Genomic DNA, 72,089 nt, shown 5'->3' with positions numbered 1-72,089 from the left:
CTGGAGGAAGACTGGGGAGAGGGAAATGCCAAAATGCCTGAAGTCCAGTGTCAAGTACCCACAGTCAGTGATGGTCTGGGGTGCCATGTCAGCTGCTGGTGTTGGTCCACTGTGTTTTATCAAGGGCAGGGTCAATGCAGCTAGCTATCAGGAGATTTTGGAGCACTTCATGCTTCCATCTGCTGAAAGCTTTATGGAGATGAAGATTTCATTTTTCAGCACGACCTGGCACCTGCTCACAGTGCCAAAACCACTGGTAAATGGTTTACTGACCATGGTATTACTGTGCTCAATTGGCCTGCCAACTCTCCTGACCTGAACCCCATAGAGAATCTGTGGGATATTGGGAAGAGAAAGTTGAGAGACGCAAGACCCAACACTCTGGATGAGCTTAAGGCCGCTATCGAAGCATCCTGGGCCTCCATAACACCTCAGCAGTGCCACAGGCTGATTGCCTCCATGCCACGCCGCATTGAAGCAGTGATTTCTGCAAAAGGATTCCCGACCAAGTATTAAGTGCAAAACTGAACATAATTATTTGAAGGTTGACTTTTTTTGTATTAAAAACACTTTTCTTTTATTGGTCGGATGAAATATGCTAATTTTTTTAGATAGGAAATTTGGGTTTTCATGAGCTGTATGCCAAAATCATCAATATTAAAACAATAAAAGGCTTGAACTACTTCAGTTGTGTGTAATGAATCTAAAATATATGAAAGTCTAATGTTTATCAGTACATTACAGAAAATAATGAACTTTATCACAATATGCTAATTTTTTGAGAAGGACCTGTATTGCTGCATCTAATATCTGAAGTACTAATATATGAACCTGTAAGTTTTGAGCAGTACTCCTCTGTTCTACCTGTAGGCTTTTATGGGGTTATTTATCAAACTGCTGTAAAGTAGAACTGGCATAGTTGACCATAGCAACCAATCAGATTCCACCTTTCATTTTTCACAGCTCCTTTGGAAAATAAAAGGTGGGATCTGATTGGTTGCTATGGGCAACTAAGCCAGTTCTACTTTACACCAGTTTGATAAATGACCCCATTAGAGTCTATGAAGAATCCCACCCAGCTTAGCCAATTACCCATAAACTCCATGTGGGGATTTATTATACCCTGCACTCCAGAATTCTGGCTTCAAAAAGTCGCAGAATTGGTCTTAGTGATGTGTTAGGCTTTTTGCAGTTTTATACCTTTTTGAGATGTGGACGGGGAAGTGCTCATGGTTCGCTCGTCAAGCTGATTTAAGCCAAATTCATTTCCTGGGAGATTTTAAAAGTTATAAAAATTGCCACAATCTTACTCCAGTACTGGGGTGACATAAAGTGGAGTAACATCTCAAAGCAGAAGAGTTAGATTGGATTTGGAAGATGCACCAAAATGATCAAACATCATGCAACTCTTGATAAATTTGGCGCAAATTACAGCAACGTAGATTCCTTTAAATCTGACTTTGAAGATTTCCCCAATAGTTTGCATGTTGTATCCACATCAGAGAGGCTACCTATATACTTTTATATTAATCTTTGCTCTGTTTCTCATATCTCAGACAGTGGGCAGAGCAGTGGCACCAACTCTAAAGGAGAACGTCTTAGTGCTAAACTAAAATCACTCCCAACAGCTAATGATCCTTATGAGACCAGCACGAACCAAGAAATTGGTAAGAAATTTCCACCTACAAAGGCCATTTCATCAGCTGAAAGCTTATTGCCTATTTGAAATGTATAACTTTGCAACAGAGAGCACCTGCAAGCCTATAAATGACCCCCAGAATATTAGTGTGAACGGGGTCCATTGGGTTATTTGGGTGACAGCCACTAGCAGCCATAGGAATAGCAGCCATAGGAAAGCCATTACAGCTGTCCAAAGACCGTAACTCGCATGCAAGTCTCCTGAGCCTCATGCCTTCCTTGACCTACTGCTCGGTCTATGGAAGTATCCTATTAGATCTGTAATTCTGCCATTACGTTCATGAACCAGGATGCTCCCCATAAACCGTACTATAGGTCCCCTCCCACATAGGGTAGTGCTGCATTGCATTTAGCTTTGAATGCACATAGAAAAAATAATACTATTCTTAAATGGGTTGTCCCAGCTAATTACTTATTTTTTATTTATTTATTTTTTACTTTTAAAGAGCATCTGTCAGCATGATCAACCCAACCCTATTAAACCAGGCATACTTCCTGGTAGGGTTGATCATGCTGATTAAAACAATGCCTTTCTTTTGTCTGTATGTTGAACAGCTGCAGAGATATCTCGGTTTTTATTTATATGTAAATGAGCACATTCAAGCACCAGGAGGCGGGGCTGAATCCTTTGAGCACTGCTTTTGTAGCACCCCTGTGCTCTGCACACTTTTCCCTCCCTTTGATTGACAGTGCTTAGACATCAAGCATGGAGAGCGCAGAAGCTGCAGATGCAATCATTCTTCTCATATCTGTGACACTCAGCTCTGGCTCATACTTTGCATTTACACTGAGAAACAGATCTTCAACTAGATTTGGGGAGTATTGGGGATATCATAAACACTACTTATAGCCTAGCAAGTACAACATTACTCGCATCAGATCATTTTGCTATACACATAAGATTTTAATTATTATCAACTTTTATTATGGGTTAAATGAGGGAGAAAAAATTAAGAAATCTTTTTTGAGGTTTGAACTGGGGACCCTTTGTATGGAAGGCAGAACACTTACCTTCAGACTATAGACCTACCATGTTGAGAATGCTTAGAACGCTAATACATATTACTGTTTTTTTCACAGGCACAATATATACATGTGAAGAAACCAGTAGTATCTCTAATATCATGCTATGACATAGCTTTAGGATGAATTTTACTTCTTTCCTGATACTCGTACAGAATACTCCTCACATAATACTCAAGATCTGTTTCTCAATGTAAAGGCAAAGTTTGAGCCAGAGCTAACGGTCACAAATATGAGAAGCATGACTGCATCTGCTGCCCCTACCCTCACCATGCTTGATGTCTTGCCCTGTCCATCAAGGGGAGGTGGTACAAAAGCAGTGCTTTGAGGGATATCTAAAGCCCCCCCCCCCCACCCACCCTTCGGTGAATTTGCATATGAATAAAAACAGATTTCTTTGCAGCTGTTCAACATACAGACAAAAAAAGGTATTGTTTTAATCAGCATGATCAACCCTGCAAGGGTTGATCAGGCTGACCAATGCTCTTTAAAGGCTCAAACCAGTGTAAAATAATAAAATAAGTCATACTCACTGATCCCCTTTTTCTCCCATTCCAATTCCCTCTAGTTTCTACTTCCTGGTCCTTCTCAACAAGGTCAGCCAATCGCTGGTCACAGTGGTAACCCGCCTCCATCAATGATTGGCTGAGCAGTCATTTCCTGCATGTTAGGAGAGACCAGGAAGTAGATGGGATCAGCGGGGGATCGATTGGTGAGGTCTGACTTACTATTTCTCACCTTTCTGAGCTTTTTTTTTTTTTTTGGGTGTGTTTTAGACATTTAACAAAAATGTTCCAAGTTGAAGTATTCTTTGGGGGAGGAGGGGAATCATAGGAGTCGTAGTGAATTTATTAGGTCCATATTGAATCCTGAGAAATGAATAATTGTCTGCTAGAAATACTTGCAGGTCCGATTTCCAGGGTGATTCAGGCTACAATCATGTGTGCTCTGTCTGAGAGAACAGTCATGGTGTCCGGGAGGGGAGAGGAGAGGAAGGTGCATGGAATTTAGGGGCTTATTTCTGAAAGGTGCTGGTGAAGCTAACATTCCAGATACTAGGTGGTATATTGGTAGCAGGTATATCATTTAGTTTATAAGGTTTCCACAGTGTAAAGAAACCTTTTAACTTTATGTTCCTTGTGTAAAGAAGGTTCCACCCAGTTTATGTACATTCCTAGCATTCATTTCTATGGAGCTCTGGAGATAGCTGAGCCCTGTACTTGTCCATCCCCGAAACTCCCATAGAAAAGAATGGAGAGGCCGTTCTGTTAGTTTTTTGGGGGAGATGGGGGGCTTCACAAGGTACAGGGACCCCATTATCGTGATCGGTGGAAAATAACATAACCAAAATACCCCTTTAAGTGCTGCACTTGGGGCTGTGACCATGAAATTTCTATTTAAAGAGGAAGTTTGAGGCTTGAAAAATATGGCAGCTTTCTTCAAGAAACTGCACCACACTTGTGCATAGACTGTGTGTGATATTAAAACTTAATCCCATTCACTTCTATTGAGCTGAGCTATAATAGCACACACAGCACATGGACAGGAGCCATTTCTGATAGAAGGAGCCATGTTATAACCGCATACATGCAGCATTGAACTGACAGTGATCAGAGGTGTAACCAGGCTCACCCCACCAACAATGGTATTTATATAACTGGTATCAGCCACCAGGGCCCGGGTGCAGCTGTACTCTCCGCACCTCCTATAGCTAAGGGCTCTTTCACACCTGCGTTATGGTCTTCCGGCATAGAGTTCCGTCGTCGGGGCTCTATGCCGGAAGAATCCTGATCAGGATTATCCTAATGCATTCTGAATGGAGTGAAATCCGTTCAGGATGCATCAGGATGTCTTCAGTTCCGGAACGGAACGTTTTTTGGCCGGAGAAAATACCGCAGCATGCTGCGCTTTTTGCTCCGGCCAAAAAAACTGAAGACTTGCCGCAAGGCCGGATCCGGAATTAATGCCCATTGAAAGGCATTGATCCGGATCCGGCCTTAAGCTAAACGTTGTTTCGGCGCATTGCCGGATACGACGTTTAGCTTTTTTAGAGTGGTTACCATGGCTGCCGGGACGCTAAAGTCCTGGCAGCCATGGTAAAGTGTAGCGGGGAGCGGGGGAGCAGCATACTTACCGTCCGTGCGGCTCCCGGGGCGCTCCAGAGTGACGTCAGGGCGCCCCAAGCGCATGGATCACGTGATCGCATGGCACGTCATCCATGCGCATGGGGCGCTCTGACGTCATTCTGGAGCGCCCCGGGAGCCGCACGGATGGTAAGTATACCGCTCCCCGCTCCTACTATGGCAACCAGGACTTTAATAGCGTCCTGGGTGCCATAGTAACACTGAAAGCATTTTGCGTCTTCAAATGCTTTCAGTACACTTGCGTTTTTCCGGATCAGGCGTGTAATTCAGGCAAGTGGAGTACACGCCGGATCCGGACAACGCAAGTGTGAAAGAGGCCTAAGTCCCTGGTCATGATCTTTCATATTTTGTTTAGCAGATGTTTCCTATGCAGACCCTCTCGGCCCACAAATGGAAAGACCAAAAACTGCAGCCAAGAGGAGAGTGGAAGAGGAAGAGTTTGCAGATGAAGAGTTAGGAGATGACCTTCTCCCTGAATAATACCGTCACAGCTTTCAGTGTGTTTTGTGTGTAATTTTTTTGGTCTCCGTCCATTATATGTTTTTATTGTTTATTTTTTTGTTTATTATTATTTTGGTTTTATCTGTTAATATTAAACTATTTGAGATTTTTGTTACTTATAGCCCTGTGACGTGTGTGTGTGTGTGTGTGTGTGTGTGTGTGTGTGTGTATATCGTGGGGTTTCGCTCTAGTAGATAAGGTTAAGCGGGCGCAGTACAGAGGCAAAATACAAGTTCTTAACTCAAAACGTCAGTGTTTATTCACACTTGAGGCAATTGCACAAAACAGCACGTAACTTTGCAGTCTTGGTGTTAATTCACACACAATGGAAAATTCATATAACACAAGTCCCCTTGCTGGCATTTCTGCTTCCAGTAGTCCACAGCAGGATTTAGGAGACCTGTTTCCCTAGCGTGCGGGTCTCAGTCCTCCAGCACAGCACAAAGCCTCAGATCCCCAAAACAAAGACCTCTCTGCTGAGCCCAGCTACCTATTTAAGGACAGCCAGGTGCTGCCAAAACCCGGACCAGCACTTAAACTCCGGTCCGGTAAACCAGCCCAGCCGCACATGCTGGGAGGAAAATACCTGCCTTGTCAGTCAGACACAGCCCCTCACTGTGTCACAAAAAAAAAAAAAATATATATATATATATAATAGAGATGGTTTTTATACAGTTTATATTAAACGTATTTATGGAGTGAAAGACAGTTGCTGATTTAATGGTACAATTAATCATATCATAGAGGTAGAAACACCTGTTTATGGTAGAGGCATTCAATGTTTGGGGTGGGGAGGGGTTCATAAATGTAAGAAGTTAAAAAGCATTAACAGAATGGAAGTCTGCATATGTGAAATACTCACACTTTCCATAGTCCATCCATGGAGGAGACAGTAGACCACTTGTAATCAGTCAGTTTTCTAGGCAGTTGTAATGGGAATGCTCATATTTCCATAAGCTCATGTATGATGTAATGATTTATGGAAGTGTCTGCCGGTGCACATCCATGGACTGAAGATTGCACTTCAATGAAAACTAAGGACAATTTCATGATGCTTGTCAGTGTGAGATGTAATGGATTCTTTCAGCAGGTAGACAATTCATCTCTTGCATGTTGTCCACTCAGTCAGCATTACAAAATATACCGTTGATGGTAACCTTCCCAGTCTGCTAGAGTAAGATGAGGTCTCTTACAGCCATTGAGAAGGTTGCTATGCAATGTCTAAAAAGCTTACTTTTCGCAAAGACTACTCATTAGGACAGTGGGCTGCAGCTTGGAGCACCAATGAAAGTCCATAGAAGACATGATGTGATGATTTGATGGGGAGGAACTCAAGTGGCTTGTCCTGCTCTCATCTTGAGTAAACATGTGTGGAACACTAGTTGCAATCCAGACCTTCAAAGACCAGTTAAAATAAGTGCCTGCGCTCACTGCAGGGACATGACATGGTGCCCTTGACAGATAAGAAAAAGTATGCCCCCCTCAAGCCATAAAAATCAGTTAAAAATGGCGTTGTGATTGGGTCATTGGTGGATAAGAGGCTTAAGGTAACAACATGGGTGGTATATGCAAGTGAATTTCTGAGTCAAGTACTTGATGCCCAGTGGTTTACTCACTTCTTCAGGCTCCACTGCTGCCAGTCAGTGATCCACAGCTAGGCTGGCAGGATCTGAATGTGCAGGTCTGTTATACGGTCAGACAGATTTGAGTGGCGCCATCAGGTTCTGAGATTCCGAAAAGAGGCCCAATAAGCATCATCCAAGTATTTGCAACATGTGATTGAAATTTATACATGTCCCCAAAAATTACTAACCCACCTGGTTCCAAAGACTTGCAGTGCATATATCTTTCAGAACACACCAAAATTAATAAATATCCCAGAATGAACCCTAAAATACAGTCTCAGACCCTGAAATAAATACAGACCACAGTGTAAGTACAGACCACGTAATAAAGTCCACCCCCACCCCTCCCCAACAAGCTCATATAGGTGTGATGGATGGTTGGGTGTCTACATAATTTTGGCCGTATATTGTTAATATATAGGAAACTAATGATAAATACTTCATCAACTGTGTCTATTTGCAAGCCACAGCTGCTGCTTGCCTGTACATGTACGTTCCGGGCAGCAATTTCCACCTGGGACCCTGGATAAAGAATTAGGTACACAGAGATCAGTGAGTCGTTCTTTATACAGATTCCCAGATGTGTTATGACTAGGGCTGGAGAGGACTGCTAGAAAACTTCCATGAGTCCTGTGATCAGGAGACATGTAACTGTCTTGATGCTGGCAAATGAATGGGTATCTCAGATCAGAAGCTTTCTGCTGCCCAGGTGTGGTCCATTTCTCCTGTCCAGGTTAGAATTTGAAATCTGAAGACTGATCACTTGGAGAAATCTACTTTGCGAGATGAAACCTATGAGCCGATGTAAGCTTCACAAGTCTTATGTGCCCTCGTATGAATTCTACATACCATCCCACGTGAACGATAAATGTTAAACCTTACTTGTAAAATGTTATGTACAGGAAATGATTAGTTACTAGACAGAATTTATTGGGTTAGTTTACCTTTTCCATGGCAGAGGGTCCATTTAAAGTGCCCTGTTTTCAATTTACGGCTTAGTAATGTTTTGCATATGCTTCTCAATGCAATGGAAACTCTGGTAGAGTTGGCAGAATGTCCTATAGTAAGTGCCCCTCCTCTAATATAAAATGTGGTCAGATCGTGTAAACAGCCAAATCCTGACATTACACACCTGCTGCGTTCCATTCAGATCACACGGTTATAAATCACGACCACCAAGGTTCACATCTTAACATTTATTATGAACGACTAGAAAAACTGAAAACGATTGGTTAAAACAGCTCTCCCAAACACCAGGGTACAGGACCTCCATCACTTAACAGGGATGACGAGTGGCTACAAAAGACATCTCTTGCTTTGGAAGACCTGACGCGTTTGCATTTCAACGGATGCCATGTATTACTTCATTTCACCGGTGGTGGCACTGTAGAGAAAATTAGCACTTACCTCTGGATCTACCCACAGATTACAGCTGATCACTAGATGTTCTTAACGGTAAGTCTACATTCACACGACCATATGTGTTTTGCGGTCTGCAAAACACTGATCCGCAAAAAATATGGATGACGTCCTTTTGGCATCCGTATTGCATCCTTTTTTTTGCAAATCCATTGTAACAATGTCTATCCTTGTCAGCAAAATGGACAAGAATAGGGGATGCTCTATATTTTTTGAGGGGCTACAGAACAGACATACTGATGCGGACAGGACATGGTGTGCTGTCTGCATTTTTTGCTGACCCATTGAAATGAATGGGTCCTCATCCAATCCACAAAAAAATGGAACGGACGCGGAAACAAAATACGTTCATGTGAATGTAGCCTAATGGTGCACACGATTATTTGCCTGGGTTCCTACCAGGGAAAAACGTTAAAGGGGTTTTCCAGGGAGGATATTTTGAATTTTCCTTTTTCTAAATAACAGAATGGGTTGACAATAAAAAAAAAAGAGGCATTACTCACCTCACTGATCCATCCCCACTTCCTGATTCCTACTCAATACAGAAAATGGTCGGATAAGCCCACTCAGTCACTGGCTCAGGTGGGTCACTATTGGTACCCGTGATTGAGCGGGCATCTGCAATTCCTTCTGTGTTAAGACAAGAGCAGGAAGTGGAGAGGAGCAGAGATCAGTGCAGAGTTGGAATGGCAGTGGCGGGGGATCAGTGAGGTGTGTAATGCTTTTTTTTTATTTTTGAACTATTCTGTCCAGCTTTAAAAAAAAAAAAATATTCTCCTCTGGGAAAACCACTAACTAACGACACGTGTTTGTATTACTGTAATTGGGTGAACAATACAGAATCATGCAAAGCATATATTACAGATGTGTACATAGTAGGCCTCATTTATGAAGTAGGCCTCTTTTCCAGCACATAATACCTGGAGAGTGGTTTAATAAATATGGGGCTCATGCTGGACTCCGTGAGCTGGGCACAGCCTGCAGCCCACAACATGACTCAGTATTTTGCTCGGCCCGCCTTGTTTTGAAGATGCATGATGAATGTGATGACATGCAGCTACCTTCACAGTCCTTCAGCTTGTTAGTTTTCTCCAGCCCACCATACCATAACCTGACTAGTTATTTTGTTAAAAGACAGAAACATGCAATGCGACAATAAACTGCAATATAGAGTACAAAATTGCATAATAATAACAAGTGCTACACTAAAAGTGCGAGATACTTGGCAAATCGTTTTGTACAAAATTATTTGAGCCCGTCTGCCGAGCGTCAAGGCGATCTCTGTTAGACGGGTTCCTACGCTAAATTCTACCTGTTAGGTGCCATGACGGCTACCATACACTTCAGGGAGTGTAGGTTCCACGTTCCTGCATTGAATACTACCTGTTAGGTGCCATGACTGCTACCATACACTTCAGGGAGTGCAGGTTACACAGCAGGCCCACTCCACAACACCACCGGCACCAAACGGCTACCAAGGATTGCAGTGAGAGTCCACAAACTATCTCACTCCTGGTGCCATGGCTTCAGTGAGTGAGGGGGAGCAGGCCTGACTATGTACTAACACTAATTAAAATCATCCTATAGGGCAGACAGGATGGTCAGGAGTGCATGACTGAGGAGGCAGTTTGTGGACTCTCACTGCAATCCTTGGTAGCCGTTTGGTGCCGGTGGTGTTGTGGAGTGGGCCTGCTGTGTAACCTGCACTCCCTGAAGTGTATGGTAGCCGTCATGGCACCTAACAGGTAGTATTCAATGCAGGAACGTGGAACCTACACTCCCTGAAGTGTATGGTAGCCGTCATGGCACCTAACAGGTAGAATTTAGCGTAGGAACCCGTCTAACAGAGATCGCCTTGACGCTCGGCAGACGGGCTCAAATAATTTTGTACAAAACGATTTGCCAAGTATCTCTCACTTATAGTGTAGCACTTGTTATTATTATGCAATTTTGTACTCTATATTGCAGTTTATTGTCGCATTGCATGTTTCTGTCTTTTAATGTTGTTCCCTGCCATAGCAATGTGCTACTGCGGTTTGGTATGTGCTGACTGACCCCCTTTTTTAGTTATTTTGTTAGACAGATTTCAAAATGTGTTCTTAGTCACTGGTTGATGTCACTTCTAGTAGCAGTAAAGGGTTTGTGTACAGTAAGTAGGACAGTAGGAACGTCCATGACTAGCTGATCAAAGGGTGTCTGGCCATGGAGATCCTCGGTGATCAAACCTACTGTAGCAGCAAGTGTTCCGTTTCCCTACAGCACCACCACAGGAGAAAAGCAGAATTACACAGGGACCATTAAATGAAAAGGATGTCCATGTAATGCTAGCGCGTGCTGGGTCCTCTTTATTTAGAGAATCTCTTTGTAGCCACTCTTCACTCTTGTTAATAGGTAAAGGGTTCTAAATTTGAAAATGAAAATGTTGAATGATATAAACTTCTCCCAAACATCCAAGATCCAGTCGGACAGTTCTGGATTTTGGGCGATGACCTGAGAATGCTGTTGCACGTCATGATTTGAGCTGCATCCTCAATTATCTATCCAGTGAATAGGGGATAACGTGTTCTAACTGGAATACCGCTTTGACTACTGTGTAGAGGACACTAAAGGGACATACTTGCAAAATACAGATGAAGTCCGTGTGCATTCTGTATTTTGCGGAACTAAACAGTCGGCCCCTAATAGAACAGTACTATCCTTGTCCGCGGACAATAATAGGACATGTTCTATTTTTTGCGGAATGAAAAAACGGAAACGGAATGCACACAGAGTAACTTTCTTTTTTTCTTTTGTTTGCGGACTCATTAAAATGAATGGTTCCGCATACGGTCCGCAAAAAAAAAAAAAACGGACACAGAAAGAAAATACATTCGTGTGCATGAGCCCTTATGGATGGGAGTACAATTTAGCTTTTTTTTTTTTCCTTTAAGCATATCATAAGATGTTTCCACAATAAAAAAATAATAATAAGGGGATCGCTAGCAGGATCGGGGAACCTCTGTGTCTGTACACGGCTTTATACACCATGTGCACTGACTGCTGTCCAAAACTGCTAATTCAGTCAGCACAGCCTCCCAGCCTGTTTGTGTAAAGTAGCCTGTAGTCTAGGGCATCTTTCCAGCCCTATTCCAGTGAGAGTGTGAGGCCAGGAGCGGGTGGAAGATATGGCCTGTGTCCATCTGCTGCCAGCTGCTCTCTTTTGTACATAGCACCCCCGTCGCCAGGCTACCCCCATCATCTGCAACCTGTGCTCCCTGTACATCTCCCCCCATCTCCCTTCCCTAGGATCATACTGTACATTATATTGCATAACTCGTGTTCTCCCTCCCATTCTGCTGTCTGTCTCATTCTGTAGACCCTCATATCCCTCAGCTGCAGTAGGTCTCCCTCCCTCCCTCCTCTCAGTCCAGCTGAGGAACATATTATACCCCCCCTACCTTGCCTCCTCCCCCTCTTTGGTCATCTATCTTGTGTCATCCTCAGACTTGAGCTTCAGATATTCAAGATGCAGCCAAGGAACCAGGTAAGAAGAGGGGAGGAGATGGAGGTGTGTGAGAAGAGGAAGGAGGGTCTGTACCCCTGTTCATTGTACGGCCAGTAGTGAAGAGGTTAACAAAACAGGAGGGTCTGTCTGGAGACAGTGGGCTTCTTTGTACGAGATGATGACTTGGTCACGGGGAGCAGAACATTCATGCCTGTATTTAGCTGGTGGATTTTAGGGGGTTATTCGTGGTGGGAGGTGGAATCATTTTGGATGTTAGCAGTTCTTGATATTCTGGAAAGATTACTTAGCTCTAGTCTTCGCCTAGTTCTGCAGAAGCTACGTTATATTCTCAGGGGTAGGTTTGAGGTTTTCTAAGAACAGGCTTTTCTACCGGTCTTAGCAAAAAGTCCATTGGGGTAAGAGGCACCAAATTTGTAAGGCTTTACGGCGACCGCAAGACGCAGAAAAGTAGTTTGACACAAAAATATGTGCATGTAACTTGCTTATTGACTACTTTACAATTGTGATTTGGCCGTGAAAACACAACCAAGTTGCAGGCAAAGTCGCGTGTCGCTCGCAACTTATATTAAAGCCAAAGGTAGAAAAGTTGCGACATGCAAAACAAAATCTTAATGTCTGGATTTTTTGCAACTTTTGTGTCACATTGCAACACTATTGGCAATCATTAGAACAAATGTCGCGTGATTTTCTTGTCACCCGACACATGGCGATGTGTAGCTGTACCCTAAACGTATCTCATCTTTGAGCTGTCCATGCACCGAAACGGAAATCTACACCAGCTATTGGCTGACGCAGATTTCACGTATGATTTACTCCTGTGTACTGATGTGTTGGTCTGAGGTGGCCCTTTTTTGTTTTAATTTTGTTTAATAATTAATCAAAATTTTGTACAACAGAAAACTGGCATACAGGGTTGATAAATTCCCACCGTGGTGTCCATCAGGCTCTGCCTGGTTGATTGCCTCACATGCGGTACATAGTACAACACTATAGAGGTATATTCACATTTGTTGCAGAATTTATTTGCTACTGAAATTCACTTCCAGGCATGTTGTGAACGCGCTTGTTTCTGCTGCAGGGGTGGATTTCTACAAGTGCCATTGAGATGACAAGGAGAGTCGCAGACATTTCTGGAACAAATCTGCTGCATGTGAATATACTCTTATACATAGCAGCTGACACATTTCCGTCAGACCTAATACCTAGTCTAGTTTCACATGTGCGGCACGAGATCCGGCAGAGAACAGCCTGCCAGAGCTCTATGGATCCACATGGCCTGATGGTACCTGAATGCCCACCAGCCCCATTAACTATAATGGGGTCCAGCAGAGATCCAGCCGCTACCCGGCAAATATAACTGGATTTGGCCAGAGAAAAACTATTACATGCATACTGGGCATTCCGGTAAAATCCAGCAATGCCGGATCCAGAGAGCTCCGGCAGGAACATCGTGCCGGAACTACTAAAGGCAGTGTAAAACTAACCTTAGAGATGAGTGAATCAATTAGTCTCATCAGCAGGACTTCTTCCCCTGTGGGGGCCGTCCCTGCGGACGAAGAAGCGTCCACCTGCCGCTCGACTTTAGCCTGACCCTGACAATTTCCAACTTGTGCCGCTACTCCGATTAGTGGGGCATGAGCACAGGCTCAGCATCAGCTTCAGAGTAGATTATCAAATATTCTGGATTATCACACACTTTTATAAATCTCACTAGTAAATGCCAAGATACTTCAGAAAGTTTGGGATAACATGTAAAGTAAAACGACTACGACTCTGCTTTGTCTTCTGGTCCTGTGAAGCTGCGCATTATATTACAGTGCTGTTTTGGAAAAAAAGTGACAGATTATCAAATTTTCTGGATTATTGCTGGATTAAAGGAAGTTTGTTATGTTATAGGGGTTGTCATTTTTTACTCATTTACTATGTATGAGTGGAGGATCAGAGCATTTCTTTGCTTCGATGCTCCCCCTTACTCAGGGCAAGGTCTGTTTGTTTACTGCCAGTGCCGTACCGGGCTTCACATCAGTATGCTAGGCGGAGACTTCCACCTAGCAGTGAGCCCGTTGATGTCATCGGCACAAATGGGCAGTCTGTAGCGCTACCCTAAGTTGTTTTAGAGGCGGCACCCCTTTAACTGAATATGGCTCCAAAGTGAAGGATCATTTTAATTACTTTGTGCAGGTTAACCCATAGAGGACCCGCGCTGTACATGTATGGCACAGCTGGACGGGAGGCGCAAGGTATGCTGGGTTCTGGGGCAGGATCGCGGGGGAACCAGAGCGCGATGGCTGCTCTTACCTGCAGGCATCCATGTTGGGTAAGAGCAGCATCGCGTATTTCCGCCACCCTGCAGCTCTAATCGCTGCGATTGTCCGGTCAATAAAGACAGGCACATCGCAGCACCGGAAACAGCATGGGGCTGCAGGGGGAGCCGGGGGGGGGGTTCATGAGGAGGTGACCGGTGCTGAACTAGTCAGCACCTGTCTCCTCCGAGGTCAGGCAGGGGACTCCAGTGTTTGGCATCCCCTGCCAGCGCTGGGATTGGCTGGAACAACGCTCCAGGCAATGGCAGTGCTACAGCAGCAGAGGGAACAGGAAGAATCCCTCTGCATGCAGTTCTAGACTGCATGCAGAGTGGACCTGTGCCCCTCTGTGCTGTATCTCCTGGGACCAAAAAAAGAACATTTGGATCTGCTGCAGTGATTTTTTATTTTTTGCAGTAGCAGAAGTTCCAGATCCATAATCCACCCCTCCTTCTTAAGCCCTAATCCCTGTCCCTATACCCTCCTCCCACCCCGTCGGATTTTGCCTTTGGCAAACAAATTGTGACTTTTTTTGTCACTTTTATCTGGCTTTTTTTTCTGCTGTGCACCACTTTTTCTGTGTGCGAGCTGTGAACGCCAAGCGCTGATGAGTCTGTAATCCACTGTTCAGCACCTGGGCTCTTTTTTTTGCTGCAGATATTTTTGTTTTTCATTTGTGTCTTTTTTTTTTAAGAAGGAATAGTTAGAAGCCTATATACTTTTTTTTTTTGTGTATTTAGTTGTATATATATATATTGTATGAGGGATTAGTGGATGATAGATATGTGTCACCGAGGTTCCTTGCCTCGGTAAAGTAAGAGCCGGTTTCATGTGATAGCAGCAGTTGCTGTTTAGTATGGCTGTAATAGCTGATCCGGGAATGCTCTTACTGGGAGTAGTCAAAGTGCTGGGTGGGTGACTACTCCCCACGTTCCAGGCCGGGTCTTGGTTTTGGGCTGTAAAAACACAGGCAGCACTGTCAGGTGGTGTGGATTACTCCTCTCTGACAGTAGAGCTCTGTCAGTCTCTGTGTTGGGACCTGGAAGTTTGGGCCTGGATTAAGGCCTGCTACCTTGTTGGTGTGAAAGCAGTTGGATTCTGCTTTGTCCAAGGACTTCTTCTTTGCTGCATGGTGTGAACGAACACCAGAATCACGAGGTGACTGTTTTCCTTGAAACAAACTTTTTGTTTTGTCACTTACTTAAGGTGTGAATAAAACAGATTCCTGGATAGAACCCCCAGAATGCCCCCCGTCTTTAGCTAGTGGGAAGATAATGTGGGACTTACTGCACCCACTGCTAGATAAGGGTTACCACCTCTCTGTGGATAACTATTATACCAGCATACAGGGCCGATGCAAGGATTTTTGCCAACACAAGCAATGCTACATATTGGTGCCCCCACCACCACCACCACCACCAGAACTCGGTGGGGGTGATGTGACATAGAGGGGGATAAATGTGACATGGAGGGGGAAAAATGTGACATAGGGGGGTGATGGGACATGGAGGGGGAGAAATGGGACTTAGGAGGGTGATGTGACATGGAGAGGGGAGAAATGTGACATGGAGGGGGAGAAATGTGACATAGGGGAGTGATGTGACATGGAGGGGGAGAAATGTGACATGGAGGGGGAGAAATGTGACATGAAGGGGGAGAAATGTGACATTGAGGGGGAGAAATGTGACATGGGGAAAGAAATGTGACACAAAGGGGGTGATGTGACATGGAGGGGGAGAAATGTGACATGGAGGGGGAGAAATGTGACATGGGGGAAAGAAATGTGACACAAAGGTGGTGATGTAAAAAGGAGTGGGAGAAATGGGACATGGAGAGGGAGAAAACATGTCACATTTCACCCCCTCAATGTCACATTTCTCCCCCTCAATGTCACATTTTACCCCCCATGTCACATCACCCCCCCATGTCACATTTCTCCCCCTCCATGTCACATTTCTCCCCCTCCATGGCACATTTCACAGCTATTCGAGTAATGATGTTTGAAATACCATCAGTTCCTCTGAATAGATCCTTCTTTTAAGAACATACAACTTAGCTCTCTATATTCCCTCAGTGAGATACAATACAAAAAGATACATTATTAATTGGTTATAATACATTAATATTGCATAGTATATATGAATCATTAACAAGTTCAAACGCTAAATAAATGCACACAGGAATATATATATATATATGAATATATGAATAGATATCTATTCCACACCAGATGTGTTTTATGGACGTCTCTTATCAGATCATGGTTTAGTCATGCAACACCCATTGTTCCTCAGACTGATATGTTTAGAGAAACCAGTGTTTTTAAGCAATAACCTCTCATGACCCCGGTAGTTAAGACAGTTCATGTGAGACCCATTACAATCTCTAAGATACCACATCTGTTGGCAATAACTTTTAAAACAATATACATTGTATGCCAGTGACCATTCCTTCTCTGGCTTATTCCAACAGAGAGTTTGGCCTCTTAAAGGTAATGTGAATCTCCATTTTGGTTCTAATATTGTCAGACCTTAATGTGCAGATATAAATATGCCCGACATCCCCCTCCATGGCACATTTCCCCCCTCCCATGTCACCCCCCCCCCCCCTCATTAATGTTGTGTAAAAAACATTATGCTCACCTGGCCCTGGTCCCGTCTGCAGCAGCTCCCCTTCTCCTCTGTGTGGTCCTGGTATCTTCTCTCTGGGCTCTCGACAAGTTTGGGGACCTTTCCCACTCAGCCAATCAGTGGCCGCAGCTGTGTCACGTGTCAGGCCAGTGATTGGCTCCGCGGGAAATCACTGGCCTGACACGTGACACAGCTGCGGCCACTGATTGGCTGAGTGGGAAAGGTCCTCAAACTTGTCGGGAGTCCAGAGAGAAGATACCAGGACCACACAGAGGAGAACAGCCGCGGGCGGGCAGCCAGCGGCGCGCAAGTGATTTATTTTTAAAAAGAAGTTTCATTTTTCTGCCCCCCCCTTGGCTTGGCGTCTCTGCGCCCTAAGGCAGCTGCTTGGTCTGCCTTATTATAGCGCCAGGCCTGCCAGCATACCCTTATTCAAGTCTCTAACTGCCAGAGGTACTGTGGCTTGCAGCACAGTGCGCAAAATCAGAGAGGCCTACCTAGATCCCTGGTAGGTCAACCACTGAGAATGGGCGAAAGTAGGGCTCTCCTCCATGAGAAGATGCTGACGGTTAAGTACAAGGACAAGAGGGATGTCCTTGTACTGACCACCATTCACACTAACACCAGTTCCCCTGCCACTCTGTACGTGGTACCACTACCACTGTCCCCAAACCAGTTTGCATCTTGGACTAAATAGGCACATGGGAGGGGTTGATCTTTTAGATCAAGTTCTGAAGCCTTACAGTGCCACACGATAAACAAAAGTGTAGTACAAAAAGCTGGCCGTACACATTGTACAGACGACAATGTACAATGCGTACGTGCTATTTCAATCTGCAGGCCACACAGGAACTTTCCTTTAGTTCCGAGAGGTGGTTATTAATGTCCTAATTTTTCAAAGCCAGGCCGGGGAGGGTCCTGATACTTCAGGAAGTCATGGTGCCCGTGTTGTACCAGGGCAACATTTTCCAGGTCAAGGAAGGGAAGGACCCAAAAAAGATGCAGGGTGTGTTCCAAAAGGCGGATAAGGAAAGACACCATTTACCACTGCGAAACCTGCCCTGAAAAACCTGGCCTATGCCTGCAGGAGTGTTTTAAAATCTACCACACATTCATGGAGTATTAATTTAATTTTGTACCCTGGGGTCACTTCTTGTGGTTTTTAATTTTTGGGGAATTTTTTAAAGAAGGAATAGTTAGAAGCCTATATACTTTATTTTTTTCGTGTATTTAGTTGTGTATATATATATATTGTAGGAGGGATTCGTGGATCATAGATATGTGTCACCGAGGTTCCTTGCCTCGGTAAAGTAAGAGCCGGTTTCATGTGATAGCAGCAGTTGCTGTTTAGTATGGCTGTAATAGCTGATCCGGGAAGGCTCTTACTGGGAGTAGTCAAAGTGCTGGGTGGGTGACTACTCCCCACGTTCCAGGCCGGGTCTTGGTTTTGGGCTGTAAAAACACAGGCGGCACTGTCAGGTGGTGTGGATTACTCCTCTCTGACAGTAGAGCTCTGTCAGTCTCTGTGTTGGGACCTGGAAGTTGGGGCCTGGATTAAGGCCTGCTACCTTGTTGGTGTGAAAGCAGTTGGATTCTGCTTTGTCCAAGGACTTCTTCTTTGCTGCATGGTGTGAACGAACACCAGAATCACGAGGTGACTGTTTTCCTTGAAACAAACTTTTTGTTTTGTCACTTACTTAAGGTGTGAATAAAACAGATTCCCGGATAGAACCCCCAGAATGCCCCCCGTCTTTAGTTAGTGGGAAGATAATGTGGGACTTACTGCACCCACTGCTAGATAAGGGTTACCACCTCTCTGTGGATAACTATTATACCAGCATACAGGGCCGATGCAAGGATTTTTGCCAACACAAGCAATGCTACATATTGGTGCCCCCCACCACCACCAGAACTCGGTGGGGGTGATGTAAAAAGGAGGGGGTGATGTGACATAGAGGGGGATAAATGTGACATGGGGGGAAAATGTGACATAGGGGGGTGATGGGACATGGAGGGGGAGAAATGTGACTTAGGAGGGTGATGGGACATGGAGAGGGGAGAAATGTGACATGGAGGGGGAGAAATGGGACATAGGGGAGTGATGTGACATGGAGGGGGAGAAATGTGACTTAGGGGGGTGATGTGACATGGAGGGGGAGAAATGTGACATGGAGGGGGAAAAATGTGACATAGAGGGGGAGAAATGTGACATCGAGGGGGAGAAATGTGACATGGGGAAAGAAATGTGACACAAAGGGGGTGATGTGACATGGAGGGGGAGAAATGTGACATGGGGGGAAAGAAATGTGACACAAAGGTGGTGATGTAAAAAGGAGGGGGAGAAATGGGACATGGAGAGGGAGAAAACATGTCACATTTCACCCCCTCAATGTCACATTTCACCCCCTCAATGTCACATTTCACCCCCTCAATGTCACATTTCTCCCCCTCAATGTCACATTTTACCCCCCATGTCACATCACCCCCCCATGTCACATTTCTCCCCCTCCATGGCACATTTCTCCCCCTCCATGGCACATTTTCCCCCTCCCATGTCACCCTGGCCCTGGTCCCGTCTGCAGCAGCTCCCCTTCTCCTCTGTGTGGTCCTGGTATCTTCTCTCTGGGCTCCCGACAAGTTTGGGGACCTTTCCCACTCAGCCAATCAGTGGCCACAGCTGTGTCACGTGTCAGGCCAGTGATTGGCTCAGCGGGAAATCATTGGCCTGACACGTGACACAGCTGCGGCCACTGATTGGCTGAGTGGGAAAGGTCCTCAAACTTGTCGGGAGTCCAGAGAGAAGATACCAGGACCACACAGAGGAGAACAGCCGCGGGCGGGCAGCCAGCAGCGCGCAAGTGATTTATTTTTAAAAAGACATTTCATTTTTCTGCCCCCCCCCCTTGGCTCAGCGTCTCTGCGCCCTAAGGCAGCTGCTTGGTCTGCCTTATTATAGCGCCAGGCCTGCCAGCATACCCTTATTCATGTCCCTAACTGCCAGAGGTACTGTGGCTTGCGGCACAGTGCGCAAAATCAGAGAGGCCTCCCTAGATCCCTGGAAGAGCAACCACTGAGAATGGGCGAAAGTAGGGCTCTCCTCCATGAGAAGATGCTGACGGTTAAATACAAGGACAAGAGGGATGTCCTTGTACTGACCACCATTCACACTAACACCAGTTCCCCTGCCACTCTGTACGTGGTACCACTACCACTGTCCCCAAACCAGTTTGCATCTTGGACTAAATAGGCACATGGGAGGGGTTGATCTTCAAGTTCTGAAGCCTTACAGTGCCACACGAAAAACGAAAGTGTAGTACAAAAAGATGGCCGTACACATTGTACAGACGACAATGCACAATGCGTACGTGCTATTTCAACCTGCAGGCCACACAGGAACTTTCCTTCAGTTCCGAGAGGTGGTTATCAATGTCCTAATTTTTCAAAGCCAGGCCGGGGAGGGTCCCGGTACTTCAGGAAGTCATGGTGCCCGTGTTGTACCAGGGCAACATTTTCCAGGTCAAGGAAGGGAAGGACCCAAAAAAGATGCAGGGTGTGTTCCAAAAGGCGGATAAGGAAAGACACCATTTACCACTGCGAAACCTGCCCTGAAAAACCTGGCCTATGCCTGCAGGAGTGTTTTAAAATCTACCACACATTCATGGAGTATTAATTTAATTTTATCCTTTATGTACCCTGTATTTTTACCACCTTATATCTCTGATTTAGTCCGCATAGCTTACATATCCACTTTTCACCAGTCACTACATATTCATTTCTACAAAACACCTGTTAGGTCAAAAGTGCCCTTTCCACCCCTTAAAACGAGGGTGCACTGTCCAAAACGGGGTCACTCACTTCTTGTGGTTTTTAATTTTTGGGGAATTTTTTAAATGCGACATGGCACCTAAAATCCATGTCTGCCAGTTCAGGCCTGCCAGCAAAATCCATATTTTGCTGTTTGCCTGCTGTGCGCCCATACAGCAGGCTACAAGCGCATATGGGGTGTTTCCTGAATGGGGGGGGGAATGGGGTACACATACTGGGGTGCATTTTTTCCTTTAACCCCTTGTGAAAGTGAAAAATTGGGGTCTGCTAGTAATTTTTTATTTTCACAAATGTGTGGTTTGAAATCCTATAACAAGTGTTACTGCCTTCTGTGAGACACCTGTTTGCTGAAAAGTACCCTTTTCACCAATTAAAATGTTTGTACGGGGGTGCTATTTCCAAAATGGGGTCACTTCTTGGGGGTTTTTAATTTCTGGGAACCTCAGGAATTGTTTTAATAAGACATGGCACCTAAAATCCATGTCTGCCAATTCAGGTCAGCAAGATCCATATTTTTCTGTTTGACTCTAGAGCCCTGTTGTGCACCCATACATAATTTTCTGAGCACATATGGGGTGTTGCCGTATTTGGGGGTTAATGGGGAACAAAATGTGGGGTGCACTTTCCTTTGGGAAAGTGAAAAATGTGGGAGTAAAGTACCGTAACTTTTTCTAGAAAAAAATGCAATTTTTCATTTTCACTGCCAAGTGTTTCCTAATTCTAGGAAACACCTTTGAGATCAAAGTGCTCACTACACACCTTGAAAGATTCCTTGAGGGGTGTAGTTTCCAAAATGGGGTTAATTTTTTGGGTTTCCACTGTTGGGCTACCTCAGGTTCTCTTTATATGCGACATAGCTCCCAATTACCATTCCAGCAAAATCCGCTCTCCAAAAGCCATATGGTGCTCCTACCACTCTGAAGCCTGCTGTGCGCACATACATCATTTTTTTAGCACATACGGGGTGTTGCCCTATTCGGGGGGAGATGGGGAACAAAATGTGGGGGGCATTTTGTCCTGTTATCCTTTAGGAAAGTAAAAAATGTGGGTGTAAAGCATTTTTTTCTAGAAAAAAATAAAAATTTTCATTTTCACTGCCAAGTTTTTCCTATTTCTAGGAAACACCTTCAAGGTCAAAGTGCTCACAACACACCTTGAAAGATTCCTTGAGGGGTGTAGTTTCCAAAATGAGGTCACTTTTTTGGGGTTTCCATTGTAGTGCTACCTCAGGGTGTCTTTATATGCGACAATTACCATTCCAGCAAAATCTGCTCTCCAAAAGTCATATGGTGCTCCTTCCACTCTGAAGCCTGCTGTGCGCCCATACATCATATTTTCTCTCAGCACATCTGGGGTGTTGCCGTATTCGGGGGAAAATGGGGTACAAAATGTGGGGTGCATTTTGTCCTGTTATCCTTTGGGAAAGTGAAAAAATGTGGGTGTAAAGCAATTTTTTCTATAAAAAAAATAAAAAAAAATATTTTCACTGCCAAGTGTTTCCTAATTCTAGGAAACACCTTTGAGGTCAAAGTGCTCACTACACACCTTAAAAGATTCCTTGAGGGGTGTAGTTTCCAAAATGGGGTCACTTTTTGGGGGTTTCCACTGCAGGGCCACCTCAGGGTGTCTTTATATTTGACATAGCTCCCAATTACTATTCCAGCTAAATCCGCTATCCTAAAGCCATATGGTGCTCCTTCCACTCTGAAGCCTGCTGTGAACCCATACATCATTTTTTGTGCACATATGGGGTGTTTATGTAAACTCTAGGATCAGGGTAATAGATTTTGAGTTTTGTTTGGCTGTTAACCCTTGATGTGTTGCAGGGAAATTTAATTCCCATTATTCGTTATTTCTCGTGGGACACCTAAAGGGTTAACAAAGTTTGTAAAATCAGTTTTAAATAGCTTGAGGGGTGTAGTTTTTAAAATGGGGTGATTTATGGGTGGTTTCTAATATCTAAGCCCCACAAAGTGAATTCATAACTGAACTGGTCCTTAAAAAATTGGGTTTTTGAAATTTTCTTAAACATTTTAAGATTTGCTTAAACGTCCAAAAAAAGTAAAATGTCATTTTCTAAATGGTCCAAACTTGAAGTAGACATATGAGGAATGTAAAGTAATAACTATTTTTGGAGGTATTACTATCTGTTTTAAAAGTAGAGAAATTGAAATTTGAAAATGTAATCATTTTTCATTATATTTTGTAAATTTGGTATTTTGTTTTATAAATAAAAATGAAATATTTTGACTCAAATTTACCACTGTCATGGAGTACAAAATATGAAGTGAAAGCATTTAAAAGTTATAAATTGACACATGTCGGATTTGCCAAATATGGCCTGGTCCTTAAGGTGAAAAATGGCAGGGTCCTGAAGGGGTTAAAGGGTTTCGGGGTTCATAATATTGATGGGCTGTCAGATCGGTAGGAGGTTTGTCGCTGTTTTAAAGGGCCAAAGCACTAGTGCAAATGCTGCGGCCTCTGCATTGATTACTTGCACATTGTCTTCTTAGTAGGGTACTGCAGCCGTGACCTGTTCCACCCCTTCAAACAGCTGATCGGCGGGAGTGGTGAATGTCAGGCCCCCACTGATCTGATATTGATAGCCCATACTGAGGATAGGTCATCAATATTTCGAACCCGGAAACCGCATTGAATACAATGTTTAACATAAAAAATACAATAAGAAAAATCAACAATCATTTCGTCATGGCCCTTATAGACTAATTTTGAATGACTACTTATGAATATTTTCACCCCTGTCCACAGGTCTTTTTGGCACAAGCCGTTCTGATGTTGCTCCTCGCGCTACTAACTGTCAGCTGTGAGGGGTCTAAACCAGTAAAGCGAGCACCACCAAAGACCAAGGCCTGTGCTGACCGCCAGGAGGAGGTGTTGGAGCAGATGTATGGACACCTGGCCGCTGGTATGCTTAGCGCCTATCACCACACACTGCAGCTTCAGCCACTTGAGAAGGAGAACATCAGCTGCCCAGCTGGGACCCGAGGTAGAGCTCCGGCAGACGGCAAGCAGCGGCTACCGGTCAATATCCACAGCATATCCCCATGGGCATACAGGTGACTGCAGATACTTTTATGGATGTCTGTATCTGGTATTGGGAGTGGATTCCTCTGTGAAATCTATCGCTCACACTGAAACCATGATCTCTTTAAAATCTAGGGTAAATTGCTAATCCATATTGTCTGTGGGGTTGCAGCGGCCCGCTGAGGAGTGCATGGAGCATGGGAGTGGTGGTTGTGGCCATGAGTGCAAAACATTGTAATGCGTTTTGCACGCACGTGAGAAAAATCGGCATGTTTGGTACCTAAACGCGAACTTCTTCACAGAAGTTCGGGCTTGGGATCGGTGTTCTGTAGATTGTATTATTTTCCCTTATAACATGGTTATAAAGGAAAATAATAGCATTCTGAATACAGAATGCATAGTACAATAACGTTGGAGGGGTTAACATAATAATAATAATAATAATTTAACTCACCTTAATCCACTTGCTCACGCAGCCCGGCTTCTCTTCTGTGCCGTGTACAGGAAAAGAACCTGTGGTGATGTCACTCCGGTCATCACATGGTCCGTCACATGATCCATCACCATGGTAAAAGATCATGTGATGGAACATGTGATGAATGGAGTGACGTCACCACAGGTCCTGTTCAGCAAAGGAGACAGACGAGATGTCGGCTGCGTGAGCAAGTGGATTAAGGTGAGTTAAATTATAATTTTATTTTTTTTAACCCCTCCAGCGCTATTGTACTATGCATTCTGTATTCAGAATGCTATTATTTCCCCTTATAACCATGTTATAAGGGAAAATAATAAAGATCGGGTCCCCATCCCAATAGTCTTCCTAGCAACCGTGCGTGAAAATCGCACCGCATCCGCACTTGCTTGCGGATGCTTGCGATTTTCACGCAGCCCTATTCACTTCTATGGGGCCTGCGTTGAGCGAAAAACGCACAAAATAGAGCATGCTGCGATTTTCACGCAACGTACAAGTGATGTGTGAAAATCACTGCACATGTGAACAGCCCCATAGAAATGAATGGGTCCGGATTCAGTGCGAGTGCAATGCATTCAACTCACGCATTGCACCCGCGCGGAATACTCGCCCGTGTGAAAGGAGCCTTAGATGTTCCTCTGGGTACAATGTCCGGCAAATGGTGGAGTCAGTAACCATTGGTGTAAATAAATAAGTCTCTGTTTACTAAAGTGCACAATGGGAGTAGTAATATATCCAACCAGTTCCAAGTAGATCACAGTGCAATTCTTTCCCAATAGAAATGTATGGACAGCAGCAATGATGGAGGTTGTAGTACTCATTCACCCTGTACAACCTTAAGCATGCAATGAAGTTCTTTGAAATGTTTCTGCAATTTCCCAGGCTGTAGGGTGCAGATTTAAAGGGGTTGTCAGTTTTTTTCTATTGATGACCTATCCTCAGGCCCAGCCGTGACCGTATTGCGGCTCTCACTTGAATGGGTCCGCAATCCGGAGCTGCGGTGCAAATACAACATGTTCTATTTTTTTATGGTGCGGACAGATCACAGACCCATTCAAGTTGATTGGGTCAAATTGCATTCCCCAATGCATGCACAGATGGCTGCACAACGGCCGTGTGCATGAGGCCTAATTCATTAATATCAGATCAGCATGGGTCCGACTCCTGGCACCCCCGCTAATCAGCTTCTCCTCATTGTTTACCTGCTCGCTGTCGCAACCGCAGCAGTGAGCAGTGTAATTACAACTGTGGCGTCTTATGTTCACTTGAATAAAAGGGGGACGTACGTCATAGTTATAATTACAGTGCTAAGCAGAGGAACTGAGGATAGGTTATCAATAGAAAAAAGCGGACAACACCGACGCAGCCTTCTCCCTGCTCACGAAGAACAGCGCTGTGCTTGGTATTGCACTCAGCCCCATTCAGCCCGTGGTTCCTAGGCAATGTGACCTATTGTCCCTTGGCCAAGGAAAAGTTGTGATTAGGCCATGGCACTTAAAGGAGTGCTGGTACCTTCTCAAACAGCTGATCGGCGAGGGTCCTGGGTGTTGGACCCCCACCAATCAGATATTGATGATGTCACGGCTGAGGATGGGGAAAATCCTCAGCCGTGCGATGCCAGAAGATGTCAGGTCGCTACTCGGCCAGGGCAACAGAATTAGGGAGCAGGTCACCTCCTATTGCGTCCCTAACACTGACCCTGTCTCCTGTCCGTATGAGCCAACCTTGATGGTAGGAGGGCTCATACTCTGGAACCTAATAGTCCCTACAAGCCCTCAGGATGGCCCTGAACTAAGGAGCAGGGTAAGACGACCTGTTCCTCCTCGGCACGGAGGAACAGGAGTCTCACTGGCCAAGCAGCATGAAGATGGGGAACATAAACAGATCTATGGACATGACAGGTGAACCCAACAGTTCCACACTAACCTGCCACAGCCTTGCTGACTGGAACCCGTGCTCAGAAAACGCTGTCCACAGAAACATAAGACAAACAGCACACACATAAGAACACTCAGGAACCAGGACATCCATAGCTGCACTAAAAACCCAAAGACATAGGACATCAACAAAACATCAAGGTTAAGGATTTATGACCGGAAGGGTGGCCCTTACTAGAAGGACGGTTACAGGATAACAGGAGGACGACCCCAGCAACATGCCTGGAGTACCCCACCAGAGAACTGATCTGGACTGAGACTTTATAGCCCATGTAGCCACACCCCACAGTCAGACACACCCAGTGACTCACACACACACTGGGAAGGGAGTTAACCCTTCCAGCACCAGGGAAGGGAAACACCAACTTAAAGGGAAAGTGTCCAACACAAGAACACACTGTGGCTGTTGCCGCAGGCAATGACATGGGTGGCAACCATGTCCTGGGAGTCAGCCCAAAGGCCGGGACACTGCCACCACATGTACACCATACAACCAAACGTTGCCACGGGCAACCACAGTGTAGGAAAGATGTCGGAGCACACAAAACACAACACAGAGTGCACACAGACATACAAAAGTACTTACCAACACGCACACAACTCCAAGGGAACCGCACACATAACTGTTGTCCGCGGCAACCGCACCTGAGGCAAAACGCAAAATGCCTCCAGCTGGTTGACACAACAACCCAAAAACCGCAGGCAACTGTATGCGGCTCCCAAGGAGTCACGGCCATAAACATGGTCGTGACAGATGACCTGTGCAGAGACGTAGCACAGGGGAATATTCTTTGGTGTTATAAGCCCTATTCTTTGTAATTCAGTTATCCCCTAGCCACAGTATAGGTTATTACCATTAGATCAGTATTGAGGTCCTACCGTTGAGACCCCCCACCAATCACGAGAAAGGGGACCGCTAGGCGCCCCTGAAATGAACAGAGCAGGTCGAGCATGCACACAGCCACTCCATTCATCTCTATGGGATTTCCGGAGACAGGTGAGTACAACGCTCTGCTATTTCTGGAACTCCCATAAAGATGAAAGGAGAGGCAGTTTGCATTCCCGACCTGACGCTCTTTTCATTTTGGGGGGCTCCGAGGGGTATAGGGTCCCCATTCTCGTTATTGGTGGGCATCCCAGTGGTAAGACTCCCACTGATCTAATAGTTATTAGTGTTGGGCTATGAAGCCAATAAACGTGCAGGGAAGTACTGGCACTCACTGTAAGGCCTCTTTCACACGGGCGTTCCGGATTTGCTCCAGATGCGTCGCATGTGCATTGCAGGAAAACCGCGCGAGTAGGGATGCAATTGAAGTCAGTTTTGACTGCGATTGCGTTCCGATGTTCAGTTTTTTCCGCGCGAGTGCAATGCGTTTTGCACGGGCGTGAGAAAAAAATTGATGTGGTACCCAGACCCGGACTTCTTCACTGAAGTTCGGGTTTGGGTTAGGTATTCTATTCATTTTATTATTTTCCCTTCTAACATGGTTAGAAAGGAAAATAATAGCATTCTTAATACAGAATGCTTACTAAATTGTTGCTTGAGGGGTTAAAAAAAAATAATAACTCACCCCATCTACTTGTTCGCGCAGCCAGCATAGTCTTCTTTCTTCATCTTTCAGGACCTGTTGCAGGTCCTGAAAGATGAAGAAAGAAGACGATGCCGACTGCGCGAACAAGAGGATGAGGTGAGTAAATCTCTTTTTATTTCTTAACTCCTCAAGCAACATTTTAGTAAGCATTCTGTATTAACCATGTTATAAAGGAAAATAATACAATTTACTAACATCATCTCCTAGCAAGCATGTGTAAAAATCACATTGCATCCACACTCGCTTGCAGATGCTATGCGATTTTTAACTGCAGACTGTCAGCTTTAATTTGAGGGTATTTACATCCAAATCAGGTGAACGGTGTAGGAATTACAACAGATTGCATATGTGCCCCCCACTTGTTAAGGGACCAAAAGTAATGGGACAATTGACTTCTCGGCTGTTCCATGGCCAGGTATGTGTTATTCCCTCATTATCCCAATTACAATGAGCAGATAAAAGGTCCAGAGTTCATTTCCAGTTTGCTATTTGCATTTGGAATCTGCTGCTGTCATCTGTCAAGATGAGATCCAAAGAGCTGTCACTATCAGTGAAGCAAGCCATCATTAGGCTGAAAAAAACACAACAACCCCATCAGAGAGATAGCAAAAACATTAGGTGTGGCCAGAACAACTGTTTGGAACATTCTTAAAAAGAAGGAAAGCACCGGTGAGCTCAGCAACACCAAAAGACCCGCAAGACCACGGAAAACAACTGTGGTGGATGACTGAAGAATTCTTTCCCTGGTGAATAAAACCCCCTTCACAACAGTTGGCCAGATCAAGAACACTCTCCAGGAGGTAGGTGTATGTGTGTCAAAGTCAACAATCCAGAGAAGACTTCACCAGAGTGAATACAGAGGGTTCACCACAAGATGTAAACCATTGGTGAGCCTCAAAAACAGGAAGGCCAGATTAGAGTTTGCCAAACGACATCTAAAAAAGCCTTCACAGTTCTGGAACAACATCCTAGGGACAGATGAGACTAAGATCAACTTGTACCAGAGTGATGGGAAGAGAAGAGCATGGAGAAGGGAAGGAACTGCTCATGATCCTAAGCATACCACCTCATCAGTGAAGCATGGTGGTGGTAGTGTCATGGCGTGGGCATGTATGGCTGCCAATGGAACTGGTTCTCTTGTATTTATTGATGATGTGACTGCTGACAAAAGCAGCAGGATGAATTCTGAAGTGTTTCGGGCAATATTATCTGCTCATATTCAGCCAAATGCTTCAGAACTCATTGGACGGCGCTTCACAGTGCAGATGGACAATGACCCAAAGCATACTGCAAAAGCAACCAAAGAGTTTTTTAAGGGGAAGAAGGGGAATGTTATGCAATGGCCAAGTCAATCACCTGACCTGAATCCGATTGAGCATTAGACTTGCTGAAGACAAAACTGAAGGGAAAATGCCCCAAGAACAAGCAGGAACTGAAGACAGTTGCAGTAGAGGCCTGGCAGAGCATCACCAGGGATGAAACCCAGCGTCTGGTGATGTCTATGCGTTCCAGACTTCAGGCTGTAATTGACTGCAAAGGATTTGCAACCAAGTATTAAAAAGTGAAAGTTTAATTTATGATTATTATTCTGTCCCATTACTTTTGGCCCCTTAACAAGTGGGAGGCACATATGCAAACTGTTGTAATTCCTGCACCGTTCACCTGATTTGGATGTAAAATACCCTCATATTAAAGCGGACAGTCTGCAGTTAAAGCACATCTTGTTAGTTTAATTTCAAATCCATTGTGGTGGTGTATAGAGCCAAAAATGTTAGAATTGTGTCGATGTCCCAATTTTTATGGACCTGACAGCGACATTACCTGCGCTACATCTCCTGTATAACGTTTGCGCATCCTAAATATCAGTGACATTAATTAAGTGTAATTTACTTGCGCATACACTTACAAAACCTGCGCTACTGTACGTGTGACATACTTGCAAGCATATGTGCCATTTAATATGCTCAAGGCGAGCAGTAAGGGACGGGGAAGTATCCGCGCTGCTGATGGAGCACGCAGAGGCCGTGGCCCTGGGCGCGGTGAAACTGTGCCTGCTGCCAGAGCACAAGAAACACACTCATCCACGATACCTAGCTTCATGTTCTAGTTTGCAGGGCGGCGCAGGACACCACTCTTGAAGTCACACCAGTGCAACCAGGTGGTCGGTTGGATTGCAGCAGATAATGCTTCCAGTCGGTTAAGCACCACCTTGTCTTCCACAAAGTCCAGGCTCATTAACCAAGAGTCTGGTCAACAGAATCCTCACCCTGAGTCTTGGCAAACAAGTGATCCCACACTCGGATATTCCGAGGAGCTTTTTTCAGCGCCATTCCTTGATTTGGGCCTCTCACCAAGCCCGCTTGTAGAGGGACATGAAATCTTGTGCACTGATTCTCAAACTCCACAGTCAGAAGAAGATGACGGTGGGGAACGGCAATTAGTGTTTCACAAGGTGGATGATGATGATGAGACACAGTTGCCAATAAGTCAACGGCAATTAGTGTCTCAAGAGGTTGATGATGAGAATGATACACAGTTGTCAATAAGTGAGGTTCTTGTTAGGTCAACAAGTCAGGAGTATGACCAGAGTGAGGAAGTGGAAGAGGAGGTGGTGGATGATGAAATCACTGACCCAACCTGGGAAGGTGGCAAGCCGAGCGAGGAAAGCAGTACAGAGGGGAAGGGATTTGCAGCACCACAACAGGCTGGGGGGTGGCAAAAGGGAGAAGGCGGGCCACACCAAACAGGCCTTCAACTGTTCCCCGGAGCACCCCCTTGCGGCAGTCTCCCTTGCCAAGGGGTAGGTGTTCCGCAGTCTGGCGCTTGTTGTCATTTGCAACCTGTGCCGTACCAAAATGAGCAGGAGCATGAACACTAACGTCACCACCACCAGCATCCGCCACATGGCATCAAAGCACCCTAATAGGTGGGCCAAACGCCTGGGACCACAATCAGTGTCTGCGGGTCACACCACTGCCTCCTCTTCCCGTGTTACGTGATGGCCAATTCCCTGCCCAAGACGCAGGCCCGGATGCCTTCCGCCCTGCACCTGGACCCTCGCAAGCACCATCAGCTAGCACATCCACTTCTGTGTCCCAGCGCAGCGTACAAATGTCCATACCCCAGGCCTTTGAACCACCCACCCACAGGCCATAGCACTAAATGCGCACATTTCCAAATTGCTGGCCCTGGAAATGTTGCCATTTAGGGTTGTGGACACTAAGGCTTTCCGCAGCCTGATGGCGGTGGCCGCCCCTTGTTACTCATTCCCCAGCCGCCACTATTTTTCCAGGTGTGCCATGCCTGCCTTACACCAGCATGTGTCCCGTAACATCACCCATGCCCTGACCAACGCAGTTATTGGGAAGGTCCACTTAACGACTGACACATGGACAAGTGCTTTTGGCCAGGGACGCTACATTTCCCTGACGGCACACTGGGTAAACGTTGTGGAGGCCGGGAGCAAGTTGTACCCTGGGATGGCACAGGTGCTACTGACGCCAAGGATTCCATCAGGATTTCCGCTACCACCTACATTAGTGGCTGCAACCCCCCTTCTCCTCCTCCACCTCCTCCTCCACTTCCACCTCTGAATTATCATCCTGCAGCACCAGTCAGCCATCAGTCAGTATAAGGAAGAAATCCCAGCAGGCTGGGATTTCTTCCTTATATTGCTGTGGATTGACGTCCTCTCCCGGGCTAGCGTGCACTCGAGTGAGTGCTGGTTTTTCCACAGCCATCAGTCAGTAGCTGGAAGCAGTGTAGCACTGCAGTGGGGAAGCGGCAACAGGCCGGGCTGAAACTAGTGGGCGTGGATGTCTTACCTCTGTGAGGTTTTATGCAACTTTGAGGAATCAACACAGATGTTGAGCGGCGATGCCGCTATTATCAGCGTAACCATCCCACTTCTGTGTCTACTGAAACGCTCGCTGCTCACAATGAAGGCGGATGCTTTGCATGTGGAATAGGTGGAAATGGGGGAAGACAGTACACAGGGTGATATCCAGACCACCCTCAGTTTGTCTTCTCAGCGCGAATTGGATGATGATGAGGGGGAGGAGCTGGAGACAGTTGCCTCCACTACAGAGGGTAGTACCCATAGCAGGTTTATTCCATCTGTTCAACGTGGATAGGCCGAAGAGGATGAGGATATTGAGAGTCATCCTCCTGAGGAGGACAGCGAAGTCTTGTCTGTTGGGACTGGCACACATGGCTGACTTTATGTTGCATTTTGGCCAACACTGATTACTGGTTGTTCACCCTTCTCGACCCCCGCTACAAAGAGAACTTCTCATCTCTCATTCTTGTGGTGGAGAGGACGAGCAAAATGGTGCAATACCAGAAGGTCCTTGTGCAAAAATTGCTCCAAAACTTTCCAGCTGACAACGCTGGCTGCAGAGTACATAGTTTCTTGGGCAACTGAGGAGGGGAGACGAGGGGAACACACAGCAATTCCAACAGAGGCAGGGTGTAACGGATCTCCTGGCACCCAGACCGGGTACCTCCGTTGATTAATGCTCTTAGCGCTTCCCGAGGACTCCAAGCACTCCACTCGACACCGATACCACCACAGAAACAAGGAACAGCTCTTACAAGAGCTAGGAGTTATAGCCCGGGGAGTATACACGTATCGCAATCCCCACACACGAGACGAGGCTCCATGTTGAATGTAAAACAGGAACTCTTTATTGAACACACCAGCATTGACTTATATACACATTTTCCAACAAGGGTACCACCCCCATGGACCTGGTTGGGAACTGAGGACATGACATAGCAGCCAATCCTTTACAGCTTTACAGTTTAAACACAAAAACTAACCCTATTCAACAAACACAATGGCATTGTCTGTAACGCAATTAACAAGCACAATGGCATTGTCTGTAACGCAATTAACAAACACAATGGCATTGTCTTTGACGCAATCAACAATGAACAACATGCAAACAGACATCTTCACCTCCCCCCATAATGAATTAATAGGGGGCGAGGAGACACATGTGGTGGGATTATCTCCTGAGTGTATCATAGGGTGATCTACTCATCTAGGAGTCGGCTGCTCTTATAACTAGAGTTGTTGCGATACCAAATTTTTGATTCGGTTTCGATACCATGAAAAAGTATTGCGATACTCGATACCATTCGATACCACGCAAAAAAAATAAACCAAAAAAGCCACGTGCATTCCGCATTTTTAAAAATGGTGAATCGCGCAGTTTTTATTTATTTGTTTCTGTTCCGGCGTTCACCACCTAGATTTTATTTTATATTTTAATAGTTTGGACTTTTCTGACGTGGTGATATGTAATATGTTTATTATTTATATATTTTATATATGTGAAATTGGGAAAAGGGGGTGATTTATACTTCATATTTTGGTGAAGGTTTCTTTGTACTTTTTTTTTTTACACTTTTTATTTAATAACTATTTCCCCCCTTAGGCTACTTTCACACTAGCGTTCGGGTGTCCGCTTGTGAGTTCCGTTTGAAGGGGCTCACAAGCGGCCCCGAACGCATCCGTCCAGCCCTAATGCATTCTGAGTGGATGCGGATCCGCTCAGAATGCATCAGTCTGGCAGCGTTCAGCCTCCGCTCCGCAGGCGGACACCTGAACGCTGCTTGCAGCGTTCGGGTGTCCGCCTGGCCGTGCGGAGGCAAGCGGATCCGTCCAGACTTACAATGGAAGTCAATGGGGACGGATCCGTTTGAAGATGACACAATATGGCTCAATCTTCAAACGGATCCGTCCCCCATTGACTTTCAATGTAAAAGTCTGGACGGATCCGTTCAGGCTACTTTCACAGTTAGAATTTTTTTTACAATATAATGCAGACGGATCCGTTCTGAACGGATCCACCGTCTGCATTATATGAGCGGATCCTGTCTCAGACGGATCCGCTCTGAACGCAAGTGTGAAAGTAGCCTTAGGGGCGAGAACCTGGGATCTTTCATCCCTTGTCCTATTCAGCTCTATCAGGGTGAATAGGACTTCACACTGTCCCTGCTGCTCTGTGCCTTGTGCACACAGCATCAGGGATGTTACCATGGCAACCAGGGCTTCTGTAGCGTCCTGGCTGCCATGGTAACTGATCGGAGCCCCAGGCTTACACAGCTGGGGCTCCGATCAGAAGCTGCCACTGCACCACCAATGAGGGGGAGGGGAGAGGTCCCTGTGGCCACTGCCACCAATGATTTTAATACTGGGGGGGTTGAGAGGGGCTGGCGCACTGTGCCACCAATGATTTTAATGGGATGGGGGGTTGAGGGGCACACTGCACCACCAATGATAAATTACCCCTTTATACAGGAGGCTGGTACTGGCAGATCAGCAGTTAACCCCTTAGGTGCCGCACCTGAGGGGTTAACTGCCTCTGATCGCAGCTCCCTGTCAGCGGCAGGGTGCCGGCAATGCGATTCTGCTGCCGGCACCCGCCTCCTGTATTCTGTTAAAGACTGACTTTCACTATCAGGCCACACAGAGCAGCGCCCAGCGATGTCTCAGCACTCACCATTAGTCCTGGGCGCCGCTCCGTTCGCCCGCAGTGCTCCATTACTGTCTCCTCTCCTGCTCCACATGCTGCTGATTACTATCAGAGCGATGGGAGGAGACATCAGCTTCACTAGTGGGCGTTCCTTCTCCCTGGCTGTAGCGCTGTCCAATCGCAGCGCAGGGAGAAGGACGCCCACTAGTGAAGCTGATGTCTCCTCCCATCGCTCTGATAGTAATCAGCAGCATGTGGAGCAGAAGAGGAGACAGTAATGGGGCACTGCGGGCGAACGGAGCGGCGCCCAGGACTAATGGTGAGTGCTGAGACATCGCTGGGCGCCGCTCTGTGGGAAATGGGAATAGTCCTATCATTGGTGGTTCAGTGCGCCCGCCCCTCCTCCGCCCCTCTCTCCTCATTGGTGGCGCAGTGTGCCCGCCCCTCCCCCCCCCCTCTCTTCTCATTGGTGGCAGCGGCAGCAGCACAGGGGGAGGGAGGACAGCTTCCTTCTCCCTGTGCTGCTGAGAGAACATGAGCGCGCCGATAGCAGCGCGCTCATGTTCAGAGATACTAGACTGCGCAGAAGCGCAGCCCAGTATCGAAAAAACGGAAATCCCGGTATCGTATCGATACCGGGACAAAAGTATCGATTGGGTATCGAAATTTCGATACCCGCAACAACCCTACTTATAACTATCTTAATCCCATCACTAACACAATCAGTGGGAGTCTCAGTGCAGAGTTAACCCTTTTTGTGTTGCTGAATCCACACCATGCACCTTTAATGGGCAATAGAAAATATGTGGCATATAAATTCCACACATAAATCTGGGTTCATAGTTTCTTGTAACCCCAAAAGGTCTGAGGGGGTCTCCATAGTTCTGGGTCCATAGTCTGTAGGAAGGAGGCTGGCCCTCAGGCTTCTCCAGCAGCCCCAGTGACGGTTCAGTCCGTCACACAGGGCAACACTCTCCAAGGCCTGGGACAGTTTCATGACACCCCGCCAGCACCCTCACCCTGATGCTCAGCCTAGTGTCACAAGGAGGGGAAAGTTTTGGAAGATAATGGAGTACATAGCAGACCGTGTCAGCTTCCACAGTGATCCCTCTGTGCCTTACAACTATTGGGTGTCCAAGCGGGACACGTGGCACAAACTGGCGCTCTACGCCTTGGAGGTGCTGGCCTGCCCTGCCACCAGCGTTTTGTTAGAGCGGGTATTTAGTGCTGCTGGGGGCATAATAACTGATAAGAGCATCCAACTGTCAACTGAAAAGGCTGACAGGTTGACTCTTATAAAAAAGAACAAGGCCTGGATTGCCCCTGACTTCTCTACTCCACCAGAGGAAAGCGGCTGAACATAAAGGCACTCTAAATGTGGCTTTTATGGTGTATTGAATACACTGTATTCCCATGCACCCCTTCCACCACAAAAAGGGTATATGGTTCAATCTTACTTAACTTGTCCTTCTCCTCCATCATATCATCATGTTTATTAGGCTGCCCTCGCTACTAATGTTTTAGATGGTCAGATCAGCAGCAGGCCCTCGCCCCTAATGTTTTTGAGGGTCACCAGCAGGCCATCAATCATAATTTTTCAAGGCTGTGTATGATGCCCTCCTTTATGTGTAATAAAGGGTGTATTGGAATGCTGGTTCCTTGTAATTATTGGCAGCACTTGCACTTTATATACAAGTAAATATACAGCAAAGTATGTTTCCTAACAATTTTTCCTCTAAAATCGATTTTATCTTTGGTTTTGTGCGTATTATTGACTGTCTGTAAAAGTGCCGTACTACTCGGACAACATCGTTTCCAGTAGCGACCTGGGAGTCCAAGATGCATCCAGACATCATCTCCATGCTGTTCCCGAACCATATCAGTGGTGTTTCCATCAATTTCTGACCTTTTCCTATGAACCAGACGCCCTCCCATCTTCAGAGCAGGGGGTGCCTGGTTTAATGCTCGGGTGCTCCCATTGACTTCCATTATACTCGGGTGCTCTGTAGAGCACCCGAGCATCCCGAGGTGTTCTACTCGAGCACCAGATCAACACTAATAGTTATCCCATACCATGTGGGTAGGGGATAACTTGTAACAACAGGAATACCCCTTTAATGCAACAACAGCTTCAGCTAAAACAGTAAGGTTGTTCGGCCGCTGGGGTCCCCCGATCACTAGGATGAAGGAGTACCTACTGCATTTTCTCAAGACCCAGCAGCGCTGTGTCTGCTAAGAATCCAAAGGTGCCTCTCCTTTCTAGTGGTTTATAGTATCCCAGCAATTGTAGAGATATATCATCACTTGCTTACCTTTTAATGGAGACTCTGCCTTTTACCATTATGTTATTTTTAAGTCTATTCAGTGCTGATTAATTTCCTAATATATATTTACAGCGGTTGGAGCGCATTTTTCATGAAATCTCCTGCATAGCAGGGGCGTTGCTAGGATCTGAAAACATCCGGGGCACAAGCCTACTGTATCACACCCCTGTAAAGCCACACCCCCGCCCATGAAGCCACGCCCCCATCACCTGGGTGGTCCTTCACAGTAGTTATTAACCCCTTTCAGCAGTCCCCTCTTTAGTGAATGGAGGACTGCTGAAAGGGGTTAATAACTACTGTGAAGGGCCTAGCCGTCTGGGCAACCCCACAGATCATCCCCTAAGTAATCTGTATCCTGCAGTAACTTAACCTTGACTCAGCGCTCATCCAGGGGTCAAGTCCTGGGAAAAAAAAGTGTGGGAACTCACCCAAGATCCACTGCCACCCCGACCCCCCCCCCCCCCAAAAAATAAATATATATATATATTTCGCAAAAAATTCAGTGCAACATAAAACGTAAACAAAAACTGGAATTTGCGCTATATGTCTGTTTATTTATAATCCAATGGTCAAAAAGACCAATAATACCTGTTTTAGGTCAAATTTTAAAATATAACTTTTATTGTTATTTATTAGAATAATTTTCCCCACATATAATACAAAACAAACAAACAAGAAACAACTCTATTGAGAGTGTTTAAAAATATATATGTAAGGGATGGTGTCCACGGGGTGATTGTGGTACTGTATCAATACCTATTCCCGGATTGGTATCCTTCTAAGAATGATAGTTGTGTTAAGTGAGTGCACCTCAAAAGGTTATCTTCACCCTTGATGGTGCCCTGGTGTTATATACCACCAGATTGTTCTATCATTCAGCGATGTATACGGTCTGCTATTAGCAACATTACATATTTATTGAAGCCATGTGTCTCGCTGCTTGTTTCAGCTTAGTGTCTGAAACAAGCAGCGAGACACATGGCTTCAATAAATATGTAATGTTGCTAATAGCAGACCGTATACATCGCTGAATGATAGAACAATCTGGTGGTATATAACACCAGGGCACCATCAAGGGTGAAGATAACCTTTTGAGGTGCACTCACTTAACACAACTATCATTCTTAGAAGGATACCAATCCGGGAATAGGTATTGATACAGTACCACAATCACCCCGTGGACACCATCCCTTACATATATATTTTTAAACACTCTCAATAGAGTTGTTTCTTGTTTGTTTGTTTTGTATTATATGTGGGGAAAATTATTCTAATAAATAACAATAAAAGTTATATTTTAAAATTTGACCTAAAACAGGTATTATTGGTCTTTTTGACCATTGGATTATAAATATTGATCTCCTGGGTCCAGTGGATCTTCTGCAAATAATATGTCTGTTTAGGCGTAATTCGTCTCTTTCATATTATAAGCTCCCCTTATATATAATTTACTTATAGTTCTGAAGACTCAGGGGTGCTGACAGGCTTGACCTCAGGGGTGCTGACAGGCTTGGCCTCCGGGGTGCTGACAGGCTTGGCCTCCGGGGTGCTGACAGGCTTGGCCTCAGGGGTGCTGACAGGCTTGGCCTCAGGGGTACTGGCAGGCTTGGCCTCAGGGGTGCTGGCAGGCTTGGCCTCAGTGGTGCTGACAGGCTTGGCCTCAGGGGTGCTGGCAGGCTTGGCCTCAGGGGTGCTGGCAGGCTTGGCCTCAGGGGTGCTGGCAGGCTTGGCCTCAGGGGTGCTGGCAGGCTTGGCCTCAGGGGTGCTGGCAGGCTTTGCTTCAGGGGTGCTGGCAGGCTTGGCCTCAGGGGTGCTGGCAGGCTTGGCCTCAGGGGTGCTGGCAGGCTTGGCCTCAGGGGTGCTGGCTCGCTTAGCCTCAGGTGTGCTGGCAGGCTTGGCCTCAGGGGTGTTTGCAGGCTTGGCCTCAGGGGTGCTGACAGGCCTGGCCTCAGGGGTGCTGACAGGCCTGGCCTCAGGGGTGCTGACAGGCCTGGCCTCAGGGGTGCTGACAGGCTTAGCCTCAGGGGTGCTGCCTCGCTTGGCCGGGCAGAAGGAGTGTGGGAGACTGTGAGGCCTTTAATCCCCAAGATGCTCAGAAAAAATAAATAAAAATCATTATACCTCAGTTCAGACCACCATTTAGACCCCCAATGTTAATTAAACCTCAGCTAATAGCCCCAATAAGATCCCTAATGTTAATAAGACCCCAATAAGACCTCAGATCGCACCTCAGCTTTGACCCAATATGAATGTGCACCCTCCCCCTTCCAAGTATTAAAATCATTGGCGGGCAGTGCGCCCCCCCCCCCCCCCCCCCAGTATTCAAATCATTGGTGGGCAGTGTGCCCTCCACCCCCCACAGTATTAAAATCATTGGTGGGCAGTGCTTATGCTTATAGCAATGTGCCGCACAGACCTGTGACGAGTTAGCGGCCACAGCGCATGGCAGCCAGACAGGACTTCACTAGCATCCTAGCTGCCATGGTAACCGATCGGAGCCCCAGCGTTACACTGCTGGGACTCCGATCTGAACTGCCGCTGTCACCAATGATGGGGGGGGCAATGTAGAGTAGCACAGCGCAGGAGACACCGGCCCTGCCAGCATAACATTCGGGGCACTGGTCAAAACATTCGGGGCTTAAGCCCCGAATGTTTTGACCTAGCGACGCCCCTGCTGCATAGACATAGAAAAGATAAAATGCTGGCCACAGTCGGTCACCACTAGAGGGAGCTTCCTGAATACAGTCTTCTCATTGAGTTCTATGTATAGACGTTGGCAGTACACTCCCTCTAGTGGTGGCTGCAGGCACTCAGTAGGTTATCTTTTTAATTCATGTCAATGCAGAAGTTGTTGAGCTCTGTATCAGAAAAACAAAGCTCTGACCATGAAGGTATGTTAGAAGAAAATGTAACCTATTTAGAAGGACATTCACTTTAAAGTTGTACGTTCCAGACATGAAGTCTATTAAAAAAGTCACAGATGTACCATTATACATTTGCAGACACAGGACTCACAGTATTGATTTTCTTCTAGAATAACATACAACCCCATGCGGTATCCCAAGTACATCCCAGAAGCATATTGTCTTTGCAAGGGTTGCCTGACTGGACTCTATGGAGAGGAGAACTTCAACTTCCGCTCTACTCCAGTCTACATGCCTACGGTCATCCTCCGTCGTACATCTTCATGCACTGGTGGTCGCTATGTCTATGTTGAGGACTACATCACTATCCCAGTCGGCTGCACTTGTGTACCGGATCCCGAGAAGGAGTCTGAGGCGGACACTGCAAATTCCAGTCTGGAGAAAGAGAAGTTCAAGGTTTCTATCAATAAAAGTGAGAAACCATCGTCCAACTGAGCTACAGAGTTATGTATGGATCAGGACAAGGTTGGCTTTGGGAAGCCCTCATAATTTCTCTACAGGTACAATGGTGGTAGGATGTCCTGGAGTAAACACAAATCTTGATGGATGAGAGGGTCCAACGTTGTGCTGCAGGGTTATAGAAGAAATATATATTAAATGTTATGTAAATCTAGCTGTACTGGGGTGAGGACCATGATACTCAACAATCAGTCAGGGATGGATGGTAAGTGATGAACACTAGTGACAGTCGCTTACAATTCCCGATAGTCCAGATGGGGAGAAACGCAGTTAATTGCACAACTCAAGTGTAATGCAGTTGGTCAAAAGGATAGTTCACTAAAATCATCAATAAGCACAAACTCATTACATTTACCCATCGGCAAAATGCTAAACCAAGAGATACTACGGTCACAACGTTAGATCAAGGCGGCATAACTACCTTAAATGCTGAATATTGTATGTCTATAAAGTAAATTTGCTAATATTCTTGATTGAATATTGCCTAGCATTTTGTATATACAGCACCTACACAGAACTATGCATCTCCATGGCAACAGACTACAAACAAACTCTGTGGTCTCATCTCGCAGTTCTAATCACCTCTGTTCCCTATTTTTTTCCTACATTACATAGGTCAGCAAGTAGAGGACAGTTGAGAAAATAAACTCAGACTACACGTGGATTGTTTGTAGTCTGTTACCATGGAGACACATAGATCTGCATAAGCACTGTACACATACACAAAACAGTATACTATTTGTATGACAAAGGTGTGAATATATCATTCAAACCTGCCCTACTGAACAGGCAGATGGTAACGGTCACTGGTTCACCTGCAACCTACTAACAGCGTAGGACACGACAGAGGTGCCATTTAGGGCTGAAACATCCAAAGTCGATTCACATAAAACTTTGTTCTAATAACTGTACGGAGCAGAAGCTCCGTACAGTATTAGAATGTATTGGCTCCGATGAGCCAAAGTTATTGCTTTGCGAAGTCTCACGAGACTTCGCTCAATAACTTAATAAATTAATTTGAACTGTAAAAAAACATTTCCCAAACTCGGGTTCAGTTCCAAGTAGTACAGAGTTCAGGAAATGTTTTTTTACAGTACAAATTAATTTATGAAGTTATTATGTGAAGTCTCGCGAGACTTCGCAAAGTAATAACTTCGGCTCATCTGAGCCAATACACTCTAATACTGCACAGAGCTCCTGCTCCGTGCAGTATTAGAACAAAGTTTTATGAAACTCGACTTCGGATGTTTTATCCGAAGTCGATTCGCTCATCCCGAGTGACATTACATGGCTGTCGGTTCTCAGTTCTAGAAAATGTTGCAGGAGCTTTAGGGTCCATTCACACATCCGTGTGTGTTTTGCGGATCCACTGATCCGCAAAACATGGACAGCGGCAATGTGCGTTCTGCATTTTGCGGACCGCACATTGCCGGCGCTAATAGAATATGCCTGTTCTTGTCCGCAATTGCGGTCAAGAATAGGACATGTTCAATTTTTTTCGGGAACGGAATTGCGGACCCGGAAGTGCTGGTCCTCAATTCCGTGTCCGGGCAGCCCCATAGAAATGAATGGGTCTGCAGCGTCTGCGGACGTGTGAATGGACCCTTATATGCAGAGTGCTTCCATTTATACCCTGCCCAGAATTTAAAGAAATTGTCAGCCGAGTAGAAAGTTAGAAAAGTGATTCACATATATGTGCACGATTTTCTAATATATTTATGTGTTATTATAAATACAATTATAGATGTAACCTAATATCTATATATTAAAGACTAGAGACAACTTTGGGGCCATTTTTCTTATGATTGCATTTTACTCTTTTTTAAAAAAAAATTTTTTAATTGCTCTTGATTAAAAATTCTTAGCAGTTTTTGTGATACATGGGGTTTAAAATCAGTCCATTAGCAGAGTATCACTTCTCAGTCCTGTTAGTTGATGACTCATGCGATACTTTATCTCTGATCTCCCAACCTTATAAACACTCATTATAGGTAAACTCTGATAAGAATATGGCTTAAATGAGTGGTTATGATGTCTGATAATAATAATCTTTATTTCTATAGCGCCAACATATTCCGCAGCACTTTACACTTCATGAGTTCATGTAGAGTCATAAATAACAAAACAACATGTCAATAGTCACAAGAGGAGTGAGGGCCCTGCTATGAGGGGACAGGGGTGACACAAAAGGTAAGTGCTTGTTTTGTGCAATGGTTCGGCCATGTTGGGGAAAATAAGGGAGATATGAAGCTGCATGAGCCGTCACCACCCAATATCTGTAGTGCTTCTGGGTGCAAGGGTGCGGTGGAGGATCAGGTTCAGGAACTGATGATAAATGGGCTATATATGGAGATCAGGGGATGTGATAGGCCACCGTAAAAAGATGCGTTTTTAGGGAGCGCCTAAAACTGTAAATTGTGATTTAAAGGGAACCTGTCATCTGGATTTTGTGTATAGCGCTGAGGACATGGGTTGCTAGATGGCTGCTAGCACATCCGCAATACCCAGTCCCCATAGCTCTGTGTGCTTTTATTGTGTCAAAAAAACGATTTGATACATATGCAAATTAACCTGAGATGAGTCCTGTCCGTGAGATGAGTCATGGACGGGACTCATCTCAGGTTAATTTGCATATGTATCAAATCATTTTTTTGACACAATAAAAGCACACAGAGCTATGGGGACTGGGTATTGCGGATGTGCTAGCGGCCATCTAGCAACCCATGTCCTCAGCTCTATACACAAAATCCCAGTGACAGGTTCCCTTTAACATCATTTCTTGGGGTAGGGCATTCCAGAGAACTGCAGCTCGGGCAAAATGTTGAAGCTGGGAGTGAGAGGTTTGGATTATGGGGGAATGTCAGACGTAAATAATTTACAGGGCGAAGAGCGCGGGAAGATTGGTGGTAAGAGATGTAGGGGGGTGCAGCACTGGGGAGAGCTTTGTGGGCGAGGACGGGCAGTTTAAATGGGATTCTATACTGTATGGGCAGCCAGTTGCAATGTACAATCGATGTAGTGGGTAGACAGGTGACCCTGGCTGCTGCATTAAGGATATATTGGGGAGGGGAATGTCTGGTGAGGGGGAGGCCAATTAATAGTGAGTTACAGTAATGGATGCAGGAATGGATCAGGGTGACATTGAGAGATTTTGTTGTTTCCATAGTGAGAAAGGGGAGGATGAGGTGCAGTCAACATGAGGGGGCGAGAGACTGACTATAGGGGGTGAAGGAGAGATCAGTGCCGTGAGAAGGGATACTCTACAAATAGACTGATTTTTAACCCAATGTATCACAAAAACAGCTGAAATTTTTTATAACAAACCAATAAAAAAAAAATACTTTTAGACTGACTACAAATTTGCCCAGAAGGTGTCCATAGCCTTTAACACCGACCACTGCAGCTAACAGCTGATCAGTCAGTAGAAGTGGACAATTGCACATTTTTTTGTGGATGAAAGAGTCATTTTACTAATGTTATTTCCTAAAGTATTGATTTTATTGCTTTATCTCAATGGAGAATTGTATCCCTGTATGGGATCATAGGGTTGACAGTACAAAAGCTCCACCTTCTGGTCTATACAGTTATAGCTCAACTTTCTGTGACTTTTCTTGCTCTACTCATTTGTTTCAGTATTGCAACAGAACTGTATGTCCAAATCGTGGCAGCAGCACGTCGGGCTACAACAATCCCATTTTCATGGGGTTCAGCTGGTAGCAGAACATGGTGCCCATGACTCCATGATGTCCCCCTGTGCTAATGGATAGGCTGACTACTTTTAGAGAGCCTTTGAAGTTTGGTTTGGGCTTCAGCTGCATACTTCCTAAGGGCTCATGCACACGGCCGTGGCCGTATTGTGGCCCGCATACGGCGGGTCCGCAATACACTGGCACCGGCCGTGTGCATCCCGCATGACGGACCCATTCACTTGAATGGGTCCGCAATCCGGGAGATGCTGAACGGAGGCACGGATCGGAAGACCACAGAAGCACTACAGTGCATGCACTACTTTTTTTGTGGTGCGGTCCGTCTGATGTGGATCGCGGACCCCATTCAAGTGAATAGGTCCACGATCCGTATGCGGCTGCCCCACGGTCGGTGCCCATGCATTGCGGACAGCAAACGGTCGTGTGCATGAGCCCTAAGGGAGAGGTTTTCATATACGGCTGAAACAGCCCTAAAAATTACAGATCTGTAAATGTTCCCTCTTAAAGGGGTTGTCCGGGTACAGAGCTGAACCCGGACATACCTCCATTTTCACCCCAGCAGCCCCCCTGACTTGAGCATCGGAGCAGTTCATGCTCCGATGCTCTCCTATGGGGCTGCCAGAAAGCCCGGTGATGTCACTAGCACTGATGGGCGGGAATTAGCGCTGCCCTAGCCAGTAAAATGGCTAGGGCAGCGCTAAAGCACGCCCATCAAAGCCGGTGACGTCACCGAACACACTGCCGGGCACAAGTTTCCGCCCAGCAGTGTGTTATTGAAAACAAGAGACCATGCCCTGCGCGATCTAGTGAAGGGCAAGGGAGCGCATCGGAGCATGAGATGCTCCGATGCTAGCCTTCGGGGGCTGCCTGGGTGAAAATAAGGGTATGTCCGGGTTCAGCTCTGAACCTGCAGAACCTCTTTAATACATAAATGGGTTTAGAGGTTGGCTGAACATAAATACTCTGCTCTACTGTTAGAAAAGTCTTTACAGGCATGCTATCATTCTCTTCATTGTTGTAATTTTAAGAGGGTCGAGAAATGTATTTTCATATTTATATTTTAAACATGAGATTTGGACAAATAAATGTATTATTGGTCACTGTGTTCAGTCTTTATTTGGTGCAGCGCCCAGAATAATTTCAACATCTCAAATTCAGACACGGTACCCGATGAGTCAAATGTGACCGCATACGTATGTTTGTATATCGCTCTGTCTCGGGCAGGTGGACACTTCCTTGAAGACTGCTGAGTGATGAGGGCTCCTGTGCATAGACAGGCTTTGGCTGAGCAGCCTGCAGTTCTTTGCCAGCCCAGGAGGAGGCAGTATGATCTGACTGCATTGCTCATTCCAAGGAAAATGTTTTCATTTCTCTTATTTCAGAATAAACGCGACAATTCCATCTAATAGACTTTTTTTTTTTTTGCTGTCATCATGGTTGCCGTTTAGGCCAAGACCTAGGCCACATTCTAGATGTGCAAGTAACAAGTAAAAACTGTGCATCAGTCCAATAACTCTTTATTAGGAGACATTAATTTATATGATATAAATCATAACAGAAAAATGTATTTTACTGGACAATGATTTTTTTTATTATAACATTATATCATCACATCAGTTATATAGAGGGGAGCAGCAGACCGGTCATGATATTGCTCCATATACAGTATTATGAGAGATATACAGTGGCCATAAAGGGGTTGTCCCATGAAAACATTCAGCGGCTTTCAGACCAGCACCTGGATCTGAATACTTTTGTAATTGCTTGTAATTAAAGATTTACCATAGTCACAGAGTGTTTCAATAAAATGTATCTGTATAGCGCCACCTGCTGTTTGCTCTTTTCCTTGTTTCTCTGTCCACCTTGCTGAATTGGCCGCACATGCTCAGTTCCATCCTTCAACTGCCTCCTGAGCTGTGATAGGGAGAGAGATGCATCAGAAAGGACACCCCCTCCACGCTGAGCTGCATCTGAAAGGAAACAATCCCAGAGATGCAGCTGTCAGCTTGAAATAAATCTAGCAGAGCAATTGGAGTAATGAACGGGGAGATCTCGGACCCATGTGAGGTACGGGGCTGGGTCTAGCTTTGTTAGAAAGAGATTGCCATGTACTATATTTATTTATTGTATGCACTTATATAGCGCTACTATATTCTGCAGCGCTTTACAGACATTAGCATCCAACTGTTCCCAATGGGGCTCACAATCTAAGGTCCCTATCAGTATGTCTTTGGGGGATGAAACCCACGCAAACACGGGGAGAACATACAAACTCCATGCAGATGTTGTCCCTGGTCGGATTCGAATGAGGTCTGATTTTCATTTTTTACATCAATCATGGGACAACCCCTTTAAAGCTGTTGTCTGAGATTAGAAACAAGGTCTATTTTTGTAATCCCAGAAACAGCGCCGCTCATGGAACACATCTGATACTGCAGTTGGGCCACAATCACTTACATGAAACTGAGCTGCAATACCAGACCCTACCTATGGACAAGAGTGGTGCTGTTTCTGGGGGGGGTCTAACTAAACAGCAAACCCAATTGCATACAACCATTTTAACATAAGGAATGAGAAACAGATTTTATTAATCGGTAAAGAACATGCTGTACAGATGGAGCAACGCTTAGTTGCTAGATAGCCACTGTACCTATGGAGCAGAGTTCACAGTATTCAGGGGTCTCATTTAATAGGAATTTCTCAACAAGCCGCATATGAAGAATTCTTGGGGACGTATTCCTGTGCGGGCTGCAGATACCGGAGAGGGAAAGGCTCCTGATGAAACAAATCTACATTCCCATAAAATGGTGATCTGTGAGAGTCGCGTAGGATCCAGTCCTCGGGGGTTACTGCTGCTGGTCCCAGTACTGGATCCAGTTCTACAGGACCAGACACCGGTATGAGATGCCAGGTATTCAGGATGCTGCATCAAGACCTATTTCATAGTTGGCAAAACATCTGAACTCGTTGGCAAGTGAGCGGTTGTGCTTTGGAAGAAATGTACACATCTTCAGTCCAAGGATCTGAGTCACTGAGTCTTCCATCACCGCACCTGAACCACAAGAAATCAGAAAGGTGCGTCAGATGTCATTCTATAAGGAGACCGGGTCTTCATCAATCTATCGGCATCATTTATACTTACCCAGTGTTCTGTGGCACTATCCAAAAATGTGTCCCTTATCCCCTTTCCCCTCAAACATCACAACTTCATTTGTATAGATGTAGCTATGACACCGGCTGACCTGTTACATTGCACTTGGCAGCTGACGGCGTCTGTGTTGGTCCCATCTTCATATGTGCCCGCATTGCTGAGCACAATGAAGTTTTGAAATATGCAAATGAGCCTCTAGGAGCAACTGGGGCGTTACCATTACTCCTAGAGGCTCTGCTCTCTCTGCAACTGCCGCCCCCTCTGGACATTGACAGGGCCAGATGTGATTACGTTTTCACTGCTCAGTCCTGTCAATCAAAATGAAGAGGGAGCCGCAGTTGTAGAGAGAGCAGAGCCCCTAGGTGTAATGGCAACGCCCCCATTGCTCCTAGAGGCTCATTTGCATATAATCAAACATAATTTTTCTCAGCAATGCGGGCACATATGAACATGGGACCAACACAGATGCCTTCAGCTGCCAAGTGCACATGTAACAGGTCAGCCAGTGTCATAGGTACAAAACTGCTGACAGATGCCCTTTAAGTAAAGAGAATCAGTACAATCTCAGCACTGCTACATTTGCACACCCTCTAACATCTCGGAAACACACCATGCATAGCACAACACTGACTATATGGATGATACCTTCCACTAATGTTATATTCACGATATAAAAGAATATGAGGTACTTAGCAGATATTTTGATTAAAATACATGTGCCCACCCACCCTGGCAAGGTGATCTCTTATAGATTGGACCCTACTCTAAAATGACACCGTTCCTTGGGCCTAGACCTCTAAATGAACTTGGAGAACGTAGTCCAGCTCTATAATGCTTTAATTAAAACAGCTTTGGGCAGATTCGTTTTTGCATGTGAGATGTGGCTGCCCCCATCTTTGGCGTGCTCCCTATCCATCCATCTGACAGAGGTTGTTTTTAATTAAAGCAGAATACAGCTGGATCCTACTTTTTTTAAGGGCCAAGTAAGGGGAGTCATTTTAGTGTAGGATCCCATCTAGAAGAGGTCACTTTTGTACCTCCGTCATGTACATAGTGACTGCAGCATCAGTACGCTTTCTAATCCATAAATTCTCCGTGTGGATCCATTGTGCTTTCCCGTTTCCGTCCTTCACGCTATTCTGATCATTACGTACCCGTGCACAGCAGGACTTTCCCCTTGGACAAGAACTCTATGGTCTGAGCTGTTTTGTGCAGACATTCTTCAGACAGGTACGGGGGATCCGCGAATACTACATCAAAACTGTGCTGCTGCAGCCTCTCTGGGAGGTCCAATGGGTTATTGTAGTCATAGAAGATGAACTCATCTCCATACACCGAAAAGCGCCTGTCGTATTCCAGCAAGCACACAGTCACGTCATCTCCGACCAGCCCTTTAAGCTTCTGATAGATGCTGGGAGCACTCACACAAGCGATCCTGAAGGCAAAAAATCAGCAGCTGACAATAACATACCGGTGACAATAGCACAGAAGGTAAGTACACATGAGGTCAGAAGATATGCACACAACCCCGCCTCCTTAGAATTTGTGACAGCCCTCTCCAATAGGGCTCATTCACACAACTGTATAAATGGGTCCGCATCTGTTCCGCAATTTTGTGGAACGGGTGCGGACCCATTCATTTCAATGGGGCCGCAAAAGATGCGGACAGCACACCTAGGTTTTTCTTGCGTTTTAACCCGTAGGATACCAGCGCCGTAACTGTGCTGGGGACTGTGACTTAAATCCCAGCGCCGTACTATCACAAGTCTATGGACAGCTTAAAGAGGACCTTTCACTAGAATAAAAAATCTAAACTAAGCATACAGACATGTAGATCCCCCTGCACTTACTATTATGCCTGGGCGCCGCTCCGTTCTCCCGGTATAGGCTCCGGTATCTTCATATGTTCGGCTCAACTGGGTGGAGCCTGCCGGCGTCTCCTTCTCCCAGGCTGGAGTGCTGGCCAATCGCAGCGCTCAGCTCATAGCCTCAGAGGCTTTTTTTTCTCTCAGGCTATGAGCTGAGCGCTGTGATTGGCCAGCGCTGCAGCATGGGAGAAGGAGACGCCGGCAGGTTCCACCCAGTTGAGCCGAACATATGAAGATACCGGAGCCTATACCGGGAGAACGGAGCGGCGCCCAGGGATAATAGTAAGTGCAGGGAGTTCCCTGGGCGCCGCTCTCCATGTCTGTATGCTTAGTTTAGATTTTTTATTCTGGTGTAAGGTTCTCTTTAATATCGAAGGATTAGTTCCGTCATATTCCCCTGTCTGATCTGACATTGGGCATGGAGAGAGGCACTTGGTTCAGCAGGTATCATGTATAGGGTCCGTTAAAGGGGATGTGTCACGAAATATATTCTCCATTTTTCCCACCAGCACCTGGATCTGAGTACTTTTGTAATTGCATGTAATTAAACACTTAGTATAGCCAGTGAGATATTCAATAAAATGTATCTGTATAGCGCCATCTGCAGTTTGGACTTTTCCTTATCTCACTGGTCGAACGTGCTCAGTTTAACCACCTCCGGACCGCCTAACGCAGATGTGCGGTCCGGAGGCGGCATCGCTGCGCAGAGTCACGCATATACGCGTCATCTCGCGAGACGACTCGCTATGCCGGCCCGCGCATGCGCAGTTCGGGCCGGCATTTCGTCAGGGAGTAAATCGTCATCAGCTTGCCAGCCAATGATCGCGGCTGGCAAGCTGATGATTTTTAAAAAATCGAAATCAGAGTGCCAGATAACAGATCATATTAGTAAATATGATCTGTTATATGGCTGCCTGCTCCTCTGCTGGTTCTTTTCGTCGGTTGGATCCAGCAGAGGAGCAGGCTACACAGTGAGTACACCAACACTACACACTTAGCCCCAGATCACCCCCCTGAACCCCAATTAACCCTTTGATCGCCCCTGTCAATCACTAGTGAAAGGAAAAAAGTGATCAGTGCAAACTGTCACTTTTTTTTTTCACTGGTATTGACCGTTAGGTTTTAGTATAGTTTAGGTCCCTTGGTTAGGTAGTTTAGGGATCGGTTAGCGCCCAGCCCACCGCACCGCAGTCCGTTATTCGCTGATTAGCGTATCGCTAATCAGCATTTGTACTTTTATAGTATCTGGAAGTGATCAAAACTGATCACAGTCAGATCTATAATAGTATTAGTGTCACTTTAGTTCTCCCTCCACCCAAAACGCAGTGTTTGCCCGATCAGGCCTGATCGGTCGCCCACACCTGCGTTCGCCCACGCCCGCCCCACCGCAGTGACAAAAAATTTTTTTGATCGCTGCACATTCACTTTACACGCGCTGCGGCGATAAAAAAATCTGTTTTGATATTTTTTATCAACCGCAGCGGCCTCCGGTACTTCGCTAGCCTCCCCTTTGTAAGACAGGCTTGCTTTTTTTTCTTGGGTAGTCTCAGGGAAAACCCCTAAATTTAGTTGCCCACATGTCTAACAGGGGGTATTCTTCTGAAGAGGCCTACAGGCTTCTGACCCAGTCGGATGAGGAGTGGGAACCCTCATCTGATGAATCCAGCGGGTCAGAATACGAACCTGTAGAAAGCAGTGGCTCTCTGACCCAAAGTTCGGACGAGGAGGCTGAGGTCCCTGATAGCACCAGGCGTACCCGGCCCCGTGTCGCTAGACCGCAGGTTGCTCAGGATCCGCTTCAAGAGCAGCAGAGTGGGGCTGGTGTTGTCAGATTACGTGGTGATGCATACACCAGCAGCGCAGCCCATCCTGGACCTAGTACCAGCACTGCCGTACAACCTGGTGAAGTAGCGAGCACCAGAAGGGCAGTTGAAGCTGGTACGGTGGCACGTGCAGTAGTGACCCCGTCGCAGCCACCGCAAAGACGTGCCCGTAGAGCCCCTAGAGTCCCTGAGGTGCTGGCAAACCCTGATTGGCAGGCCCCAACTTCAGCCGCACCTGTAGTTTTCCCTTTTACTGCCCAGTCTGGAGTTCGGGGTTGAGACAGCTCAGATCGGTTCGGCCCTGGGATTTTTTGAGCTGTTCTTGACTGCGGAGCTCTTAGACATAGTTGTGGCCGAAACAAATCGGTATGCCACACAATTTATAACCGCTAACCCGGGAAGCTTTTATGCCCAGCCTTTCCGGTGGAAACCAGTCCAAGTTTCCGAAATTAAAACTTTTCTGGGCCTCCTCCTCAACATGGGTCTAACTAAAAAGCATGAATTGCGGTCATATTGGTCCACGAACCCGATTCATCACATGCCCATGTTCTCTGCTGCTATGTCCAGGGCACGTTTTGAGGCCATCCTGCGTTTCCTGCACTTTAGTGACAACACCGCCTCCCGTCCCAGGGGCCACCCTGCTTTTGACCGGCTCCACAAAATTCGGCCCCTCATAGACCATTTCAACCTGAAATTTGCAGATTTGTATACCCCAGAGCAAAACATCTGCGTAGACGAGTCCCTGATACATTTTACCGGGCGCCTTGGCTTCAAACAATACATCCCAAGCAAGCGCGCCCGGTATGGGGTCAAATTGTATAAGCTCTGTGAAAGGGCCACAGGCTATACCCACAAATTTCGGATCTATGAGGGAAAAGATCAGACCCTGGAGCCGGTCGGTTGCCCTGACTACCTGGGGAGCAGTGGGAAGACAGTCTGGGACTTGGTGTCACCCTTATTCGGCAAGGGGTACCATCTTTATGTGGACAATTTCTACACAAGTGTGGCCCTCTTTAGGCATTTTAGGCATTTGTTTCTAGAACGGATTGGCGCCTGTGGTACCGCGCGAACTAGTTGCGGCTCGTTAGCACCCGTCTTGCAAGGGGGCAGAGGGCCGCACTGTGTAACGAAGAACTGCTCGCGGTGAAATAGAGAGACAAGCGTGACGTTTACATGCTCTCCTCCATTCACGCAGACACGACAATCCAAATTGAGCGAGCAACCCGTGTCATTGAAAAGCCCCTCTCAGTCCACGACTATAATTTGCTCATGGGAGGGGTGGACTTCAATGACCAGATGTTGTCTCCGTATTTAGTTTCCCGCAGAACCAGACGCTGGTATAAGAAGGTGTCTGTATATTTAATTCAATTGGCTCTGTATAATAGTTTTGTTCTTTACAGTAAGGCTGGGAGAACTGGATCCTTCCTCAAATTTCAGGAAGAGATCATCGAGAACCTCCTGTACCCAGGAGGTTCCGTGGCCCCATCCACCAGTGTAGTTAGCCGTCTACACGAGCGACATTTCCCCAATGTCGTTCCTGGTACCTCAACCCAACCGTCACCCCGAAAAAGATGTCGTGTCTGTAGCAGGAGTGGAATAAGGCGTGACACCCGCTATTTCTGTCCTGACTGTCCTGACCACCCTGCCCTATGCTTTGGAGAGTGTTTCCGAAAGTACCACACACAGGTACACCTAGCATAGGGATCATCTCACCAGGACAGGCACACAGGGCTATTAGGGCCCATTCACTCACACAGCTGCTGCAAACGTCTCCTTTCACATGGGACAAAGTGCATAACGCACTTCGCCACATCTTTGGATTTCACCCAAAAAAACAAAACAAAAAAACACCAGTAAGCAAAAAGGTTAATGTTCAGTTAAAAAAGTTTAAGTTTATATGTTCTGTTGCAAAGTTAATAAAATTATTGCGTTGCGGCCTGGTTTTTTCTTTTTTTTTCTTTTTTCTTTTTTTACCTTCCAGGTGGACCAACCGATCGATTAGCTGCAGCACTGATGTGCATTCTGACAGAAGCATTGCGCTGCTGTCAGATTACACGCAAGTCGGTGTATGCGGCGCTGCAAGACGAGATTTCTACTCTGCAGTAACAGATACGTTTGCCAAGGCATACGAGCTGAGGAGGAGGCGGCGTTCCTATGCTTTGGCAAACACTTTGTATATATATAAAAAAAATAAAAAATCCCGGCAATGATTTATTCATCCACATCGATTGATGTGAATGGAGAAATCTGGTTTGCCAGGGCCTACGAGCTAAGTGGGTATGGATGTTGGGCGGAGCTCCTATGTCCTGGCAGACGCCTTTCCCCTCCTTTTTTTTTTTGGCAGAGATTTTTTCATCCACATTGATCGATGCGAATGAAGAAATCTGTGCCGTTCATTTTTTTCTTTCAGCCCAGAGGCTGAACGGAAAAAAAAATCTCATTACCTGTATGCTCAATATAAGGAGAATAGCAGAAACTCCTAATGCTGGCCATACATGTAATGATTGCGGAGACCCTCAAATGCCAGGGCAGTACAAACACCCCACAACTGACCCCATTTTGGAAAGAAGACACCCCAAGGTATTTGCTGAGGGGCATATTGAGTCCATGAAAGATTGTAATTTTTGTCCCAAGTTAGCGGAAAGTGAGACTTTGTGAGATAAAAAAAAAAAAAAACAATTTCCGCTAACTTATGCGAAAAAATAATAATTTCTATGAACTTGCCAGGCCCCTCATTGGATACCTTGGGGTGTCTTCTTTCCAAAGTGGGGTCACATGTGGGGTATTTATACTGCCCTGGCTTTTTAGGGGCCCGAAAGCGTGAGAAGAAGTCTGGGATCCAAATGTCTAAAAATGCCCTCCTAAAAGGAATTTGGGCACCTTTGCGCATCTAGGCTGCAAAAAAGTGTCACACATCTGGTATCACCGTACTCAGGAGAAGTTGGGGAATGTGTTTTGGGGTGTAATTTTACATATACCCATGCTGGGTGAGATAAACATCTTGATCAAATGCCAGCTTTGTATAAAAAAATTGGAAAAGTTGTCTTTTGCCAGGATATTTCTCTCACCCAGCATGGGTATATGTAAAATGACACCCCAAAACACATTCCCCAACTTCTCCTGAGTACGGCGATACCAGATGTGTGACACTTTTTTGCAGCCAAGGTGGGCAAAGGGGCACATATTCCAAAGTGCACCTTTCGGATTTCGCAGGCCATTTTTTACACATTTTGATTGCAAAGTACTTCTCACACATTTGGGCCCCTAAATTGCCAGGGCAGTATAACTACCCCACAAGTGACCCCATTTTGGAAAGAAGACACCCCAAGGTATTCTGTGAGGGGCATGGCGAGTTCCTAGAATTTTTTATTTTTTGTCGCAAGTTAGTGGAATATGAGACTTTGTAAGGAAAAAAGAGAAAAAATAAATAAATCATAATTTTCCACTAACTTGTGACAAAAAAAAAAAATTCTAGGAACTCGCAGTGCCCCTCACGGAATACCTTGGGGTGTCTTCTTTCCAAAATGGGGTCACTTGTGGCGTAGTTATACTGCCCTGGCAATTTAGGGGCCCAAATGTGTGAGAAGTACTTTGCAATCAAAATGTGTAAAAAATGGCCTGCGAAACCCGAAAGGTGCACTTTGGAATATGTGCCCCTTTGCCCACCTTGGCTGCAAAAAAGTGTCACACATCTGGTATTGCCGTACTCAGGAGAAGTTGGGGAATGTGTTTTGGGGTGTCATTGGGGTGTCATTTTACATATACCCATGCTGGGTGAGAAAAATATCCTGAGTACGGCGATACCAGATGTGTGACACTTTTTTGCAGCCAAGGTGGGCAAAGGGGCACATATTCCAAAGTGCACCTTTCGGATTTCACCGGTCATTTTTTACACATTTTGATTGCAAAGTTCTTCTCACACATTTGGGCCCCTAAATTGCCAGGGCAGTATACCAAAGCCACAAGTGACCCCATTTTGGAAAGAAGACACCCCAAGGTATTCTGTGAGGGGCATGGTGAGTTCCTAGAATTTTTTATTTTTTGTCGCAAGTTAGTGGAATATGAGACTTTGTAAGAAAAAAAATAAAAGAAAAAATCATCATCATTTTCCGCTAACTTGTGACAAAAAATAAAAAGTTCTATGAACTTACTATGCCCATCAGCGAATACCTTAGGGTGTCTACTTTCAGAAATTGGGTCATTTGTGGGGGTTTTCTACTGTCTGGGCATTGTAGATCCTCAGGAATCATGACAGGTGCTCAGAAAGTCAGAGCTGCTTCAAAAAGCGGAAATTCACATTTTTGTACTATAGTGTGTAAACGCTATAACTTTTACCCAAACCATTTCTTTTTTTTGCCCAAACATTTTTTTTATATCAAGGACATGTAGAACAATAAATTTGGCGAAAAATTTATATATGGATGTCGTTTTTTTTGCAAAATTTTACAGCTGAAAGTGAAAAATGTCATTTTTTGGCAAAAAAATCGTTACGTTTTGATTAATAACAAAAAAAGTAAAAATGTCAGCAGCAATAAAATACCACCAAATGAAAGCTCTATTAGTGAGTAGAAAAGGAGGTAAAATTCATTTGGGTGGTAAGTTGCATGACCGAGCGATAAACGGTGAAAGTAGTGTAGTGCCGAAGTGTAAAAAGTGCTCTGGTCATGAAGGGGGTTTCAGCTAGCGGGGCTGAAGTGGTTAAAGGGCTTCTGTCAGCCCACTAAACCGTTTTTTTTGGGGGGGGGGTTAATATTAATCCCTACACTGCGAGCTCCCTATACATAAGCTAAATATTCATTTTGGTTCTGTAGATTTTGTTAAAAAGCAAGTTTTATAATATGTAAATTACCTTGCTGCCAGCAAGTAGGGCGGCTACTCGCTGGTAGCAGCCGCATCCTCCGCTGCTAATGACGCCCCCTCCGCTGTGTGATTGACAGGGCCAGGGAACGGGATCGTTCTCTGCTGGCCCTGTTTGAATTCAAAATATCGCGCCTGCGCCGTACCTGTCTTTAATCGGCGCAGGCGCACTGAGAGGCGGACGCTCTCTCGGCCGCTCCATCCTCAATGCGCCTGCGCCGGGTGTAGATGTGACGTCATCGTCGCAGGCGCATTGAGGATGGAGCGGCCGAGACTCAGTGCGCCTGCGCCGATTAAAGACAGGTACGGCGCAGGCGCGATATTTTGAATTCAAACAGGGCCAGCAGAGAACGATCCCGTTCCCTGGCCCTGTCAATCACACAGCGGAGGGGGCGTCATTATGAGAGGAGGATGTGGCTGCTACCAGCAAGTAGCCGCCCTACTTGCTGGTAGCAAGGTAATTTACATATTATAAAACTTGCTTTTTAACAAAATCTACAGAACCAAAATTAATATTTAGCTTATGTATAGGGAGCTCGCAGTGTAGGGATTATTATTAACCCAAAAAAAAAAAAACGGTTTAGTGGGCTGACAGAAGCCCTTTAAATCTTCAATTACCACCAGCCATATGTTCTGTTGGAAGCTGTGGCAGTTAGGCCTCATGCACACGACCATTTGTGTGCATCCGTGGCCGTTGTGCCGTTTTCCGTTTTTTTTCGCGGACCCATTGACTTTCAATGGGTCCGTGGAAAAATCGGAAAATGCACCGTTTTGCAGCCGAGGCCGTGATCCGTGTATCCTGTCCGTCAAAAAAATATGACCTGTCCTATTTTTTTGACGGACAACGGTTCACGGACCCATTCAAGTCAATGGGTCTGTGAAAGAACACGGATGCACACAAGATTGGCATCCGTGTCCGTGATCCGTGGCCGTAGGTTGCTTTCATACAGACGGATCCGAAGATCCGTCTGCATAAAAGCTTTTTCTGATCTAAGTTTTCACTTCGTGAAAACTCATTTCCGACAGTATATTCTAACACAGAAGCGTTCCCATGGTGATGGGGACGCTTCTAGTTAGAATACACTGCAAACTTGGTACAAGACTGCCCCCTGCTGCCTGGCACCACCCGATCTCTTACAGGGGGATATGATAGCACAATTAACCTCTTCAGGTGCGGCACCTAAAGGGGTTAATTGTACTATCATATTCTCCTGTAAGAGATCAGGGCTGCCAGGCAGCAGGGGGCAGACCCCCCCCTCCCCAGTTTGAATATCGTTGGTGGCACAGTGTGTGCCCATCGCCCCCCCCCTTCCTCCCTCTATAGTTAAAAATCGTTGGTGGCACAGTGTGTGCCCATCGCCCCCCCCTTCCTCCCTCTATAGTTAAAAATCGTTGGTGGCACAGTGTGTGCCCATGGCCCCCCCCTTCCTCCCTCTATAGTTAAAAATCGTTGGTGGCACAGTGTGTGCCCATCGCCCCCCCCTTCCTCCCTCTATAGTTAAAAATCGTTGGTGGCACAGTGTGCGCCCACCATCGCCCCCCTCCATCTCCCCCCCCCCCCCATCATTGGTGGCAGCGGAGTTCCGATCGGAGTCCCAGTTTAATCGCTGGGGCTCCGATCGGTAACCATGGCAACCAGGAAGCTACTGCAGCCCTGGTTGCCATGGTTACTTAGCAATAGTACAATAGTAGAAGATTCATACTTACCTGCTTGCTGCTGCGATGTCTGTGACCGGCCGGGAGCTCCTCCTACTGGTAAGTGACAGTTCTTTAGCAATGCACCGCACAGACCTTTCACTTACCAGTAGGTGGAGCTCCCGGCCGGTCACAGACATCGCAGCAGCAGGCAGGTAAGTATGAATCTTCTACAATTGTACTATTGCTAAGTAACCATGGCAACCAGGGATGCAGTAGCTTCCTGGTTGCCATGGTTACCGATCGGAGCCCCAGCGATTAAACTGGGACTCCGATCGGAACTCCGCTGCCACCAATGATGGGGGGGGGGGGGGGAGATGGAGGGGGGCGATGGTGGGCGCACACTGTGCCACCAACGATTTTTAACTATAGAGGGAGGAAGGGGGGGGCGATGGGCACACACTGTGCCACCAACGATTTTTAACTATAGAGGGAGGAAGGGGGGGGCGATGGGCACACACTGTGCCACCAACGATTTTTAACTATAGAGGGAGGAAGGGGGGGGGGCGATGGGCACACACTGTGCCACCAACGATTTTTAACTATAGAGGGAGGAAGGGGGGGGCGATGGGCACACACTGTGCCACCAACGATTTTTAACTATAGAGGGAGGAAGGGGGGGGCGATGGGCACACACTGTGCCACCAACGATATTCAAACTGGGGAGGGGGGGGGTCTGCCCCCTGCTGCCTGGCAGCCCTGATCTCTTACAGGAGAATATGATAGTACAATTAACCCCTTTAGGTGCCGCACCTGAAGAGGTTAATTGTGCTATCATATCCCCCTGTAAGAGATCGGGTGGTGCCAGGCAGCAGGGGGCAGTCTTGTACCAAGTTTGCAGTGTATTCTAACCTGAAGCGTCCCCATCACCATGGGAACGCCTCTGTGTTAGAATATACTGTCGGAAATGAGTTTCACGAAGTAGCTCATATCCGACAGTATATTCTAACGTAGAGGCGTTCCCATGGTGATGGGGACGCTTCAAGTTATGTTCGGGTGTCCGCCTGGCCGTGCGGAGGCAAGCGGATCCGTCCAGACTTATAATGTAAGTCAATGGGGACGGATCCGTTTGAAGATGACACACTGTGGCTCAATTTTCAAACGGATCCGTCCCCATTGACTTGCATTGTAATTCAGGACGGATCCGTTTGGCTCCGCACGGCCAGGCGGACGCCAAAACGACTTTTTTTTCATGTCCGTGGATCCTCCAAAAATCAAGGAAGACCCACGGACGAAAAAACGGTCACGGATCACGGACCCACGGACCCCGTTTTTTCGGACCGTGAAAAAAAACTGTCGTGTGCATGAGGCCTTACAGGGAGAGAGCTGCAGCAGAAAGGACACGCCCCATGAGATAATCTAACACCGGGGTCAGCAACCTCTGGTTGTGAAACTACATCTCCCATCATGAACACTTGCTTGGTTGCTCTCTAAACTCCCACACAAGTGGAAAGAGCATGCTGGGAGTTGTAGTTTCACAACAGCTGGAGTGCCGAAGGTTGCTGATTAGAGATGAGCGAACCTCTGTTTTAAGTTCGGCGTCTAAAGTTCGGCTTCCGGTTAGCGGAGAATCCCGATCTGGAACCGGATATGGATTCAGACTTCCGTTGTGGTCCGTGGTAGCGGAATCAATAATGGCCGATTATTGATTCCGCTACCACGGACCACAACGGAAGTCGGAATCCATATCCGGTTCCAGATCGGGATTCTCCGCTAATCCAAACCCGAACTTTAGACGCCGAACTTAAAACAGAAGTTCGCTCATCTCTATTGCTGATCCCTGATCTAGCAGATCAATTGGAGCAGTGAATGGGGAGATTTCTGGATCTATGTGAGGTACAGGGCTGGTTCTAGCTTTGGGAGAAAGGTATTGCCATGTACTCTTTGTGCCTGATGTCAGATTGGGTGGAGGAGAGGGGCTCCACAAACCCGTCTCAAGATGTGAGCAGCAATTGCAGGCCTTTAACAAGCTCCACCACAAAGTGAACTTACCTTCCGTTTTTCCCAGATGCCTCTACTGCCTCTTTAGCCAGGCTCAGCGCAGTGTCATCACTGTACCAAAACTGGCTCAATTGCTAGTGATCAAAAAGACGGAAAAAAATATTATTACTGTGCAAGGGCTCCCCCTGAAGGTGGGGTATCGCAAATGCAGCTTTATAACTCAATTAAGAGACTTTATCTTTCATTCAGATAGCAGGCGAGGGCGGCTCTCCAAGATGGACACGCAGGAAATAACACGTACCACATCTGCTCATCCGAACTGGGTAATGTCGGGGTTAGGCTATCTTCACATCTGCGCTTTTCCTTTCCACTATTGAGATTAGTCATGGGGTCTCAGTACCGGAGAAAAACGCTTCAGTTTTGTCCCCATTCAATGTCAACGGGAACAAAACTGAACGGAATGGAACAGAATGCACCAGAATGTATTTCGTTCCGTTTGGTTCTGTTCTAATACCGGACAGAAAACCACTGCAAGCAGCGATTTTGAGTGCGTCCTGGGATGCGGAAAAAGACGCAAGTCAATGGTGGCGGATCCGTTTTGTCAGACACAAAAGAAAACTGATCCATCATGGCTTTTTTTAGAGATAATACAACCGGATCCGTTCATAACAGATGCAGACGGTTGTATTATCAGTAACGGAAGCGTTTTTGCTGATCTATGACGGATCCAGCAAAAAACGCGGATGTGAAAGTAGCCTTATCCAGACACCACTGGACAGGAGTCCCTCAGAGTCCCTAAAGTAGAATTGTTTACCCCACTACTCAGATGCTTGGTCAGGGTGGCCAACCAGAATTTTTCTTTGCTCTGGACAACTTAATCCAAAATCACGGACAGCCAACATTTTTTACAGACGAATTAGAAAACTATATACTCCACATCTATAGCTCAATGTACGGATAAGAACTCATTACCAGCCTTTACTGTGAGCTGTATAGTGATGATAATTACCACCAAAATCATCTAGTCAAGTACCACCAGCCAGAAAAATCACAGAGACAGGAAAAAAGTTGCCTATTCTTACAGACTATCCAGAAATTCCTGGGGAGTTGGCAACCCTGTGCCCGGCCCGGCTGCTTGTTTATTTTTGCTCATCCCTCCTGGGCATTAAGGCCTCATGCACACAGCTGTATGTATTTTGCGGTCTGCAAAAAACTGATCCGCAAAAAATACGGATAACGTCCGTGTGCATTCCGTATTTTGCGGAACAGAACAGCTGGCCCCTAATAGAACAGTCCTATCCTTGTCCGTAATGCGGACAATAATAGGACATGTTCTACTTTTTTGCGGCACGGAAATATGGAAACGGAATGCACACGGAGTAACTTACGTTTTTTTGGAGGACCCACTGAAATGAAGGATTAGCTGCCAACCTCTTACCCAGTCTTCTTCAACAGCTCCAACCGCAAACTTGTCATAGCCCGATCCTGACTTCAGAGACTCCCGCTGCTGCTGCTCAGTGTAGAACTCCTGCAGCGCCGCCAACGTGTGGGCCGAGAGCTGAGGGACACCATCATCATCATCATCGCCGTCCATCTCTCTGCTAGAAGTCTGAAGGAGGAGACATCAGGTCAGTAACCAGCATTTACCGCAGGAATGATCTGGTCCACGGTCATCCATTCAATCTGTTTCTGGTAAAGCTGGGTGACAATTCATTTGTGTAGTGGTCGTCTTAAAGGCTATGTACACCTTCGGGGGGGGGGGGGGGGGGGCATTTTACTCTTTTTTTTGTTTTCAATTGGTCTTTATTAAAAATATTGAGCCGTTCTGTCACAAAGGGTTAACCATTTGTCTAGTTGTGTGAATACTTTTTACTTTCACTTAGTGCCGGTCATCTAATAAACCTTATCTCTGAATTACTAAAAGGTCACAAAAACGTATTTCAGCCACATTCTTACTAGTAAGATAAGAACTGACCTATTTATAATGTCGGAGAGCAGAGATAAGGAGCCGTCAGCTGAGCTGCCTGACGGAGCAGAGTAAAAAATTCGGATCCTGCTGCTAGAGAAACTCAAGGCTGCACAGAGACAGAGGTTCAACATTTTTAATGAAGAGCAATTGAATACATTATTTTTAGTTCAAAATGTGTATGTAGCCTTTAAAGGGATATTCCAGTTAGTACTGGATCAGGGATAATGGTTAGACCGGTGAAATCCACCCAATCACGAGACTAGTGTTTGAATGGAGCGATGGTCAAGCACCGTTGCTCCATTCATCTCTATGGTTCTGCCAGATAGCGGCGTACAGGCTGTCGGCCACCGACAGCCCCATAGAGTTTGAATGGAGCGGACATGGGCACCCTTGACCACTGATCCAATCAAATGGTGGATACAGGTGCCCCGTTCTCATGATCAGTACAGGTCCCAGTAGTCAGATAGGGGATACCTTATACCAACTGAAATACCCCTTTAAACCGGAGATGTAATGGTGGCCATGTTGGCTGTCTCCCAGCTCTCCCAGTAACAGATGCCATTGAGGACAGAATAGGACGACTAATTTATTCCATCTCCACCTCTGATTGTCCACCCTTACGAGGGATTATGCTATGTTACAAGTGACCACCAGAATCAGAGGATGGGGAGAGTAGTTATTCAAGAAGCTGGATTCCAGTTCTGCCAAGAACGCACATTTAAGGAGATTCTCCCTCAATAAACCGGTTATCGAAGGGATGGAATTATTTGGAAAGGTGGGTGACAACCAAGATGGCCACCTTGATCTGGGCAGGTTGTCACCCAGCTTTTCTAATGTGCGGCCTCACTGTACAGCAATGTAGAGAGGTGAAAAGCTTTATAGCAGGAGAGCCTATGGGGGAGGTGTAATTGCGGCCATACTGTTCACCCAGCTTTCCCAGAATCAGATGTCGCTTAAAACGTCTGAAATTAAAGTCTCAAACTTGACAGAAGAGTCTGACTGCATTCATTATGAACACGGCCATCGTCAGTGCAGAGCCGGGTAACCATGGCAACAGTCCTGGAGCTCCAGCGATGCAGCCCAGTGACACACGTGCGCCCGGTGCGAGCCGCACGCTGATGACGTCATTACAACCCGCTGTGGCTTCAGGAAGTAATTCACTCGATAATATCATCATGTAATCATCAGTCTACAGGCGGACAACCAGCGACTACTGAGCCCCGCTCTCACCTGACTCACCGCAGCCCGGGCATCAAATGCCAGGGGTCCTAGAGAAAAACTACAGTTCCCATCATGCTTCGCTCTTCCGGTGCTCCACACACTGCCTACCCAGAAGTCAGTGCGCGGATTGGCGCCCTGACTAGTAGCTGGCGAGAGTTGCCTGGCACGCCGCGTGGGGGCGCTCTAGTACTGGTTGCTTTTGGAAGTTTTGCAATTGAGTCGTTTTTTATTTGCCTGGAGTCTATGGGGGTCCGGCGGCGGGCGGCACATTGGGGGTCTTCAGCAGTCTGTTCTCTGCGGCAGATGTGATGCAGTGCATAAAACTTTTCGGTCAGTGTCTAAAGTACTTTCACACTTGCGTTTTTCTAGAGTTCCGTCACAGGGGCTCTATACCGGAAAAGAACTGAACAGGCATATCCCCATGCATTCTGAATGGAGAGTAATCCGTTCAGGATTAGAGATGAGCGAACTTCTGTTTTAAGTTCGGCGTCTAAAGTTCGGGGGCGGGTTAGCGGAGAATCCCGATCTGGAACCGGATATGGATTCCGACTTCCGTTGTGGTCCGTGGTAGCGGAATCAATAATCGGCCATTATTGATTCCGCTACCACGGACCACAACGGAAGTCGGAATCCATATCCGGTTCCAGATCGGGATTCTCCGCTAACCCGCCCCCGAACTTTAGACGCCGAACTTAAAACAGAAGTTCGCTCATCTCTATTCAGGATGCATCAGGATGTCGTCAGTTCAGTCGTTTTGACTGATCAGGCAAAAGATAAAACCGCAGCATGTTACGGTTTTATCTCCGGCGAAAAAACCTGAAGACTTGCCTAAATGACGGCATTTTTCCCCATAGGAATGTATTAGTGCCGGATCCGGCATTCAAAATACCCGAATGCCTGATCCGTCCTTCTGGCCTGCGCATGCGTAGACTGGTAAAAATGTGGGGAAAAAAAAATACAAGACGGATCAGTCTGTCCGCATGACAAGTGGAGAGACGGATCCGTTCTTGCAATGCATTTGTGAGACGCATCCGGATCCGTCTCACAAATGCTTTCAGTCACATCCAAATCGGCGGATCCGGCGGGCAGTTCTGACGAACGGAACTGCCCGCCGGATCACACTGCCGCAAGTGTGAAAGTAGCCTAATCTGCATTTTTTAGGCTACTTTCACGGATCCATTTGAAACAGATCCGTCAATAAAATGTCTAAACGGAGACAAAAAACGGAAGCCATTCAGACGGATCTGTCTGTATTGCGGATCCGTTTGTCACGCTCGTTTCCGTTTTTGCATCCGTTTTGGAATGAGTAGCAATTAGGTTCCCCCCTCTTCGTGTATTCAGATCCCCAGGGTTGTCATGCTCCTAATTTCTCCGGGGCTATCTTGTTGAGATTTAAAGATGGTCCGGTTTTAGCTTTGCTAACGGACCACACCTTTCGGACTCTTGTACACGACTACATGCACTTAAAGATGTATAGTGTTTGTTAGCGGGCCATATGTCCCTGATCGTCATTGATCGTGCGTATGGGAGTACAGAGCATCATGATGCTGACCATGTTGTGCCGCAAACTGGGCTATTGTCCCACACTCATATGATCTATTAGTGCAAGACTATATCCCCGCGGACAGCTCAACTTGCACAGAATCATTGTACACTATGATGCTGTGTACTCTCGTGCGCACGATCAATGCCACTACGGGACATATGGCCCGCTTACGGACCGTATGTCTCTTGGGGCATACAGTCGTGTGCAAGAGGCCTTAAAGGAGTTTTCTCATCTCAGACAATGGGGGCATACCGCTAGGATATGCCCACATTGTCTTATAGGTGCGGGTCCCACGGCTGGTACCCTCACATATATTGAGAACGGAGCCAAGAAAGTGGATGAGGGCGCACTGCGCCGCCGCCCTCCATTCATTTCTATAGGGAGAGGCGGGGATTAGCGCTTGGTGGTGGACATACCATGGGAAATGTGTCCTACAGCAACAGTGCTCCCCGCTCCGTTCTCGATATAGGTGCGGGTCCTACCAATGGAACTCACACCTATCAGAGAATGGGGGCATATTCAAGCGAAATCCCCCCATTGTCTATGTGAATACCCCTTTAACAACTGTATGTCCCTTGCGTGTCCCTTGTGGTAATGACATTAGTTATATTAGAGCGTCATTGATAAATCATTAAATTGTAAAATTACAATTTATTAATGAAATCCTGATGATGCTGATGGACCGTGACTCCCACAAGGGCTCATATGAAAGGGCACAAGATTGAACAATGAACAAGCATTTGCCAATGATGGGGTCTATGATCAATAAAGAGACAAAAGATAGCTGATTATTGATGGTCATGTTCATGGTTCTTACAACATTGGCACTTAGGGTACTTTCACACTAGCGTTTTTATTTTCCGGCACTGAGTTCCGTCCTAGGGGCTCAAATCCGGAAAAGAACTGATCAGTTTTATTCCTAATGCATTCTGAATGGAGAGTAATCTGTTCAGGATGCATCAGGACGTCTTCAGTTCAGTCTTTTTGACTGATCAGGATTTTCAGAAAACCGTACCATGTTGTATTTTTACCTCCGGCCAAAAATCCTGAACACTTTGACTGAACGCCGGATCCGGTGTTTTTCCCATTGACTTGCATTAACGCCGGCTCCGTGTGTTCAGTCAAACCGGATCCGGCTTTTGCATGTTAAACCCGAAAAATGTGAAAAAAAGTTTAAGTCCATAAATGGCGGATCTGTTTTTTCCAATGCATTTTTTCATTGTGATCAAAATCCTGATCAGGATTCAAATGTAACCCGTTTTCACAAGTTTTTCCGGATCCGGCGGGCAGTTCCGGTGTCGGAATTGAACACCGGATTTAAACAACGCTAGTGTGAAAGTAGCCTAATGCTGTTTTGAAATAAAAACTACCAAGGGTGTTATAATAAACGCACCGTAGTGAGATTAGGGTAGTTTTAATTTCAACGCAGCTGTAGTGCCAAGGTTCCCTGTACAGGACAATGAAAACACAGACACAGTGAAGTAAACTATTATTTTTATTTTTTAAACAATAAAAAATATATTAACAATTTTTTTTTTTTCAATTGTTCAAAATGGTGAGGGGAGGTGGACTGTCGTGGGGTTGGTGGTCTGGGGCTGGCAGTGGTAGCCCCCCTGTCCTGGCGATCTACTGAGGTGAAACTACGGGACACAGGAAAGGATGCAGGGCGTAATGGTGGGGTGTGGAGAAAGGAAGGGTCTGAGGAGGAGGGGACCCGAGCATGTGTAGAGGTGGAGGGCGTTTGAAAAGAAGTAGAAGGAAAATACTGGGGAGGAGAAGAATAAGAAACAGAAGGTAACACATGCTCGTGGGGGGGGGGGGAGAAGGTTGGCGGTACTGTCCACTGGTGTGGGGTGGGGGGGTTGGGGGCGGTGCATAATCTCCCATGACCTGTTCTCTAGCATGGTCTATAAACTCATGCAACTGCTCGGGCGTCATTGAGTCCATCAAACTGATTATACTTAGCCCATAATGGTAGTTTGGGCTGCGTTGAAACGCCGACTCCGCCCCCTCCGTCAGCACTAAACTCCTTCTGATGTTCGGCAAAATCTTCTTGAGAGTCGGAAACGACCTCTACAAGGTTCTCATAATCAGCTCGATTTGGCCTACAGGATCTCTGCCCGCTCACCAGGGCTCTCAAATTTTGGCGAAAACTAAAGAGCCTCTGTTGAGCGGAGGGATCCGGTAGGGGACCCGGATTATCCTGAGCCGATGCATGAGGGACAGGAGGGCTGGCGCTGGTGATCTGTTCCGGTTCCACCTCAGGAGGTTGTTCAGGCTCCCGAGTGCTGCTGGCACTTCTGTAGGAAAAAAATAAGGAAAGTAAAGAATTGTCCTTTAAATAAAACATCCATGTTCTATGCTATGTCTACCGTATACCATAGGGGGCTGGCCAAAACAGGGGAGCCAAACGCTACCCTGTCTCAGACGGACTGTCGGGGCTGGCCAAAACAGGGGAGCCAAACGCTACCCTGTCTCAGACGGACTGTAGGGGCTGGCCAAAACAGTGGAACCAAACGCTACCCTGTCTCAGACAGCCCCTTTAAAAAAATTTTTTTTTTACAGTTGTTGAAAATATTTACCTTCTTGGTGCCATTGCCTTTCGTAGGAACCCCAGGGCCGTCGTATGGATGTATGTGGTCCCTGAGGTTCCTCTGGAGCCATTCGGGGCCTGAACCTCCTTGTTAAAATCCCTCCTGAAGCGGTCCCGGATAGATCGCCAACGCGTGGTAACCAGTTTGACTATAGAAAAAAAGCATAAAAATAAAATTTAGCATGATGTAAGGAAAAGAACAATATTAATGTATTAAAATACATATTGTTGTACTTACCATATTTCTCCTGAGCCGCCGCATTTAGATCCCCCCAGGTGTCAAAAATTTCCGCACAGATGTCCTCCCAGAGCCGCTGGGTCAGGTGATGATCAGCATGGTGGAGGTCGGAGTGGTCCCATAAAGATGGACGCGCCTCCACCAGTTAGATAAGGAGCAGGTTATCTATGGTAGGGACCCTGAACTCCTCATCTTCCCTGGTGGAGCCTACGGAACCCTGAAAAAAAGGAAATACAATGTAAATCCTACTTAATCAAGACTTACACGTCTACGACCGCCACGCTCATTCCCGCGGACTCTGGAGGCGACTGGGGGATCCTCGCTGGCGGCTCTAGGTGCAGATTGCTGAAACAAAAACTGTTTTAAACAATGTATTTAAATAAATAAAAAAATCTAATATATATATATATACACACACTTACTTCTTGACAGCCCCGGCCCGGGCTTGGTCCACCTCCCCTGGACGCTGGCGATTCCAGCACTGGTGAGCGAGCCCCGGCAGGTGAGCCGGCCATAGCTGGAGAGCCCTCCGCTGATGATGAAGAAATCTATAATAAGAGCACATACTGATTAATGCAACAAATCAAACAGTACAAACTCCAAGTGTTGATTTTTATACTTAGCGGCCACTGAATACGCCGCCGCCTTCTGGGTGGGTTTCTCCAATCAATGGATGTTTTCTTTGATGACATCTGTACGCAACAGAATACCAGACAAAATGCAGATACCGTTAAAGGAACTTGTTTAGAGCACTATTTCCACATATATCAACAAATCTTTTATTTTTTTATTTAATACTTACTTTTTAAAATATAGATTGGTGCTTGCCCACCTCAGAACTTTCTAGAAATTTTTTACTTTCTTGGACGACCCTAATAATAAAATGATTAAAAAAATGTATCCGACAGGAGCCATAATCCCCAGAGACTGCAGCCCCCCATAGTGCCAGCAGCCCCCCAGTTCCAAACAACCTTCCCACAGTAACAAATAACCTGACCCAGATTATTTGTTACATGCAGTTGTACCACCCCTTGCACTCCCTGAACTATTTGGTGTGCCCCCTGTCTCTTTAAATCAACCTTCCCACAGTGTCCTCAGCCCCCCCAATGCCAGCAGCCCCCACAGTTCCAGCCACAGACCCCCCCCGCAGTGCCAGCAGACCCCAGTTCCAGCCACCCCCCACCAGTGCCAGCAGCCACCCCCAGAGCCAGTAGCCCCCATAAAGGCAGCCCCCACTGTTCCAGACACAAACACCCCCGCAGTGCCAGCAGCACCCACTGTTCCAGACACACACACCCCCGCAGTGCCAGTAGCCCCCCGTGCCAGAAGCCCGCACAGTTCCAGTCACACACACACCCCAATTCCAGCCACCACTCCCCCCGCAGTGCCAGCAGACCCCGCAGTGCCAGCAGACCCCACAGTGCCAGCCCCCACCCCAGTGCCAGCAGCCACCCCCAGAGCCAGTAGCCGCCATAAAGGCAGCCCCCACCCCCCAGTGCCAGCAGACCCCACTGTTCCAGACACATACACACCTTCCCAAGTGCCAGCAGCCCCCCTAGAGATAGAAAGATAGACAAACAGACAAAACTTTATGTACAGTACAGACCAAAAGTTTGGACACACCTTCTCATTCAAAGAGTTTTCTTTATTTTCATGACTATGAAAATTGTAGATTCACACTGAAGGCATCAAAACTATGAATTAACACATGTGGAATTATATACATAACAAAAAAGTGTGAAACAACTGAAAATATGTCATATTCTAGGTTCTTCAAAGTAGCCACCTTTTGCTTTGATTACTGCTTTGCACACTCTTGGCATTCCCTTGATGAGCTTCAAGAGGTAGTCACCTGAAATGGTTTTCACTTCACAGGTGTGCCCTGTCAGGTTTAATAAGTGGGATTTCTTGCCTTATAAATGGGGTTGGGACCATCAGTTGCGTTGTAGTGAAGTGAGGTTTGGGGTGAGCTGGACCGCAGAGTGAAGGCAAAAGGGCCAACAAGTGCTAAGCATCTCTGGGAACTCCTTCGAGACTGTTGGAAGACTATTTCAGGTGACTACCTCTTGAAGCTCATCAAGAGAATGCCAAGAGTGTGCAAAGCAGTAATCAAAGCAAAAGGTGGCTACTTTGAAGAACCTAGAATATGACCTATTTTCAGTTGTTTCACACTTTTTTGTTATGTATATAATTCCACATGTGTTAATTCATAGTTTTGATGCCTTCAGTGTGAATCTACAATTTTCATAGTCATGAAAATAAAGAAAACTCTTTGAATGAGAAGGTGTGTCCAAACTTCTGGTCTGTACTGTACTTACCAGTCTTCATCAAGTCGATAATCCAAAATGGCCGACGATGAGGGGAGGGACAGGAAATTACTGGGCATGCCCAGAGACGTGAACGGTTTCTAACGGATCCGTGTCAAAGCGGAGCCAGGCCAAACGGAGCCGTCCCCATTGACTTCAATTGTGAGTCCAGACGGCTCTGCATCGTCAGGAGTTTTGGTGTCCGCCTCAAAAGCGGAACAGAGACCAAACGCAGCCAAACTGATGCATTCTGAACGGATCCTTTTATCCATTCAGAATGCATTGGGGCTGAACTGATCCGTTTTGAACCGTTTGTGAGATCCCTGAAACAGAATTCCAAACACAGGTGTGAAAATAGCCTTACGGATCGCAAGCGGACCCATTAATTTCTATGCAGACAAGAATAGGCTTTTTTTTTTTCAACTGAGACTGCAAAATACAAATGATGTCCATGTGACTCCGTGCCTGTATGGATGCCCTCAGGGTACTTTCACACTAGCGTTTTTATTTTCCGGTATTGAGTTTTGTCACAGTAGCTCAGTACCGGAAAAAAAAAACTGATCAATTTTATCCTAATGCATTCTGAATGGAGAGCATTCCGTTCAGGATGCATCAGTTCAGTCCCTCTTACGTTTTTCAGCCAGAGAAAATACTGCAGCATGCTGTAGTTTTATCTCTGGCCAAAAATCCGGAATGCCGGATCCGGGATTCATTTCCATTGAAGTGCATTAATGCCGGATCCGACCCCAAGTGTTCCGGCAAAACGGATCCGGTTTTGCAGTCTGCGCATGTGCAGACCTTTAAAAACTAGAAAAAAATTAATACCGGATCTGTTTTTCCGGATGACAACCAGAAAGACGGATCCAGTATTAGAATGCATTTGTGAGACGGATCCGCATCCGTCTCACAAATGCATCCGTTTGCGTCAGGATTGCCGGATCCGTCAGGCAGTTCCGGCGATGGAACTGCCTGCCGGAATCCTCTGCCGCAAGCGTGAAAGTACCCTAAAATGGGTTTTCTGAGATTTTTATTCATTATCGGTGGGGGCCCACACCCAGGACTCCCACTGATCAGCTGTTTGAGAAGGCGAAAGCACTACTGTGAGCGCCGCGGAGTTCTCCGTGCTTACCAAGCGTAACGATGTACGTTGTATAGCGGCTGTGCTTGGTATTACGCTCATTGAAGTAAATGGAGCTGAGCACCACACCAAGCACAGCTACTATACAGTACAATCGACGGCGCTCACAGGAGCTCTGGTGCCCTCTCAAACAGCTGACTGGCACTGGTCCCAGGTGTCGGACCCCCACCTATCAGTTACTGCTGACCAGTCCTGAGGATAGATCATCAGTATTAAAATCTCTGAAAACCCCTTTAAGAACCGCCTGACTGGGTCAGCATTTTTGCCCATATGATGTGTCTTAGCACCTCTTTTTTATAGTAAAGTATGTGCTTCCTCGTGGCGTCACTTTCTCTGGAGAGCTGTATTGGGGGAAGCAATGATTAAAGGGAACCGGTCACCTGGATTTTGTGTATAGAGCTGAGGACATGGGTTGCTAGATGGCCGCTATCACATCCACAATACCCAGTCCCCATAGCTCTGTGTGCTTTTATTGTGTAAAAAACCCTGATTTGATACATATGCAAATTAACCTGAGAGGAGTCCAGCGTGAAGGAGCCCAGCACCGCCCAGCACCGCCCCGCATCCTCCGAATCTCCTCCTTGCTCTCAGACGTCAGAAAGCTGCAGCGCTGTAATCTCGCGATGCGCGAGCTAGCGCATGCGCAGTTCGTTCCCTGAGGCTGATGCCAGCCCAGGGAAGGAACACTATGAGGACACTGCGCACGCATGTGTAGGAGGAGCCAAGAGGGAATCGGCCGACAGCCATTGAATGTGTATGGGGCTTATAGAGCCTGGCGTGATTTCTATGTGGAGTTCATCATGCATTCCATAGCAAAATCCACAGCCCATTGTTTCAATAGGAATTGACACTGCCATTAAACATTTGCAGATTTAATTTTTGTCCCACCAGAAACCGCAGTGGGTGTTCACACAGATTTGCCCCATTAAAAAGGGCAGGAGCCTCAGATCCGTGCCACAGAAAACGCACATTAGATGTTTCAGACGTGTATTTTCTGGCATGTGAACACAGACACTTAGAATGGAGGGTTTCTTTTTCTTTCTGGTTGGATAAACTGATACATTAAGTTGCATTCAGGCACCACTAGGGGGAGCTAACCGTATACAGGCTTACAAAGCTAGTGTTGAACTCAATGGGAGCTGTATAATGCCTCATTCAGGTGTTCTGTAACCATGTTGAACGCGAGGTAAAATAAATTAATATTAGTTTCCTTTATATATTTTTCTATGTTCACTTTCCACCCCAGGTTTTAGCTTTAAGAAACAGAAGCCAAATACTGAGCAAATCCACTGGTGTGGCTGCGGCCTGGTAGGAAGGCCCTGCGTGCAGCCACGATGACAGGGAGGACTTCAGTGCCGGCCCCCGGCCTCTCTGATAGATTGGCTACTGGTAAGGTCCTTAAACATAAAAATGGCCTCCATTAGGGTATATTCACACCCTGCATTTGTTACAGACTTTTCTGTGACAGTACCATTCCTCTGACTAGGGCTCGCAGAGATCCATGTGCTTCCTGCAGATGAGGAAAAAAATTCAAATATTCCTGCAAGAGATCTGCCTTGTGAATACACCGCAACAGTCTGAAGGCCCAGTCACACCACTGTATCCTTTCTATGGACTGAAAAATGCGGATCCTCAGAACATGAATACTGGCCGTGTGCACAAAAAAAACCGGACAAGTATACGCTATGTTTTATCTTTTCTGCAGGACTGCAGAACGGGCACATGGATGCAGACAGTGCACGGTGTGCCGCCCGCATCTTTTGCGGCCCCATTGAAATGAATGCGGACCCAAAAAACACGGTTGTGTGAATGGGAAAGGGAAGAATTTTCAGATGTTGGATACAAGTTGCACATTGCTGCTCCATTCCAGATCCACTGACGCATGTCATATATATCCGTCTCACTCAGAGACTAGAAAGCCATTGTAAAGATCCCAGCAGAATCTGTAAGGCCTCTTTCACACGGGCGTCGCGTGTGAGGGCCGGATAGGATGCAGGTGCTGTGCGGGAAAATGCGCAATTTTTCCGCGTGAGTGCAAAGCGTTTTAATGTGTTTTGCACACGCGTGAGAAAAATCTGCATGTTTGGTACCCAGACCCGAACCCGGACTTCTTCACAGAAGTTCGAGT

General features: G+C 46.3%; 3 protein-coding genes across 5 annotated transcripts in view; 2 read left to right on the top strand and 1 right to left on the bottom strand.

Moving 5' to 3' along the window:
• The window catches only part of IFT88 (intraflagellar transport 88), a 124,162-nt gene extending 118,687 nt beyond the window's left edge, over positions 1-5,475 (top strand). For 2 of the 3 annotated variants that reach the window (XM_044284095.1, XM_044284098.1), the window contains exons 25-26: positions 1,557-1,667; positions 5,221-5,475. In XM_044284095.1, the coding sequence (XP_044140030.1) occupies positions 1,557-1,667; positions 5,221-5,345 (236 nt within the window). In that variant the 3' untranslated portion in view covers positions 5,346-5,475. The remainder of the gene's footprint in view (positions 1-1,556; positions 1,668-5,220) is intronic. The other variant, XM_044284096.1, reaches the window with a different exon arrangement.
• Positions 5,476-11,659: 6,184 nt separating this feature from the next.
• Positions 11,660-40,608, top strand: IL17D (interleukin 17D). The gene is made up of 3 exons (XM_044287303.1): positions 11,660-11,933; positions 23,443-23,750; positions 39,560-40,608. The coding sequence occupies exons 1-3, from the start codon at positions 11,916-11,918 to the stop codon at positions 39,882-39,884; spliced, it is 651 nt and encodes a 216-aa protein (XP_044143238.1). The 5' UTR covers positions 11,660-11,915; the 3' UTR covers positions 39,885-40,608.
• A 5,254-nt stretch (positions 40,609-45,862) lies between these two features.
• EEF1AKMT1 (EEF1A lysine methyltransferase 1) lies at positions 45,863-62,253 on the bottom strand. Its single transcript, XM_044286729.1, has 5 exons — positions 62,150-62,253; positions 60,389-60,559; positions 59,002-59,084; positions 47,921-48,201; positions 45,863-46,667 (listed from the first exon to the last, which is right to left on the bottom strand). Exons 2-5 carry the CDS (start codon positions 60,542-60,544, stop codon positions 46,531-46,533), a joined length of 657 nt encoding a protein of 218 aa, XP_044142664.1. The 5' UTR covers positions 60,545-60,559; positions 62,150-62,253; the 3' UTR covers positions 45,863-46,530.
• Between the last annotated feature and the right edge of the window lie 9,836 nt (positions 62,254-72,089).

This window comes from Bufo gargarizans, chromosome 3 (assembly GCF_014858855.1).
Source record: "Bufo gargarizans isolate SCDJY-AF-19 chromosome 3, ASM1485885v1, whole genome shotgun sequence".
NCBI classification, from domain to species: Eukaryota; Metazoa; Chordata; class Amphibia; order Anura; family Bufonidae; genus Bufo; species Bufo gargarizans.
Note: the sequence above shows the minus strand (reverse complement) of the source record. Positions and strands in the feature narration are given on the sequence as shown.

What these genes read in the sequence shown, in the direction of transcription:
- IL17D (XM_044287303.1), top strand. An exon ending in ATATCCCCATGGGCATACAG is followed by an intron (nt 23,751 to 39,559) that starts GTGACTGCAGAT and finishes ATTTTCTTCTAG; the next exon opens with AATAACATACAACCCCATGC.
- EEF1AKMT1 (XM_044286729.1), bottom strand. Translation starts at nt 60,544, where the DNA reads ATGGACGGCGATGATGATGATGATGGTGTCCCTCAGCTCTCGGCCCAC. An exon ending in GCATCTGGGAAAAACGGAAG is followed by an intron (nt 48,202 to 59,001) that starts GTAAGTTCACTT and finishes TTTTGCCTTCAG; the next exon opens with GATCGCTTGTGTGAGTGCTC. An exon ending in GAAAGTCCTGCTGTGCACGG is followed by an intron (nt 46,668 to 47,920) that starts GTACGTAATGAT and finishes CTTGTGGTTCAG; the next exon opens with GTGCGGTGATGGAAGACTCA.